This window comes from Solanum stenotomum, chromosome 12 (assembly GCF_019186545.1).
Source record: "Solanum stenotomum isolate F172 chromosome 12, ASM1918654v1, whole genome shotgun sequence".
Taxonomy (NCBI): Eukaryota; Viridiplantae; Streptophyta; class Magnoliopsida; order Solanales; family Solanaceae; genus Solanum; species Solanum stenotomum.
Genome location: NC_064293.1, coordinates 335,622 through 407,710, shown reverse-complemented (window position 1 = coordinate 407,710; position 72,089 = coordinate 335,622). Strand labels below are relative to the sequence as shown.

Here is a 72,089-nt window from a genome sequence, read left to right as displayed (position 1 = left end):
GATTTATGATTTCTTTATAATGACTCTTTATCAAATTATACGTAGTCTTGCATATAATGTTTAAATCCATCATATTATCATACATATGTTTTTATACATTTCCATAGTGCATTCACTATACTAATGCATATTTCTACCTATATTGTCTCATAATATTGGGTTCGACGCTCCTCCCCTTGCTTGTGTCTAGCTTGAATTATTCTACTAGTATCGCGGATTGGTGAGTTCTCCTGCTTCGAAGACAAGACCATTGATGCTTTACTTCTTTTATTGTCTTTTTATTTAGGAATTGCACGTGGTGTATGGGTTACATCACAACCACTTTTATGATCTTAGAAAGGCTTGTGTCAGACTTATGAGTGTTTCACATATCTCTTATGTACTCTATTTATTTTCTTTTAGATCATTCTATGAGTTGAGACTTATATTGATTATATCTCTTAAGTTGTATTTTATAAGATCATGCTTATGTGAAGTGACTCGTTAAGGGTCTCTCGGGATCCAATCCACCATGTCACTCCTGGGGGGTACTTTGGGTCATGACAAACATGGTATTCAGAGCATTACATTTTAGAAAAGGTCCTATATTGTTTGACAAGCCACGTCGAGTAGAATCTTGTTCATGAATGTGAAGTGCGGCACATTTATGAATGGGAGGATGCAAGGCGTTTAGTAAACATTATTTATTTCGCTTCTCTAAAGTTGTGCCATAAAGTTTTTCTTTATAAAGGTTTTACTTCTAAGTCTTGTATGATGCTTTTCAGGATATGCCTCCTAGAATGGCTAATGTAAGAAGAAATGTGGAGCTCGAGGTTCCTCAAGTGCCAGTCGATCCTTTAGCCGAGTAAGTGACTCATGCCAAATTCTGAGCCACTTTCCATGTATTAGCTCAAGTTATAACGACCAAGCTAATAGAGAAGAAATTTCTCTCGTGAACCCAAACATGGGTATGGCGGCGATAAGGGTGAGGGACTTCACTAGGATGAATACCCTAGAATTTTATAAGTCTAAAGTTGATGAGGATCCTAAAGAGTTTGTTGATAAGGTTTATAAGCTAGTGAAGATCATGGGAGTGTCACAAGTGGAAAAGGCGGAATTGGCCACTTATCAACTCAAGGGTATTGCTCAAGTTTGGTTCAACCAATGGAAGGAAGAGAGGGATATTGATGTGAGTCCTCTTGAATTGGAGAAATTCAAAGGGGATTTTCTTTATCATTTCTTCCCTCTTAAGATGAGAGAAGAAAAGGTTCTTGAGTTCACTAATATTCGTCAAGGAAATATGAGTGTAAAGGATTATGCTTTGAAGTTTACTCAATTTTCTAAGTATGCTCTAACTGTGGCTGTTGACTCTAGAGCAAGTATGAGAAGTTTGTGTCGGGTGTACCCAAAATGGTGGACAAACAGTGAAACCCGCTGTGTTGTTTAAGGAGATGAATATCTTTCGTTTGATTATACATTCCCAACAACTAAACAGGAAAAGCTAAAAGAGAACTGTAGAGATTCAAAGAGGGCAAGGACTGGTGATGGTGACTTTTCTCATTTTAAGTTAGGTGGACATAATCGTCCTCAATTCAGGCAAAAGTTTTCTAGTTAAGGTTCTTCTAATTTTCTGGCATATAAGTTCAAAGAAGTTAGGTTGTCTAACCCTTATCCTAAAAGAGGAGGTGGAAGTGGATTTTCTATTCCCCCTTGCCAAAATTGTGGCAAGAGTAACTCATGAAATTTTTTATCCTTTAAAGATGGTTGCTTTGGTTGTGGGAGTGGTAAAAAGGTGAGAGATTGTTTTTTTCTTGCTACTAATGGAAAGGATGGTAGGCAAGCTCAACGTAATGGTTTTGTTTTGGGTGCTCTTAGTTAGAATAAGTTTTATGCTCCTCAGACTCGACATGATCATGAGGATTCTCTGGATGTTGTGACCGATATGTTGAAAGTCTTTCATTTTTATCTATATACCTTGCTTGAACTGGGTTCTACCTTGTCATTTTTTACTCTTTATGTGGCCATGAGATTCGACATTGATCCTAAAAGCCTTCCTAATCCCTTTCCAGTTTCTACGACTTTTGGTGATTCTATTGTTGCTAAATGAGTCTATAGGAATTGTCCCATTTCTGTTTCTCATAGAGAAACTCATGTTGATCTTGTTGAGCTTGATATACTAGATATTGATGTTAACCTAGTTGAATTCTTTGCATTATATCACTCCCTGTGGGATTCGATCCCGACTCTTTTGTTGGGTATTTTTATTGCTAACGACCGTTACTCTTTTAATAGTTTTTAGAGTAATTTTAGCGTTCTCAGTCTCAAGAAGTAATCTCATTGTCCCTTAACTACGTTCTACCGTAGGGTGGTCTTAAATGACCTATGCCAGTGGATCCACTTAAGCAAAGAATGAAATGTGACGAAGTTCCACCTTGGCAAGTAGATTCCCCTTTTTGATATGAGGGTCATCCCATATTCAGTGTTATAGCTCACACAGTCTTATTATCGGTTAATGATAATATCCCACAAATAAGCTATGTTTCTATCAACGGTTTTATGGAAGTTTATCAAATGGTTTTAAGTATGCATCAACCTTGTATATGATTTATGATTTTTTATAATGGTTTTTTCACGTTTTACTTTGTAACACCTCAGATTTGGAAATGAAGAAAAGTGCAGGTTTTGGACTGGTGTCTCTGTCTACGGGTCCCATCTATGGGCCAAAGGTGGCAACTATAGGTAGTGGGCATTTTTTTTCAAAACAAATCCTAATACCCTTTTTATGGTTCAACAATGCGGTTCGTTATTCCATGTAGGAGTCGTAGATAGGTCTCTTAAGTGACCCCAAACTTGGTGAAGTTTTAAAACTTAAATTTGTTTCTACTGTTGGTATGTACGGTCCATAGAAAGACCTATTAGTCATACATAGATTCCTCAAATGTTGGCCAAATTTAGAGTCTCTGATCACCATCTATGGTTGACCAATACGGTCCTTAGAAGGACTTACGGACCATAGAATGACCTACGAACCAAAGGTACAATCGTAGAGGGTGGTCGATATTTATTTTTAAGGGCTTTTTGATCTTTTCCCTAATTAATTAGTGCATAAAATAGGTTATTTTGATCCTAAACCTAGACCCTATGTAAATCTTTTAAGACTAAAAGCTAACTATTCTAAATCATTCTTCAAATTTCAATAAATCCTTCCGAGTTCATCCCCCAAAATTTCTCTCTCTAAAGGTTGAAGAAGAAGTCTAGGGTTTCAAAAAAAAAAGTTTCTGAATTAACCATTTTATTATGGACTTTTGACATCAAGGTATGATAGTATTCACCTATGGAGTCCTTTTGTTCCATCTCGAAAGAAGCTACGTTAATTTCCAGCATTTTCGGGAGCGGGGTAGATTCATATTGCTCTTCAAAACGATGTGCCAATTGTCAACCAGCCTTAGGATATTACTTGGAGACTCTTGGGGAGAAATTAATGCCCTTGACTAGCAGCCAAAATGGAACCCAAGGGCTGATACAAAGCTGATTTATGAAATTGACCTTTTTTAAGGACCACCTTTTTGCACCAACTTTTATACTTTTGTAGAGATACCCATTTTAGTATTTTATCTTGGGACCTTTGTCCCCTTATTTTTTAGGCTTTATTTTCAGATTGTATAAGTCTTTGTAAGTAGTTCACTTGTATGGAGAACACTTAGAGAAATGCAAAAGAAAATTGGCACTTGCCTCCCAAAAAATGATCTTTATTTTACCTTCTTGTTGACTGTTTGTGGCATTCTAGTTATTGCACTTTAATGCTAATTTTTTGTTAGGACTGAGCTTAAGTGGTGTTTTGCAAGCCCAACTTGGCTGTCCTACAATACCTTTGAAAATAGGCCAGTTAGAAGTGATATCAAAGCGTAGATTTGAGCATGACGTCGAAATTGCAATGCAACAAAGTCGTTGTTCAAGAAAGGGTGCAGGAGATTCGGAAGGATGCTACCAAGAAACGTGATAAAAGTAAGTTGAGGGGCTTCTCTTCTAACTCGCCAGCTTGTGGAAAACCCCATGGTGAAAAAGGGAAAGGTTCTGACACTAGCCAACTCGACGAGAAAATTATCGGAGTTGAGGCTGGTTTGGCGGCCTTGAATAGGAAACTTCTTGTTGTTGAGAACAACTTTAGTTCTCTTAAATAAATGGCTCTTGAGGGCCTTGATGAGGTGAAGAGTAACCTTATATAGAGAGTTTGATACTTTGAAAAGGCGGGTTAATGAGACTGTTGTTACGGGAGTTGCTGGTCCTATTACTGTTCGTGAGACACGTATTGAGGCTCCTAAATCGAAGGAGTTTCATGGTGAAAGTAATGCCAAAGAAATTGAGAACTTCTTGTGGCAAATGAATGCTTATTTCGAGCATGTGAACATTACTAGTGAAGCTACCAAGATTTGGACAATATGTATGTATTTGAGCGACACTGCCATGTTGTGGCAGTGGAGGAAAACGGAAGACATGGAGGGACGGGTCTGTTTAATTGACTATTGGGGGAAGTTCAAGGAGGAGTAAAAGCGTCAAATGTATCCTCAAAACATAGTACACGAGGCTCGTCGTAAGTTGAGGGAATTGAAACAAACTTCGTCCATTTGGGACTATGTGAAAGAGTTCACAAAACTCACTCTTTGAATTTTGAGCCTGACCAACGAAGACTTGTTGTTTTATTTCTTGGATGGTCTACAAAATTGGGCCAAACAAGAACTTCAAAGGCAACAAGTCAACGATGTTGATGAAGCGATTGTAGTGGCTGAATCGCTAACTAATTTTCATGTCGATGTAGCGAAGGGGAGGGACAATCGGAAAAAAAATGTTCCCTCAAAGGTGGATAAAAATCGGAACAAAGGCAAGTCTGTTCCCAATCGAGGCAGCGACATGAGAGGTAAAAATTGTAAGCAGCCTTCTAATTTCTGCAAAAATTATGAGGATCGTAAGAAAGGTCTTCCACATCATTATGTTGCCAGTGATACATTGTTGAAAACCATCAACACCCTCCCCACTACTGTCCATGGTTTCGCTCCTAAAGTCCCCATTGATTGAACATGATGAAAAGGATTGATGGACTTCACTATTGTGCCCATGGATGTGTTTGACCTTATTTTGGGGATGGATTTTTGGTATGAGGTTAACGCGTTTAATTCGCAACGTCTCTACCGACTTTACATCAGCGATGCCTGAGGTTCTTACGTGGTACCCCTTATTCGAGTACCACAAAATGGAATGCACTTGTCCCCTATGCAGATTGTAAAGGGTTTTAAGAAAAGGGAACCAACCTTTCTTGCTGCCCTTGTTGGAGGCGTCAAAAACTCAATTGAAGCAGTAGCTTTGCCTCGTCTTGAGCAGGTCTTTTTTGATAATAGTGACGTGATGCCGGAAGAACTTTCCCAATGGTTTCCACCACGAAGAGAAGTTGATCACCAAATTTAATTGGTTCTCGGGGAAAAGCCACCTGTCATGACGCCTTATCGCATAGCGCCCTCGGAATTGGAGGAACTTAGAAAGCAACCCAAGGAGCTGCTTGATGTTGGACATATTAGACCGTCTAAGGCGCCATTTGGAGCACCCATTTTGTTCAGAAAAAAAAGGAAGGGATGCTGCATTTGTGTATTGACTACCAGGCCCTCAACAAGGTCACGGTAAAGAACAAATATCCTATTCCTTTGATCGCTGATTTATTTGATAGATTGGGGCAGGCCAAAGTGTTCACAAAGATGGACTTGACGAAGGGTTATTACCAAGTTGGGATTGCTGAAGGAGATGAGCCAAAGACTACTTGTGTTACTCGTTATGGAGCCTTTGAGTGGTTGGTCATGTTTTTCGGTTTGACAAATGCTCCAGCGATGTTTTGTACATTGATGAACAAGTTGTTTCATCCCTTTTGGATCAGTTTGTATTTATATATTTGGATGATATTGTTGTTTATAGCAACAGTATGGAGGAGCATGTCGAGCACTTTTGCAAAGTGTTGAAAGTCTTGTGAAACAATGATTTGTGCGTGAAGCAAGAAAAATGCTGCTTCACACAACCCACTGTCTAGTTCCTTGGACACACTCATAGCCACGAAGAAATAAAGATGCTCAGCGATAAAGTGGAGGCAATTCGGGATTGGGAGGTTCCAACAAAGGTACCCTAATTACGGTCCTTTCATGGCCTCACCATTTATTATCGGCGCTTCATATTTGGCTATTCGGCAATTGCTACTCTACTCACCGACTTGGTGAAAAAGAGTCGTTAGTGGGAATGGTCTGATTTGTGCCATGATACCTTTGAAAAGTATAAGGCAGCCATTACCGATGAGCTAATTTTGGCGCTGCCCGATTTCACTAAGGCATTTGAAATTCACACTGACGCATTTGGTTTTGCTATTGGTGGTGTCCTTATGCAAAAGGGCCACCCGATAGTGTTTGAGAGCAGAAAATTGAATGATGCCGAAAGGCGCTATTCGACACATGAGAGGGAGATGACGGCCGTAGTCGATTGTCTAAGGACTTGGCATCATTATGTATTGGGCGCTCACTTTGTCGTTAAGATGGGTAACGTCACGATAACTTATTTTCATTTCCAAAAGAAGTTGATTGTCAAGCAAGCACGTTGGCAAGACTTCTTGGTTGAATTTGGTTTCACTTTTGAGTACAAGTTGGGGAAGGCAAATGTTGTAGCAGACACACTTAGTCTCAAGGATTGTTTGGCTGCTATTGTTAGTTTAACTTGCATCGATGTTGTTGAGAATATTAAAGAGGGCATGCAGCATGATCCTATGGTGAAACAACTTCTCATTTTTGCCCTACAAGGCAAGGCGAAGAAGTTTTGGGAGGAGAATGGTTTATTGTACACTACGGGCAGACGTGTATACGTTCTGAGCTGGGCTAACCTTAGTCGTTCTTTGATCAAGGAAGGTCACGATACTACAAGGGCTGGTAACCCGAGGCAGAAAAGGACTCTGGCGTTATTGGAGTCCTCTTATTATTGGCCTCATATGCGAGATGATATTGAAGTTTATGTGCGTACTTGCATTGTTTGCCAACAAGATAAAGTGAAACGAATGAGTCTGGCGGACTGCTTGAACTGCTGCCTATTGTTGAAAAACCATGGTACATCGTCACCATGGATTTTATTACATGCTTGATAAATTCGGGGGGGTTCGGTACTATTATGGTTGTTGTTGATCCCTTCTCAAATATGTGATATTTACTGCCACGTCGGCCAGCTGCAAAGCTAAGGAGGCGTATATTTTTTCGAGATGTCATAAAGCATTGGGGTGTACCCAAACATATTATTAGTGATCGCGATCCTCGATTAACTGGTGCATTTTAGAGGGAATTATTCAGATTGTTTGGGTCGGAGTTGCACTTCTTGACTAGCTTCCATCTTCAAACGAATGGGCAAACACAACGGATCAACGCGCTCTTGGAGTGTTATTTGCGGCACTATGTTAGTGCCAACCAAAAGGATGTGGCGAAGTTTCGGGACACTGTTCAATTATCTTATAATTGGCAGTGAAGCGAGGCAACGGGGAGAAGTCTATTTGAATTGGATACTGGGTAGCAGCCCAATATGCCACAATCCTTTCTCGTCGACGACGGATTGAAGAGTCCGGGTGCATATCACATGGCGAAAGCCTGGGAGGAACAAGTTGATCTTAAAATGTCATATCTTGATAAGGCAGCCTAGAAGATGAAAAAGTTTGCTGATCGAAAGCGGTGACCAATCAACTATCGAATTGGGGATAGATTTATGATAAAACTCAATCCTAGGTAATTCAAGACACTGCGATATGTGAATCAAAGTTTGATTCATCGGTACAAGGGTCCTTTTGAGATTATTGCTAAGGCGAGCATAATTTCATATAGGGTCGAGATGCCCCATCATTTGAAATTACATCCGGTCTTCCACACTAGCCAATTAAAACCATACTATGAAGACGTGGAAGACAATGAGCTAGGGCAGTCCAATCGAGCTCAAATTCTTATTACTCTACCATCCATGGAAAAGCAAATTAAGGCGATTATTGATCATCAATTAGTCTTGTGGCTAAGGCTGGAATAATTTGAGCACGCAGTTCCTTGTTCATTAGAAAGGAAACGACACCGGAGGAGGCAACGTGGGAGAAGTATGAGGACTTTTGGCAGTTCCATGACCAAATCCATAATTATTTGCATTTGTGTGGCGCCGAGGTCGTCATCAAATCAAGTGGGGGAGCTGTGCCGCTCCAAAAGAAGCTATATTAATTTCCAGTGTTTTCGGGAGTGGGGCAGATTCGTATTGCGGTTCAATGAGTCCCCAACGGCATGCCAATTGTCAACCAGCCTTGGGAGATTACTTAGAGTCCTTGAAGATAAATTAATGCCCTTGACCAACAGCCAAAATGGAACCCAAGGCCTGATACAAAGCTGATTTGTGAAAGGGACCTTTTTGCCATTTATAAAGATAAAGGACCACCTTTTCCCACCAATTTTTATACCTCTGTAAAGACACACATTTTAGTCTTTTATCTTGGGACCTTGCTCCCCTTCAATTTTAGGCTTTATAATTAGATTGTATAAGTCTTTGTAAGTAGTTCACTTGTATGGAGAACACTTAGAGAAATGTAAAAGAAAATTGGCACTTGCCTACCAAATATTGATCTCTATTTTGCCTTCTTGTTGGCTGTTTGTTTGTGGATTGTTTGTGGCGTTCTTGCTGTTGCACTTTAGTGCTAATTTGTTGTTAATACTAATCTTAAGTGATGCTCTGCATCCCCAGCTTGGTTGTCCCATGAGACCTTTAAAAATAGTCCCGTGACAAGTGGTATCAGAGCTTAGTTTCGAGCATGACGTCGAAGTCGCAACGCAATGAAGAGGCCGTTCAAGAAAGGGAGCAGGAGATTCAGAAGGATGCTACCAAGAAACATGATAAATGTAAGGTGATGGACTTCTCTTCTAACCTCCAGTTTGTGGAAAAACCTATGGTGAAGAAGGGGAAGATTTTGATACTAACTAACTCGACGAGAAAATTATCGGAGTTGAGGTTGGTTTGTTGGCCTTAAATAGGCGACTTATTGTTGTTGAGAACAACTTTAGTTCTATTGAATTAGTGGCTCTTGAAGGCCTTGATAAGGTGAAGAGTAACCTTATTGAACTTGAGGAAGTGAACAAGGAAGGGTTGACCAACCTTGAACTCAAACGCATTAAAGCTCTCACATCTCTTCATAGAGAGTTTGAGACTTTGAAAAGGCAGGTTGATGAGACTGCTGTTGCAAGAGTTGATGGTCTCGTTAATGTTCGTGAAACACGTATTGAAGCTCCTAAACAAAAGGAGTTTCATGGTGAACGGAATGCCAATAACGTTGAGAACATCTTGTGGAAAATGGATGCTTATTTCGAGCATGTGAACATTACAAGTGAAGCTGCCAAGATTCGTACCTCGGCCATGTATTTGAGCGACACTGCCATGTTGTGGTGGCGGAGGAAAAAGGCGGACATGGAGAGATGGGTCTGTTCCATCGATGATTGGGGGCAGTTCAAGGAAGAGTTAAAGCGTAAATTTTATCTTCAAAACGTAGTACATGAGGCTCGTCAGAAGTTGAGCGAATTAAAGCAAACTTCTTCCATTCGTGACTATGTGAAAGAGTTCACAAAACTCACTCTTCAAATTCCGAGCCTGACCAGCAAAGACTTGTTGTTTTATTTCTTGGATGGTCTCCAAAATTGAGCCAAACAATAACTTCAAAGGCAAAAAATCAATGATGTTGATGAAGTGACCGTAGTAGCTGAATCGCTAACTGATTTTGGTGCCGATGCAGCGAAGGGGAGGGACAACTGTAGCAAAATCGTTCCTCCCATGGTGGATAACAATCGGAATGTGGTTGTGGGTTTGTTCAATCACATGGCTTTGTTTAATCACATGACAGTTGCAGCGTTGGCTGCCCAACCAGCTCGTGTAAGGCCGTGCGGATGACTGTTCATTAATGCCAAGTTGAATGGCAAAAACGTTCGAATTATGGTGGGCACCGATGCAATACATAATTTTGTAACGAAGGAAAGGGCCAAAGTCCTTTCTTTGAATTATGTTGCCAGCGATACATTGTTCAAAATCGTCTAATCCCTCCCCACTGCTGTCCATTGTTTCACTCTTAAAGTCCCCATTGATTTAGGAGGATGGAAGGGGTTGACGGACTTCATTATTGCGCCCATGGATGTGTTTGACATTATTTTGGGGCTGGATTTTTGGTATGAGGTTAACGCGTTTATTTTGCCTCGTCTCAACCAACTTCACATCAGCGATGCCGGAGGTTCTTGTGTGGTACTCCATATTCGGATACCACAAAATGGAATACACTTGTCCGGTTTGGAAATTGTAAAGGATTTTAAGAAGGGGAACCAACCTTTCTTGCTGCCCTTGTTGGCGGAGCCGAAAACTCAATCGAGGTAGTAGTTTTGCCTCGTATTGAGCAAGTCCTTTTTAATAATAGGGAGGTGATGCCGGAAGAACTTCCCCAGCGGTTGCCACTACGAAGGGAATTTGATCACCAAATTGAATTGGTTCCCAGTGCAATGCCACCTGCCATGACGCCTTATCGCATGGCGCCCTCAAAATTAGAGGTACTTAGAAAGCAACTCAAGAAGCTGCTTGATGCTAGACATTTTAGTCTGTTTAAGGTGCCATTTGGTGCACCCATTTTGTCCCAAAAGAAGAAGGAAGGGACGCAGCGTTTGTGTATTGTGTATTGATTACCGGACCCTCAAATAAGTCACAAAAAAGAACAAATATCCTATTCCTTTGATCGATAATTTATTTGATAAGTTGGACAGGAAAAATTGTTCACGAACATAGACTTGAGGAAGGGTTATTACCAAGTCCAGATTGCCGAAGGAGACAAGCCAAAGATCACTTGTGTTACTCATTATGGAGCCTTTGAGTGGATGGTCATTCCTTCTAGTTTAACAAACACTCCAGCGATGTTTTGTACATTGATGAACAAGCTGTTCCATCCCTTTTTGAATCAGTTTTTAGTTATATATTTGGATGATATTGTTGTGTATAGCAACAATATGGAGGAGCATGCCGAGCACTTGTGAAAAGTGTTCAAAGTCTTTCGAGACAACAATTTGTGCGTGAGGCGATAAAAATGCAGCTACACACAACCCACTGTCCAGTTCCTTGGACACACTATTAGCCATGGTGAATTAAGGATGGACAACGATAAGGTGGAGGCAATTCAGGATTGGGAGGCTCCAACATAGGTACCCGAATTACGGTCATTTCTTGGCCTCGCCATTTATTATCAGTGCTTCATAGTTGGCTATTCGGCTATTGTTTCTCCACTCACCGACTTGTTGAAAAAGAGTTGTGAGTGAGAGTGGTCTGATATGTGTCATGATGGCTTTGAAAAGCTTAAGGCATCCATTACCGATGAGCCGATTTTGGCGCTCCTTGATTTCACTAAGGCATTTGAAATCCACACCAAAGCATATGGTTTTACTATTGGTGGTGTCCTTATGCATGAGGGCCACCCGATTGCGTTTGAGAGCAAAAAGTTAAATGATGTCGGAAGGCGCTATTCGGCATAAGAGAGGGAGATTATGGCCATAGTCTATTTTCTAAGGACTTGGGGTAATTAGGTGTTAGGTGCTCACTTTGTTGTTAAAACGGATAACGTCGCAACAACTTATTTTCAGTCCCAAAAGAATTTGACTGCCAAGCAAGCACGTTGGGAATACTTATTGGCTGAATTTGATTTCTATTTTGAGTACAAGCCAGGGAAGACAAATGTTGTAGCCTATGCATTTAGTCGCAAGACTGATGGCTGCTATTATTAGTTCAACTTGCAATTATGTTGTTGACAATATTAAAGAGGGAATGCAACATGATCACATGGCGAATCAACTTCTCGTTTTGTCCCTACAAGGCAAGAGGAAGAAGTTTTGGGAGGAGTATGATTTGTTGTACATTATGAGCAGATGTGTGTACATTATGAGCTGGGCTAGCCTTAGGCGTTCTTTGATCAAGGAAGGTCACGATACTATATGGGCTGGTCACCCGGGGCATAAATGAACTTTGATGTTATTGGAGTCATCTTCTTATTGGCCTCAGATGTGAGATGGTAATAAAGATTATGTGTGTACTTGCCTCATTTGTCAAAAAGATAAACTTTAAACGAAGGTGCCTAGCGAACTGCTTGAACCGCTGCCTATTACTGAAAAACCATGGGACAACATCACCGTGGATTTCATCACATGCTTGCTGAATTTAGAGGGGTTTGGTACTATTATGGTTGTTGTTGATCGCTTCACTAAATATGTGATATTTACTGCCACGATAGCCAGCTGCAAAACCAAAGAAGCAACCCGTATATTTTTGCCAGATGTCGTAAAGCATTGGGATTTTCCCAGACATATAATTAGTGATCACAATGCTCGATTTACTAGTGCATTTTGGAGGGAATTATTCAGTTTGCTTGGGTCGGAGTTGAACTTCTCGACCAGCTTCCATCCTCAAACGGATGGGAAAATAGAGCGGATCAACGCGCTCTGGGACTGTCATTTGCGGCACTATGTTAGTGCCAACCAAAATGATTGGGTAAAGTAGCTGGACACTGCCCAATTTTATTATAATTTGCAGCGAAGCGAGGCGGTGTGGAGATGTCTATTTGAATTTGCTACTAGACAACATTTCAATACGCCATAATCTTTGCCCGTCGATGCCGCCTTGAATAGTCCGGGTGCTTATCACATGATGAAATCTGTGGAGGAACAAGTTGATCTTGCAAGGTCATAATTTAATATGGCTGCCCGAAAGATAAAAAGGTTTGCTGATCGAAAGCGACGACGAGTCAACTATCGAATTGGGGATAAATTTATGATAAAACTCAATTCTAGGCATTTCAAGTCGCTGCAAAATGTGAATTAAAGTTTGATTCGTCGGTACGATGGACCTTTTGAGATTATTGCTAAGGCTGGCAAAATTTCATATATGGTCGATATGTCCCATCATTTGAAAATACATCCCGTCTTCCACGCTAGCAAATTAAAACCATACTTTAAAGACAAGGAGTGAGGGCAGTCCGATAATATTCCACCAGCCGTGGACAAGCAGATTGAGGCAATCATTCATCACCAGTTAGTCTTTGGCAAAAGCTAGAATAATTTGAGCACGCAATTCCATGTTCATTGGAAATAAACGACACCAAAGGAGGCAACGTGGGAGAAGTATGAGGACTTGTGGCAGTTCCGCGATGAAGTACATAATTATTTGCGTATGTGTGGCACTAGGGTCGTCGCCAAATAAGGTGGGGGAGCATGTGCCGCCCCGAAAGAAGCTACATTAATTTCCAGTGTTTCCGAGAGTGAGACAGATTTATATTGCGGTTCAATGAGTCTCGAACAATGTGCCAATTGTCAACTTGCCTTGGGAGATTACTTAGAGACTCTTAGGGAGCAATTAATTCCCTTGACCAGCAACCAAAATGGAGCCCCAGGGCTGATACAAAGTTGATTTATGAAAAGGACTTTTTTGTCATTTATGGAAATGAAGGACCACCTTTTCCCACCAATTTTTATACTTTTGTAAGGACACCTATTTTAGTGTTCTATCTTGGGACCTTACTCCCCTTCATTTTTAGACTTTATTTTCATATTGTATAAGTCTTTGTAAGTAGTTCACTTGTATGGAGAAAACTTAGAGAAATATAAAAGAAAATTGCCACTTGCCTCCCGAAAATTGATCTCTATTTTGCCTTCTTGATGGCTGTTTGTTTGTGGATTGTTTATGGCGTACTTGTTGTTGCACTTTAGTGCTAATTTTTTGTTAGGACTGAGCTTAAATGGTATTGTGCAAGCCTAGCTTGGCTGTCCCACGAGACCTTTGAAAATAGGCCTGTGACAACTGTTATCAGAGCTTAGTTTTGAAAATGACGTCGAAGTTGCAATGCAATGCAGAGGCTGTTCAAGAAAGGGAGTAGGAGATTCGGAAGGATGCTGCCAAGAAATATGATAAAAGTAAGGTGGGGGACTCCTCTTCTAACCCACCAATTTGTGGTAAAACGTATGGTGAAGAAGGGGAAGGTTTCGACACTAGACAACTCGATGAGAAAATTATCAGAGTAACTTTATTGAGCTTGAGGAAGTGAATAAGGAATGGTTGACCAACGTTGAACTCAAAATCACTGAAGCTCTCTCGGCTTTTCAAAGATAATTTGATACTTTGAAAACACAGGTTGATGAGACTCCTGTTGCGGGATTAGCTGGTCCCATTACTATTCGTGAGACACATATTGAGGCTCCTAAACCAAAGGACTTTTGTGGTGAAAGGAATGCCAAAGACATGGAGAACTTCTTGTGGAAAATAGATGTTTATTTCGAGCATGTGAACATTACTAGTGAAGCTGCGAAAATTTGGACAATAGCTATGTATTTGAGCGACACTGCCATGTTATTGTGGCAAAGAAAAAAGGCAGACATGGAGAGAGGGGCCTGTTCCATCAATGATTTGGGGAAGTTCAAGGAGGAGTTAAATCGTAAATTTTAATCCTCAAAACGTAGTACATGAGGCTCATCAGAAGTTGAAGGAATTGAAGCAAAGTTCCACCATTCGTGACAATGTAAAAGAGTTCACAAAACTCACTCTTCAAATCGGAGCCTGACCAACGAAAAATTGTTGTTTTATTTCTTGGATGGTCTCCAAAATTGGGCCAAATAAGAAATTCAAAGGTGACAAGTCAACAATGATGATAAAGTGATCATAGTGTCTGAATCACTAACTGATTTTCATGCCGATGGAGCGAATGAGAGGGACAACTGGAGCAAAAATGTTCCTCCCAAGGTGGATAACAATCGGAACAAAGGCAAGTCCGTTCCCAACCGAGGCAACGACATGAGAGGTAACAATCGTAACCAACTTTCTCATTTCTGCAAAAAATTATGAGGAGTGTAAAAAAGGCGTTCCACATCGTGTGGGCTGTTTTCTTTGTGGTGAGATAACTCACGATGTTCGTTATTGTCCGCCATTGAGTAAATTAAGTGTTGTGGTTGCTACTCAAAAGCATCAAGGGAAGGTTGCGATGCAAATCGATGGATCGTCCAGGGAGCAAAGTGGATAGGTTGGCGGGGCGGACAAGCGGAAGAACGTGGCCTTGGGTTTGTTCAATCACATGGCCTTGTTTAATCATATGACACTTGCAGCGTTGGCTTCCCATCCGGCTCGTCTAAGGCTGCGCGAATAACTGTTCGTTAATCCAAAGCTGAATAGCAGAGAAGTTCAAATTATGGTGGACACCAGTGCAATACATAATTTTGTAACGGAGTAAAAGGCCAAGGACCTTTGTTTGAATTATGTTGCCGGTGATACGTTGTTGAAAATCGTCAATGCGCTCCCAACTACTGTCCATGGTTTTGCTCTTAAAGTCCCCATTGATTTATGAGGATGGAAGAGGTTGATGGACTTCACTATTGCACCCATGGATGTGTTTGACATTATTTTGGTGCTGTATTTTTGGTATGAGGGTAATGCATTTATTTTGCCGTTTCTCAACCAACTTCACATCAGCGATGATGGTGGTTCTTGCATGGTACCCCTTATTTGGGTACCACAAAATGGAATGCACTTGTTCGCTATGCAGATTGTAAAGGGTTTTAAGAAAGGGGAACCAACCTTTCTTGTTGCCATTGTCGAAGGCGTCGAAAACTTAGTGGAGGCAGTAGCTTTGCCTCCTTGTATTGAGCAGGTCCTTTTTGATAATAGGGACGTGACGCCAGAAGAACTTCCCTAACAGTTGCCACCACGAACGAAAGTTGATCACTAAATTGTATTGGTTCCCAGAGTAAAGCCACTTGCCATGACGCCTTATCACATGGCACTGCCGGAATTGGAGGAACTTAGAAAGCAACTGAAAGAGTTGTTTGATGCTGGACATATTATGCCGTCTAAGGCGCCATTTTGTGCACCCATTTTGTTCCAAAAGAAGAAGGAAGGGACGCTACATTTTTTGTATTGATTACCGAGCCCTCAACAAGGTCACGGTAAAGAACAAATGTCATGTTCCTTTGATCACTGATTTATTTGTTAGGTTGGGGCAAGCCAAAGTGTTCACTAAGATGGACTTGAGGAAGGGTTATTACCAAATCCGAATTGCCGAAGGAGACGAGCCAAAGACGACTTGTGTTACTCATTATAGAGCCTTTGAGTGGCTGGTCATACCTTTCGGTTTGACAAACACTCCAGCGACGTTTTGTACATTGATGAACAAGATGTTCAATCCCTTTTTGGATCAGTTTTTAGTTATATATTTGGATAATATTGTGGTGTATAACAACAATATGGAGGAGCATTTCTAGCACTTGTGCAAAGTCTTGCGAGAACTATTTGTGCGTGAAGTGAGAAAAATGCAGCTTCACAGAACCCACAGTCCAGTTTCTTGGACACACTATTAGCCACAGTGAAATAAGGATGGACAACGATAAGGTGGAGGTTCGGGATTGGTAGGCAACAACAAAGGTACCCGAATTACAGTCCTTTCTTAGCCTCGCCAATTATTATCGGCGGTTCATATTTGGCTATTCGGATATTGTTGATCCACTGATCGACTTGCTGAAAAAGATTCATGAGTGAGAGTGGTTTGATTTGTGTCATGATGCCTTTGAAAAGCTTAAGGAAGCCATTACTGATGAGCCAGTTTTGGCGCTGCCAGATTTCAACCAAAAGGATTGGGCGAAGTTGTTGGACACTGCCCAATTGTCTTATAATTTGAACCGAAGTGAGGCGACGAATAGAAGGCCATTTGAATTGGCTACTAGATAGCAACTTGATACACCACAATCCTTGCCCATCGACGTCGGCTTGAAGAGTCTAAGTGATTATCACATGAACAAAGCGTGGGAGGAACAAGTTGATCTTGCAAGGTCATAAGTTGATAAAGCGCCTGAAATATGAAAAAATTTGATGATCGAAAGCGGAGACCAGTTAACTATCGAATTGGGGATAGATTTATGATAAAATTCAATCCTAGAAAATTCAATTCGCTGTGGAATGTGAATCAAAGTTTGATTCGTCGATACAAGGGTCCTTTTGAGATTATTGCTAAGGTGGGTAAAATTTCATATAGGGTCGAGATGCCGCATCATTTAAAATTACATTCGGTCTTCCACGCTAGCCAATTAAAATGATACTTTGAAGACATGGAAGACAAAGAGCGGGGGCATTTCGATTGAGATCAAATTTTTATTACTCCAACAGCCGTGGACAAGCAGATGTAGGCGATTATTGATCATTAATCTATCTGTGGCAAAGACTGAACTAATTCGAGCACGCAGTTCCTTGTTCATTGGAAAGGAACGAAACTGGAGGAGGCAACGTGGGAGAAGTATGAGGACTTGTTGCAGTTCCGCGACCAAGTCCATAATTATTTGCATTTGTGTGGTGCCGGGTTCATCACCAAATCAGGTAGGGAAGCGTGTACCACCCCGAAAGAATCTATATTAATTTCCCATGCTTCCAGGAGCGGGGCAGATTCATATTGCTGTTCAATGAGTCTTAAACGGTGTCCTAATTGTCAATTAGACTTGGGAGATTAGTTAGAGACTCTTGGGGAGCAATTAATTACCTTGTCCAGTAGCTAAAACAAAACCCAAGAGCTAATAGAAAGCTGATTTGTGAAAGGCACCTTTTTTCCATTTATGTAAATGAAGGACCACCTTTTCCCACCAACTTTTATACTTTTGTAAAGACACCACTTTAGTCTTTTATCTTGGGATCTATCTCCCCTTCGTTTTTAGGCTTTATTTTCATGTTGTATAAGTCTTTGTAAGTTGTTCACTTGTATGGAGAACACTTAGATAAATATAAAAGAAAATTGGCACTTGCCTCCAAAAAATTGATCTCGATTTTGCCTTCTTGTTGGCTGTTTGTTTGTGGACTGTTTGTGGTGTTCTTTCTGTTGTACTTTGGTTATTAATTGGTGCTCGAATATTGGATTACATTGCCGCCTAACATTTCAATCATTTCTTTATCGACACCAAAGGTTGGTTTTCAATGCCCCGAGTTTATTTTATCAAAAATTATACTCATTTGCAATAGCTTGATCTTGTTGAAGTGTTCTGATCATGCCTGATAGGATTAGATTATTTACATGCATGATTTAATTTGATAATCTTGCTCGAGTAGTTGTGACTGTTGAATTCCCGTAGCTGTATGCCTTAAACTAGATTAAAATTCAAAGGGTTGTGTTTGGGTGCTATGGGTCCTACCTTAATTGTACTAGTGTATGCTTTGATTTTGTTTTCGGGGGTTGCGGGGTTAAATTCGAGAAATTGGGTTCAAAATAGGCACGTTGAGTCGTTTGGCGAGCTGGGTCGAGCTCACCGAACCACTCATTGGTTCACCTAATGTCCCCATCTCGCCCTTGATTTCATGCTTTTATTGATGATTGATTCTGTAACCTTCGGCGAGAAGCTTGATATCGCCAAAAGCACTCGGCGACTCGCCGAAAGGCTTTTCTTTAGCCCTTTGTCTGCACCCTTGAACCTTTATGCACTGGAACTTTCGGTAGGCCTGTCCTTGTTCTACGAAAGCTACAGGCAACACGCCGAGTGGTTCACTCATCGCCTACTTGCTGTAGTTTTAGATCTAGTTCCTTTGGCGAGATCGATCTAGCTCACCCAATAAATTTAGCGATTCGTCCTCTAGTTTGGCGAGTCTGTCTGAAATTGTTCTGCTGTGGTTTTGTTTTAGTTTTTCTAACTTCTCTTCGAGATTTTGCAGACATGACTAAATCACAAGCTGCTGAAAGAATAACACCAAGCCAAGAGAAGTCCAAAGGGATTGCGATAAATGAGAATGCAGCTACGTCGAAGGGCAAAGCCACAAAACTCCTCACAGCTGGGAGGAAAGGCAAGGGTAAACGCAAATCACCTGCATCACTGGAGGCAAGCTCTAACAGTGAAGGTATATATGATACTTACCTCATTTCTTCTGAGAGTGAGGGTGAACAATAGGAAAACCAAAGTGCAACCTCTGATGATGATGAGCTGATAATAGCACAGAAAGCAGAACTACGCTCTAAAAAGCTGAACGATCCATCTAGGATCTGAACTCTTCAGGCTGGATCTCTTCCTCCAGTTCCAGAGCACACAATGGTGCTTGCACCACCAATACAGGGTCCTCCTCCCAAGTCAATGAACAGATTAAAAACAGAGGGTTTAAGGACAATTCTTGAAGAAAAGTGTCTATACACAGATGGAGTGGTTGACAGGTATCTCGAGATTATGAGATGTCTGAAATCTCATAACTTCCAGATCTTCCTAAAACCTCGGGGCCTGTATCTTCCAAGTTGGGTTAGAGAATTCTACAGTGCATACAATGCCTTGATTCCACAAAGAAAGAAGCAAGCAGCAACATTCAAACCAGTCAACTATGTGATAGTCTGGGGCAAGAAAGTATCATGTGATAGCACCACGATAAATGCAGTCTTGGAGTGCACGAATAATATTGCCGACCATCACCAATACAGGATGAAGACTGAGTCGTTCAAGGATATAAAGAACTGGTTGGCTCCTCTTATCTGTGGTGGCACTCCAAACTGGTTAGAGGTAGGGGCCACGATAATAAAGAATGACATGCATGTAGTTGCAAGGTATTGGTTTGGCTTTATCAGCAGCACTGTAATGCCATCCCAGAATGAGTTCGTTTTTCGCCACTCTAAGGCGGCCTGTCTTGGCTCGATCATTGCACGAGAGCGAATCAATTTGGGGATGATCATTGCTTTAGAAATTCTCATGTGTGCAAAGCAGCATCAGACCTCACTTCCTTTCTTAGTCTTGATCACTGAGATGTGCAAACGGGCTCGAGTACCTAGAGATGCAAAGAATGATGTGGAAGTGATTACCACATCAACCACTGATATCATGAGAATAGAAGCTGAATATCTTAAGGATCAGGCAAAGAAAATGCAAAAAGCAGCCCCGGTAGACATCCCTCCGGCTGTGGTTTCAGACTCCACACCTACAGAGGCATCTTTGCCTACTCCGGCCCCTGGGCCTTCAGGTACAACTACTACTACTCCATGTGAGACTCCAGGTTCTTCTGTTGCTGCACTATCTCCCAGACCTATTGTTGTTGTGAACTTGTCCTGTCTCATAGTCCTCCTTTGCTCTTGTGCTTTAAGAGCACTCATTAGTTCACCTAATGAAAGTTTGCTCAGGTCCTTAGATTCTTCAAGAGAGGAAATCTTAGATTCAAACTTCTCAGGAAGAGTCACAAGAACTTTCTTCACAATTCGTTTATCTTTAAAATCTTCACCAAGAATTCTAATGTTATTAACAATTAAGGAGATTCGATAATAATATTTACTAATTGTTTCATCCTCCTCCATATTCAAGGACTCAAACTCTCTTTTCAGGTTCAACACTTGCATTTGATGTGTTCTATTGCTGCCTTGATATTCTTCTTTCAACCTATCCCAAGCCTCTTTTACTGTTTTGCATGCCATGATTCTGTGAAACACAGAATTTGCCACAACATTCTGCATAAGTGACTTGGCTTTAGATTTCTTTGCCTTCTCTTCGTTGCAGGATTTGATTTGAGCCAATATGGGATTTGTTGGTAGAGCAACAAGTGGTTTTATCTTCCATCACAATTTCCCAAAGTTCATAGGCTTCCAGAAAAGCTTCCATCTTCACAAACCAGAATTGGTAATTTTCACCGGTGAAAGTGAATGGTGGATTTAAAGGTAGGTTGTTGGATGCCATTTGTGTTGTAGATTAAAAACTTTTGGTCCTGTAAGATCAATTAGAGGCTCTGATACCACTGTTAAAACAGAAACACTAAAGAAATTGATTTGAAGAATAAAAAATAGAGTGAACTTATGAAATTCCAGCTATATATTAATTTGCAGAAGATCTGAATTTATACAAGGAAAAACTTAACCATTTCCTATCTAGTAGCCACTTACAAAGTGGATGTTAAAACTAAATAAGAACATGTGCCACTGACAGCCATAAAAGAGGCCACTAACTTCAGAAAGTTGAGCAACTAAAGTTGACCAAGTCTAGCTAAAAATTAGGAAGCACTAAACTGAAATAAGTAAAACACAGTAAAAATAATAAGATGGACTAACAATTTTGTCATGCTTATGTCAACTGGCTCGTTTAAGGTCTTTCGAGATCCTTTTTGCCATGTAAACCTAGGGGGTACTTTGGGTCATGACAGTAGCATGCAAAATTGGTAAGTTATTTATCTCCTAAGTAGATGAATTTCATCATGCAACATGGTTAGTCTACTGGTGTATGTTTTACTAAACCTTATCTTTGATCCCAAATTACCTATCCCGGAGTAAGTTCAAGCTATTATGTGAGACTTGATAACCTCAGATCTTTGTTTTATAATCCCTTTTCTCATTCATTACCTTCTTGATAAGAAATGTAGGAAGAAGGCATGATCTAACATTGGTCACCGTCAAAAAACAATTGAAGTAAAGAGAAATATAATACATGCATGCACACCATTCAAGAATTAGTATTTATTATGTGTACGTTGTTAATCTCTCATGATTCCCACACACCTTGCTATGAATTTAGCTATTCATAATTGTTTGATCACAATTCAAAATAATTTGGTGAAAAGATTTCATGCACTTACAATCTGAATATTGATAATCAAAATCCTTAATTGATTTGCAAAGTAAAAAATCAAAGATGAATGTGTAATTAAAATCCCAAGAATTCAAGAAATAAAGACAAAAGTAGTTCACTAAATAATTCTCAAACTTAAAAGCAACATAACATCATAAATAAAACCTGGGAAAATGGAATTTAGTAGCTTTTGCGATGTCAAGTGTAGACCTTGGTTCCCTTTATGGATTGTGACGCCTTCTCGTGGATGGCAGTAAATGCTTAGTTCTCATGTTATTTTGCACGTATGAGATTTACATTAAGTGAACTGTTCTACGACCCGTCCTGTTCCATCAAGGTTTTAATACTCCAATTTTCAAACTTTCCAAATCTCATCTATGGGCACTTGTGTACGGCCTGTCATGTGCACTCATAGTTTTGAAGTCCACTCTTTTTAGATCTTCAGTACTTTTTCTATGACCTTGATTCTACAAATCGTACAACCATTTACAACCCATATCGGCGGCTCGTAATTCTCAGACTTTATTTCCCATCCTTTGATCCTCCATCTATGATACCATCTACAACTCGTGGTTCAGACCATGGCTCGTAGAATGATTTGTAAATAACCAACACATCACTTTTACACCTGGCTTCTATCCTTTAGCTACCAAAAACATGTTTTCCTACAAAACAATGAAAAAAATCATCACATCTACTAACATGCGCTAAAAGACTTAAAAAATCCTATGTTTTTAAGCATTACAAGTGCCATAAATCCACGACACATCAACACCCTCAACTTAAAATCGTTACTTGTTATCAAGTAACTGATACAACTATCACATTACGACACCTAGAAAAAGAAGATCAAGAACCTATGGAAATTATATGGATTTTACAATAACGACACCCTCTTCTCTCTATCAACAACCAGTGCATAATCTTCTCTTCTCTAGCTAACACATTTGTATCAATAAATGACATAATCATACAAACAAATAAGGTTACATACCCAATCTAAAATCACATAGATAATAAATTCTCAACAATGCTACTTGTGTCCTCACCGGAAAGAAGTCCCTTTTTCACACCATATGATGATTTTCAAGAACAGGTTCTAGGTACACACTCACTCTCATTAAAGAAATTTGAACCATGCATGCATAATACCATAGGTTCGCTCTTATTTTTTGTGCTTTGACTCTAACACAGTAGGATTAGAATCACTATAGAACTTTACATGGATTGTAACATAGGCTCGAGGGCGGGTATGATATATTTATATATAGTGACTAATGCCCTCCTTGTGACTACATTAGCTAACTATTCTTTTTGCAACAAATGATTACTCCACCCCCATTCTCCTTTTGTTTTTTTATTTCAACAGCTTTGGGTGTGGGTTTTATTCCTCTTTTTCATTTCTTTTTTTTTAATTTATTTTTTTTTACCTTTTATAGCTACAATAACCATATATCTCCCTTTTTTCATCACACTTTTTTCCTTACCCTTTTCTTTCCTCACTTTTCTCTACAATAACCACCCTCAACTTAGGCATTTTGATTTAGTTGAGGTGCACACTGGCATGGGAGTGATCAGGGAAAAAATACAGGTTGTTTGTAGGAACAAACAGGAAGGTGAATTGGGTAATACAATAAAAGGGTCTGCTTTTGGGTAAAATATTTTGATCGACGGATACACATTCATTTGGTTGGTCATTTTTAGACTAAGTGGAGTATTTTCAACCATGACTATGATCATTTCCTAATAAAAAATTCAATTATCTTATCAAGACTAATGGGGCAAGTTTTGAATTGGGACATATGATAAGAATAATGCAACAACCTCACATATACATGGAACATATTCTAACTATCAATCAAAGATTTATCAAGTTCTTATTCTAGCTTAAGTCATGCTTATCCTATCAGTTTATATCATGTCATGAAAATATTCGACATAGTCAATCAATCAAAGAAGTAGATACAAGACATCAATGATTCAGAGGGTCCTATTTTTAGTCAACATCAACCATCATGCCATGCATTCCTATTCTTATTTCACATTCACAAAACATCCAAAACTTACATGCTTAACCAAAATTGAAGGTCTTCGAGGAAATAATACAACAAGGAAACCCAAGGACACATGTGAGTATATGGGTTACTAAGACATCACTGAGACACTCAATAAGCAAATTAAGATAAGTATCTTGGTTACTGAGACTTTTCCAAGATACTCATCACACGGACTATCCCCACCCCTTCTCATAAAGGTGTGCATTGTCCCCACTGCACTCAAGTGAAAATAAAAACCAGGGGTACAGAAAAACTTGTGGCAACTAAGCGTTAGAGTCTGTAATAGTGGTAGAAGAGTCCATTGGTGTGGAACTAGACATAACTCCTAGTATCTCAGACCCAATTTGTGGGATGCCATCAGTGGTCATTCTCTCCCTAGAGGCCCCCACAACTTGTTGCCTCTCTATCTGCTTTAAGCTAATCGTCCACAATGAGCTTCTCCGTCTCCACCTCAAAATTACGATGCTATGCTCTATCTGCATCCTCCACAAAGACATATTACTTAGTACACACTCTCTTTCCATCAAATAATGCTTCACTTAACTACATTGATTGGTTGAATAAATGGGGTGTCTAATGAGCTCCATAAGATAAGAATGTTGTGAAAACAAAGAGAATGAGTTCTCATGTTCAAAAGGAGGAAAGAAGAGGAGAAGTGGTGAAGTTGAAAGAAAAACAAATTGCTTCAAGAAAGTGGAGTCACTAAACCAAAATGATCATATATTTACCCTTAGTCCCGTTACAAGTCTTGAAAGACTTTCGGGATCGTGCAAAAGCCAATTGAGTTGATAGTTGGAAAATATGGCAAGTCTATGGGTTGAAACATGCATGTTTCTCTCTTTGAGAGTGTGAAGTTCATTTTTTATTCCAAAAAAATCATTCTTAATTTGCATTGTGAGAGCATAGAATCATTTTTAATGTGAGGGCATTTGAATACTTTTGTTGGAACATAGCTTTGCATCCTTAGTTTGCCTTTGTGAGCATGTACTTTAATTGATAATGGCTAGTCACTATTTGAAGCTTTTGGTACATAATTGAGAATCGCAGGTTTTGAATTAAAAGTTGTGATAGCGCTTGCATGTTAGCTTTCAAGAAGCACGGTTTGTAACACCTTTGTTAAACTAATTGATCTCTTGATTTACTTGAGGACAAACAAAATTTTAACTTGGGAGTAATGACGAGTCAGAAATTTTGGACTTATTTAAGGCTTTTTAGTTCACCGAATAGTGTCCTCAATGCCTTTTTATGTCCATTTCTTATGCTAAATTGTTGAATTGCAGGTATGAAAGCTTAAAGACACAAGGCAAGGACAACAGTATGCAAAAAGAAACCAGAAACATAGAAAAATAAAGAAAAAGACAAGGTTGAATCTTGTCAGGTGAGAAAGGCAACTCTCCAAGTGTGAACGGTGACTTGCCAATAGGGCTGGACCTAGCTAAATATGACTGAGACATCTGCTGAAAAGTTCAAAGCAGGTCGGCGAGGAAAGATGCAGAACAACAACTTGGTAAATTAGTCGGTGAAGTTTGATTTGATCGCCGAAACATTCTGAAAGTCCTGCAGAAAATGATTAACAAATTGGCGAGCATAGATGCAAATGAGCGGATCATAGATCATGGAAGGCGAACTCATTTGGGCTTGCCAAAAGTGTCCAACACCTAAAATTTTAAGATTGAAGTCGAAAAGCGAGGAAGTTGACGATTCCGGCGAGTCCGACTAGTGTCACTGGATGAGTCTCGAAGTACATTTCTAGCTAGCTTTTGGAGAAGTATAAATTGCTTCGGAGAGAGAGAAAAACATCTTCTATCACTGAGAATAGAGAGTACTGAGAACCTTCTAAGATTTTGGGGTGTTGGGCTATTTTTGTACTTGAATTTCATGGGGTTTTTATATGGTAATTTTGATGTGACAATAGAATCAATCAAACTAATGGAAAAAAATCCATTTGATATAATTCTCTTTAGTTTCACTGTGTAGCTAAAACCCTAGTTCTAGAGGTGTGTGTCTGTAGCTGTCTGTTGAATTGAATATTGGGTTCTTGTGTATTTCTCTATTTTATGTTAATTTCAATGGGTTCAATCATATTGTTGTGTTTTGATCTATGGTTTGGGTTGGCGAACTCAAATATAGCTTATATCTTCTTGTTTCCTTGAGAAGGATTGCATGGAGTGGATGATTTGATTGATAATTGCTTATTGAATTTAATTGCTAAGTTAGCTTGAAAAAGAAATTTAGGTTTTGATGTCAATTCCTAGATCTGCTTGAAAAAAGGATTTGTATTAAGGTTATAGTTTGGTTCGTATAGTATGCATGTGAGGCTTGAAAAAGCTCTTATGATAAGCAATTTACAATTGAGATTTGCTTATTGTATTGTTGATTGATCTAGCCTACTCATTAGGAATTGATGTTGTTGAGCAATCATATTTACCCATTATCGAACTCGATACCCAATTGTGCACACTTCTAGAATTATTCTCTAACTTGCCAATTACTTTTGTTCCTTTGATCTTGTTAACAATTTTGTTAAAACAAACTCTCAATTGTTGAGGAAATAGTCAAATGCCCCTTTAACCTATTAGTCGATTCTTAACTACACACCAATACTTCACGGGGGTCCTATTACCCCCCTTAACTTTTATTTTCGATATTTTGTAGCCCTTAAACGTAACTTGTCAAAGAAGGTGAATACACCTCCCTTAGGTGCGTGAGGATGTTTCTAAAACACATTATCAGCATTTTGGAATCCACATACAAGTCCAAATCGGCCTAAAATTAAGACTTTAAGTTGCAAGTTGTCTTCCATTTCAAAGCTTCCCATAGTAACTTCCATTTTAAAGCTTGAACCTCTAATTTTTTTATTTATTTCATATCTAAGGTTCAAAATTTATTTTCCTCACTCATAAATACAGAATTGCAAGGTAAATAAAATCTAGTTATGGAGCTTGAAATTTCTTCTCCATGTCAATGCCCAAAAATAAATTATTTCCCTCTTCAACTTATAAATATAGAACCGCAACATATGTACACCCATTGTTTTCCCTTCCTCCAGTAAGGAGAATCATGAAAAACACTTTTCTCCTACACCATTACATCTGACCCTTAAAGATTTAAAAAATGTGAATTTTCAAGACCCAATTATTTAGTCAAAGATAGATTTTATTTATTTTTAAAAGAAATATACATTGTTCAAATTATCTGGATGTCGGAACAAGTAATCTTGAAATACCCCATTCTTGGGTCACCATGACTATAGGTACTTCTCCAAATAGAATGAGCTAAGCGGAAAGGATTCTTTAAAAAGTTGATTTTTGAAATGAAAAAAAAGTGAGTGAGGGAGAACCAATTATGGTTATATGAGGATTACTTGTTAAGAACAATGTAGAAGAAGAAGAAAGGTTGAAACTCAATTGAAGAGTAGTCATGTTGTTAGTTATGTTTGGAATTGAGAATTTTAACCTAATTAAAAGAGTAAACTAAGAAGAATAAAATGTGGGGTCCACTTAATTCAGAAATAAGTAGGAAAATAAAATTGAAGAAAGTGGGCAAACCTAGCACATGTATACAAACATATGTGTATATCTAGTTAATGACAAAAGATAGCGTTTAAGAGTTGCAAAATATCAAAAATAAAAGGTTTGGGAGAGGGGGTGTACTGTGTAATAGGACCCCCGTGAAGTATGAGTGTGTAGTTGGGAATCCGACAATAGATTGAGGGACTTTTGGCTATTTTCTCCTCAATTTTTAATTTGAAATCTCTAAGACTTAAATTTATGTTAAATATTGATTCTACAATTCTATAAAAGATTAGATCACGAATCTTACGTCTTAATTGCAACTAATGCAGTATCTCATTCTTTAGAATAGAATCTTTAGAGCAAATTTCAAGTGCATATAATATAGCTTGTCATTTCTATACATTGTAAGCATAATTCCTTTGAAGACTCACTGTCAATAATCTTGTTTGAACCATCTTGATCTTAATAGTCAATACCCCTGCAGGCTCCCAGGAAATAGTATTAACATCTAAGAGAAGAATAGGATGCTTGATAATCTAGCTATTTCCTGCCTGACTGATGAGGTACCCTGAAGTGAATCAGATCATAGACCAGCAGATTCGATAGTAAAAGAAGATGGTAACAAATGAGTTCTATTATAACCGATCTCCAGACTTGTAGAACGTAATACTCAATCGTGGATTCACCAAAGAAGCCAGATGTTTGAAACTGATTGATGCACGTCTAAGAGACTAATAAATATAACCTATCTAGTGCAAAGAGTTGTCCATATGGATCAAATGTGTGTTGTAGCAGTGCCAGTTACATGGGCCAAGTATGGAATCTATTTGTACTTGATGTTGGATGATGATGGTTGCCTTGTTCACATCTAAAGAACCTAGCATTTTCTATTTACTGGAGCTGATAGCTCCTCTAGCAAACGGGAGAATGTTCTGATGATGGATTATCATATTTTCAGAGGCTTGGGGGGAGTTATGTTATCATCATTGCTCAATTATATACCTTTAGTTGTTTGCACACAACTCATTCATCTTAATATCCCACAAATACCTTCCTGGTACACAGTGTTTCTGCCAGACAAAAGATACAATCTTTTAAACTAATTATGAAACGGGCACTTCATTCTCCCCCTTTCTTTGCAGCCTTTTCTCCTTAAGATTATGTATTTTAGAGAAGGTTCGTGACTAGGATTTTTTTAAGTAAAAATGGAGATCAAGTCATGTAAGAAAGTAACAAGCAAATAGTAGACACATTCACCCCTATTGCACAAGAACTTCTGACTAATATATGCACGTGCGATTAATTTACAGCTTCTTAGAACTTTCCAGGTTACAACATAAGAATGTTGTTGACCAAGCATCATGGAGGAGTATGTTTCAGACATATATATCTTACAAGAAAACCAAGTTATATCACCTTTCAAGTAAGCCCTTAACATAAACCATGCCTTTTTCACTCAGCTGTAGCTCCTTCCGCATTTTCTCTACTTCTTGGTCATCACCTTGAACAACAATTTCCGACAAGCTTCCATCATTTGCTACAATCATTTTCACCTTGATCTGCTCCTTTCTGGATGCTCGAGTCCAATAATATACACCCCTGCTCCCAATTTAAATATGGTTTCCAGTCAACAGCAATTCAAAATCAAAGTTGACAGATGATTTTTCTTTTATTAGCAGTACTTACGCTAACGGACTTAAGGCAGTAATCCAGAACCAATTATTGCCTACATCTGGAACTGTTATAGTAAGAACTAGGGCAACACTTCCCAAGCTTACACACGTGCAGAAAGTTAACAATGCTGCTTGTCCTCGGCTTGGAACCATCATTCCCTCAAACCTTCAGAATGCAAAAGTTATACTAATATTTATCAATAGAGAGAGAGGCTGAAACAATCTATGTAGGTATTGGTTATTAATAAAGTTTACCCTATTGAGGCAAAAAAATACTCTCACATGTCAAGGCATGATAAATATACTTATATGAATGAACTCCTCTTTGCTTGCTAGAAAAAGAATTTTAGTAAATCGGAAGCATTGGATTGAATTTTCTGGAAGAAAGGCCTCCTACGGGCAAACAGAAGATGATATGGTGAAAACAGCATTGGTGTCACTCACGTACATGAAGATAATCAAATAACAGTGGTGATGATGTACGGTTTTCAAAACGTCATCACTTCATTAGTAGGCACAAGCTTCCGGAAAGAAGTAAAAAATAAAAGTTACAGAGTGCCCTCAGATGCAAAGATTGGAAAAGAAATCTCACTTTCAGCTGAAAACATCATTTCAATAATAAACATGAGAAAAGACAAGTTTATGCAGCCAATGACACAGTTTGCAGCCATTTTAGGCCAAAGACAAACACTAGTTATTCACATCCATTACACCTAAAGAATGAAGATAATAATACAGCTGGAGGATGCAATTGTCCAATTCACAATATTTTCTGCCAATTTAATAATATTAATAAGTCCTTTCCGTAGATAAAAGTTGTTCAAAGGAGGATAAGGTAAGAGAAATAAAAAGGGATACTACTAACGTTATAGTCTCTCCTCTATCCAACACAGCGAAATTATTTCGAGTGAAGAAGGAAAGAATTTCCCCAGCAACCTGGTTAGCCGCTTTCTTTCCCTCATCTATCCCTTGCTTAACAAATGTCTTCTGCACAATCTGCATCCAAAAATTCACCATCAATTACAAGCCAAACCCAACAGAAACAAAGAATCAAATGAAATAAAGAAATAGTAATGACCTTGGATTTAACAGATCGTTTAATAAGGGACCAAAGACCAGGAACAGAGATGACAAAGAGACCTAGAGAAGTGTAGTAGCTAGCCAACGAATAACCAGCATCTGCTGCTGCTGCAAGTGAGAAGAGAGAAGAAGGGTTTTCTTGATAAAGTAGAGGAGCAGCACTAGCAGCACTGAAAAGCACATCGTTATAGGCTTTAACGGTGAGGCGGCTTCTGGGTCTTGTTCGAAGACATACATGCGGTTTCTGCCCACTCTGTAAACTCCATGGAAGAGAGAGAGGAGAGAGTACAAGTTTTGCTGCCATGGAACTTTTTGGTGCCACTCAACAAAACACACAAATGTGCCCAGACGTTATCACCTTCCAACGTCTAACTGCTTCTAATTGCACCTTTTATTTCTATGACCCTCCAACGCCCAACACTTTAATTATTAGAGAAAATTATCAAAATGGTCCTTAATGTATGGGGTTGTTTATTTTGATCCTTAATACATTTTGCATGATTCATATAGTTCTTAATGTATTATAAAAAGTACTCAATTTGATCTTTTGCCCTAAAAGTAACAATTCATCAAAATTTTCTGTTAAGTTTAACCCGGAGTCCCACCAAAAATAAATCCAAAAACTTTCTCGTTCCCCTACTAAGCCATAGCCGAAAAGCTTGCCCAATTTTCTCCCTTTTCATCTCTTTCAAATTTCATTGTATATTGCAGTGAAAAAACATTTCTACTTTCTTTGACATTCCCAAGAATATTTATCAAAAAAGTGATTTGTGGCAAAGAATCAACCCCAAATTAAGGTAACATTTGGTTTTTAGATTAATTACCCCTCAACTTTCGATTAATTATTAGTTTTACCATTCATTATATATGTAGTCATTTATACCCTCGCCGTCTACAAATTTTTCACTCATACCCCTCAATTGGATGAAAGCCCCCAAATCAATTAAAATTACTCAATTTCAATTAAAATAAACTGATTTCCACTTTTAATCCGAACCCCACCCATTAAACCAAATGAATTCATATCAAATTAGATCCCCAAAATCATCTCTCTAATCTTTCTCGATCCCATTCTTTTTTCTCTCACTGTGTTCCATTGGTCCATCACGTACTCTCGCAACACAGACTCAATTCCTCTCTCATGTGCTCATATTGTCGACGTTGTACTCTATCTCACCGCCGCCATAGAACGGATCATAGTAGAGAATGAGACAAATGATGGATCGTATTAGAAGATCGACCTGATGGAACCGATGTTCACAATTGGCACTAGGTTGAAACTAATTGCTTTGAATAGTGTTGAAACTTCCTATAATCTTTTAGTCAACAAAACCTTAATTGATGACAAAGGAAACCTCAAAATCTGCAGGAAAAATCTCGAAGGAGAAGCTTATATGAATATACAGATTTTTTTTGGTAAGAATTGAATTTGGTTTTCTCTTGGGAAGGGAAAGTGAAGGAAGTTGACGTTAATAGTACGGTGAAAATTGAAGGGAATGTTGAATTCCCTTATATTACCGATGAGAAAGCTGATGAAGATCCATAAGTTAAGGGTACTGATAAGGATGAAAGACTTATTGGGAAAGAGATTGAAGGATGCATTTCTAAAAATGCATGATAAGTTTTCAGATGTTTTGATGATCCTCACAAATGCAAGGACTCGGTCCTCTACAGAGTGTTCTCGTCCAGGGAAATATGTTGTACAGCTGGAAAAGTTGTCTTGTCACTGGTTGGTGAAGTCGCCAGCGTACTTAACCAATAGGAAAATCAAGCTTCATACAAAACAACAAGGGACCTGATCGACTGAAGAATTGCTTTTTGAACTTGCCGATGTTTTGATTTCTTGTATTTGTGCTTATCTTGTAGGATTCATTTCACTCTTGTTAGAAACGTTTCAAAACTTTGTATGAGCCGTGTAAGAGCATAGTTAGGAGTAACTTTGTGTCTTACGAATAAAAGTCTATATTTATTAGATATAATTAATATAGTGGGCAATGAGGGCATTACTTTGGCTCGTTTAAGTAATAGGGATATTACTTAGGTTGAGATTAGGAGGTTAATCTCATTGTTGTAAGTTGAAGTCTGTGTTTCACTTTTGTTTGGTGATTAGTGAAAATAGTTGAAAATCCTGTGTGATAGGTCGCGGTTTTACTCCCTTGAGCAAGGAGGTTTTCACATTAAATCGTATGTCTTTATTTACTTGCAGTTGTTTAATTTCAACACTTAAACTGTACCAAGGAACTGGTCCTACAATTGTTAGTGGACACATATATTCCATCAATTGGTATCTGAGCGCTGACTTCTCTATCTGCTTAACACCAAGAGAAGAAAGATCTTGAAGGAATGACTGCTCCACCAAGCCTAGAAGAAGGTCAATCCACCACCCGTCCTCCTCGATTCAACGAACAATACTATGGATGGTGAAAGACACGGATGCATGATTACATCATGGCAGAAGACACTAAGTTGTGGGATGTATTACTTGATGGACCCTACGCTCCCACCAAGGGTGTGAAGGAAGAAGAGCTGACTAGAGTAATTCCAAAGACCAGAAGGGATACGATGAAGCAGACAGGAAGAAGATTGAAAAAAAACTACAAGGCCAAGAAGCTGCTAGTCTGTGGGATTGGTCTAGATGAATACAACAGGATTTCCGCCTGTGAAACTGCAAATGAAATCTAGGACTGCCTCAAAACAACCCACAAAGGAACAACTCAGGTCAAGGAGTCAAAGGTAGACATGCTGAAGACTCAATATGAGAATTTTAGTATAAAGGAAGGAGAAACCATCCATGAGATGCATACAAGGTTTACCTCCATCACAAACGAACTAAGATGTCTTGGTGAGCCCATTCACCCAAGCAAACAAGTTCAAAAAATTCTTAGAGACCATCTGAAGTCATGGGAAAACAAAGTGAGTGACAACACCGAGGCCAGAGATCTAAAGGTTCTCACCATGGATGATCTGATCGGAAACCTGCAAACCTATGAGCTAAACAAGTAGCAGGGTTCATCTGTGAAGGAAGAAAAGAAGGAGAAATCAGTGGCACTAAAGATCTACCAAAATGATGGGTCTGAAGATGAGGATGAGATGACTTATATGACTAGAAGATTCTAGAAGATAGTCAAAAAGCATAGAGGATTTTAGAAGAAGGGGACTACCACCAGAACGACGAATGCTAATGACCTCTGCCACACATTTCGAAAGTTTGGACACTTCATGAGAGATTGTCAGAGTCAAAAGCATGAAGTTCAGGACTTAAAACCACGGCAGAGGGACCAAGTCCCTAACTATGCTAAAATAAAGGCCAATGCAGATCAAGTTGTGAAGAAAGCCTTTGCAGTATGGGGAAAAGCCTCTAGCGACTCTGAGGAAGAAGGAAATCATGAAGATGTCTCGATAATGGTCATCAATGAAAATGAAAGTGTCTTCAACGCCATATTCTCATTGATGGCAAAATCTGATGATGAAGAGGACAAGGATGAGTTAACTCTGTTTGATCTCAAAAGTGAGTTAGACACTTTGTCAATTAAGAGACTGAGAAAACTTGTTGTTGTGCTGATTGACTTTTACACGAAATAACAAATGAAAATATAATGTTGAGTGAAAAACTGAGTCTATGTGAAGATGAAAAAACTACCCTTATTTCTCAAATGTATGAAATAAGTGTTAGGGTAAGTATTCTGGAGACTGAGAGTTGTCAACCTTAAGAGGAAACTGGTACCTCTGAGGGTGGAAAAAGAAAACTTAGTACTTTTGAGCTTGATTTACTGGAAAGTTTGAAAGTATCTGAGTCCAATCTAGCTGCCTCTCTTGAGAGAAATTCACAAGTAGTAAAGGACCTAAGTCAAGTCAAAGAAAAGTTAAGTCACTCCCTGAAATGGACCGACTCATCTAAGATTCTTTCAAACTTAGCAAATTAGAAATTCAACGTCAGAAATGGCCTAGGGTGTAGAAAGATAGAACCTCCCTACAACCCTCATAGCAAGTATGTGTCAGTCTCTGATAATATGTTGTGCACCCACTGTGGAAGAAATGGTCACTTGAAAAGAAATTGTGAGTCTCTGAAAAGAATAAACGAAAATCAAGAGAACTCCTTTAAATAAGAAAAAGGGAAGGTACCTGGTCCTAGGCATCCCTTTAGCAAGAACATGTTGTCCCCTTGGACGGGAAGGTTTATCATCAAACCTTTTGATAGCTTTTGGGAACTCCATCTCAAGTGGGTTTCTAAATCTAACAAGTAATTCTTTTGCAGAAGAGAGGAAGCAGTCAATGTTGGTAGATAGACAGTGGTTACTCGAATCATATGATTGGAGACACTCAAAACTTCCTCTCTTTGGAAGCACACCAGGTGGTGGTGTGTCATTTGGAGATGCCAAAAAGGGATTCATTCTTGGTGTTAGGAAAATTGGAAGATCAGTGGAACATTCCATAGACAATGTACACTATGTGAATGGTTTGAAGTACAGCTTGTTGAGTGTGTCTCAAATTTGTCATAAAGGAAATGAAGTGAAATTTGTGTCAGATTGATGCATAGTTACAACTGTGTTACTAACAAAGTTGTTATGTCTGTCAGAAAGGTTAACAAAATGTATGTTGCAGATCTTAACTCCATAGAAGGGGATAGTCTCACCTGTCTGAGTGCTCAATCTGACAATGAAAATCTGTGGCACAGATGACTGGAGACGTGAGCTCATCCTTGATGAACAAACTAGTTGCAGGGGACCTGGTCCATGGAATGCCTAACTTGAAGTTCTTCGACAACAAAGTCTATGACGCCTGTGTGAGGGGGAAGAAAATGAGATCATCCTTCAAACTAAAGAAAGGTGTCAGTACAACCAGACCACTAGAGCTTCTCTACATGGACTTGTGTGGACCTGTAAGAGTTCCGAGCAGATGAGGGAAAAAGTATATCTTGGTGATCGTTGATGGCTTCACCAGATTCACCTGGAACATGTTTTTGCGAATTAAAGAGGAGACAGTTGGGGTACTAATCATTTTTGCAAAGGCAATTCAGCTGAAGGTAAATTACAAGATTGCAAGCATCAGATCAAATCATGGTATTGAGTTTGAAAATGCCCAAATCGAAGGCATTTGTACTGACCATGAGATTCATCACAACTTTTCTACTCCCAGAACCCTCAAAAAATGGGGTTGTAGAAATGAAGAATAGGACCTTGGTGGACATTGCCAGAACCATGCTCACTGACTCAAGACTTGCCATGAATTTCTAGGCAAAAGCAGTAAACACAACTTGCTATGTCACAAAATGCATCATCAAGTCAGTGCTTAAGAAGACTCCTTATTAACTATTGAATGGAAGAAGTCCATCACTCAGTCACCTAAAGGCCTTTGGTTGCAAGTTCTTTGTGTTGAACAATTGAAAGGATGACCTTGGCAAGTTTGATTCAAGGAGTGATAAAGGGATTTTGTGGGTTATTCCTCTACTAGCAAAACATACAGAGTCTACAATAAAAGAACTCTATGTGTGGAAGAAAGTATGCATGTGATATTTGATGAATCTGGTTATCAGAGCAATGCTGAACATAGTGAAGATCTTGAACTTGAGAAACTGATGAAAATCCAAAGAGATAGCTTAATTCAAGACCCTATAGCTGAAAAGGATTCAAATGAAGAAAGTAGTGCAGAACCCACAGAAGAACCTGATCCGTATAGTTCATCTCAGGAAGAAGATTCTTACAATTAGATGTTGATCATGATGAGGAGATCACAAGAAAGTCTAGATGGAAACATCAATCCTCCCATCTGATGTACCGTGAGTTTACGATATTTTTGATACATTTCACTTGAGAGTTGTGTTTCTCAAGGGCTATTTTGTATTAGTTTATATGTGTTTTTCTCATGTTTACAGGGAATAGGTTCAGGCGCGGAAACTTGAAGACACGACTGAAAAAAGTGCATAAAAGGGCATCTACGGAGGCAACTTACGGTCCGTAGGTCCAGTTACGCCCCGTAGATGCTAGTCGTAGAAGGGAAGGAAAGGCATTGCTGAAGATCAGGGAATTCTTGACCAAGTGTGGAACCACGGTTGTGACTTATGGACTATAGATTGATCTACGGACCGTACTGTTGCTCCGTCAAATCATTCAGAGATTCATTCCAATACCTGATGTTGAAAAAATCTAAGTGTGGCGTTACGGAGAAGAGTTACGGACCGTAGATAGACTTACGGTTCGTATTGTTGAATCATCGTTTGAGATAGAGATTTTGCAGATTTTGAAGAAAGAAAAATTGCCTAAGTCCTGAGCCACGGAAGGGACATACGGACCGTAGATTAACTTACGGACCGTAGGTCAATTTCGTAGAATGAAGACGCATTCTGCAACTTTATTTCTTTATTTCGTTTCCTTTTTAGTTAGGACTTATTTTTCTATATATAGGGTATGTAAACCTCGTTTTTAGAGGTTGGAGATTATTATTTTTATTCTAGTTTTTGGCTTTGGAGATTAACTTGCAACTTTAGCAATTCAAGCACGTTTTTGTGATTTTTACTTTGAAATTCAAGTTGAAATTCTGGGATTATTCTACTATACTGTGTAAGTTCATGATTTATTCTTCAAACATTATGAATTGTTTTCTTGCTAATATGGGTAACTAATTCCACAACTGGGATTGTGGGAACCATGAGCGATTAACGAAGTATGAATAGTAACTAATAATTCTTGAATAGTGTTTTGCATGCATTGATAATTATTTCGTCTAGAAGTCTTTTTAACGGTGCGCACCATTAGAACTCGCCTTGTTGCTACTTGCCAGACCAAGGAGGTAGTTAATAAGAAAAGAATTATCAACATAGATTTAGTATGATACTATCTAATAGAATTAATGTCGATTGGTGCGAGTGTGAAAACTAAGTCATACATCGATGTGACGTCTAATATGAGGTAATGGTAAGGGTTAGTAAATTATACACATGTAGCCGAACTAAAGTGCGGGGTGAAATTCTCTAGATGTCGGACCAAGGATTTAGAGATACATAACTTATTGTTTTGCATGTAATACACTAGGAAGGGATTGCTATTACTAGGATTACGGAGTTATGAGCTTATGGGGAACACGTACTCTCTAGTGTCCTTCTTAATTTGATAGCAATAAAAGTTTGAATCTTGCTTACTAATTACTTTCATAATTTCCAAAATTTGTTACACAAATCCCCCCCTTTTACTTATTTGTCTCGGAAATACATTGGCTAAACGAATATAATCGTTATTGAACTTAAGTTTAAACCATAATCCTCGTGGGATCGACCTCAACCTACAAGTTGGGTTCTTTACGTGATAACGATTGCTTATGCTTCTGAAAAAATATATAATTTGAGCGTATCAAATTTTAGCGCCGCTGCCGGAAAATAAGGCTTTTAGATTAAGTTTAATTGCATTATTGAACTTTAGTCAAATATTTCCTAATTTTACTTTTTCTTTTGTTTTTGTCCCTCGCAGGGTTACTCTAGTGTATGCCAAGTACACAGAGCCAAGGCAAACCACTTACTCCCTACAAGTTAGATGAAGGTGTTGGATTGCAACCTCTGAGGGTAATTGATGTGAATAATCAGGCTCTAGTTGAGAATATATTGGGAGATGCACTGAGGGCACAGGAACCACAAGGACCACATCTGCATGAAAATTTCAAGGTCAACCTTAATATTGCCGATTCTGATGGACCTCTTGTCCTACCGCCTCTACCTCAGGGGCATACATTTGTGGTGACCAGTAGCTTGATGCAGATGCTTATAGCACTGGGCTTGTTTGCGGGGTTGCCAGCGGATGATCTATATGCTCACATAGCCAAACTTAATCATGTCTGCAAAAGTTGTATAGGTCGATCGAATTGGGATATGAACGTCATTGGGTTGCGTGTGTTTCCTCTATCATTGATCGGAGATGCTGCTGTGTGGTTCAATGAACTCCTTTACAACTCAATCTATACATGGGAGCAGTTGATAGAGGCATTTTTAGCAAGATTCTTTCCAGTGTCCAAGAAGTTGAACAAGAAGGATAAACTCAACAACTTTGTAGCATTACCTGGAGAGTCTGTGAGTAGTTCTTGGGATAGGTTCATTGCCTTCATGAGGGGTGTCCCGAATCACCGTATTGATGATGAGTCGCTAAAGGAGTACTTCTACCGAGGACAGGATGATAATGGTAAGGCAGTGCTCGATACTATTGCGGGAGGTTCGTACGGTGAATGCACTTTTGAACAAATTACAGAGAAAATGGAGAAGATATCTCGAAATAATAAAGCTTCGAGCACTAGAAAGTCAGACACTAGGGAAAAATCACCTGCAAAAAGGGCCAAGGGTACTACAAAGGTTGTCTCAAAATCAAAGTATGTAAAGGGAACAGGTCCAACTGCACATAAACCAGTTGAAGGAAAGGTCATGACAAGAGAGGAATGTGTTTCTGAACTTGAGAAACAAAAAGTTCTAAATGGAAGGGTGTTTGATACTGGCATATTCACAGAACATGGTATGTGCACACCTTATGACTATGTCCCCATACAAAGTTGGGAGCATCTATTTGAATGTCCAGCACCATATTTACATGAGCTAGAACTGTGTGAGTTCTATTACAAAATGGAACTCCTTGATGATAGAGGTATTCAGACCACTGTGCGCGAGGTGAAGATTTCCCTAAGTGAAGAAAGCTTGGGAATTATACTGGGGGTTCCTCTCAAGGGATCAGGTCCGTTGAACGGAGTAAGCCTTCTGTTGATTTTGTTCAAAAGGGCCACTAAGCATTGGGACATTAAGTGTTCAGGTCTTCCTAAAAAGTTTCTCAGAGGGGAGTACCAGTTGTTCTTTGAGTTTGTGAATAAAGTGGTCGTGCTCATAAGTGAAAAGAAGAATATGGCATCTGCAGCCGATCTGTTTCTCATGGAACAATTGGATGAACTTGAAGCTATCAGTCTTCCTGGGATTATGCTCGAGCACATGCATAGAGTTATGACCTGGAAAAATTCCAAGCATGGCATACCCTATGGGTACTTATTGAATCATGTGTTTGAACATTTTGGAGTGCCTCTTGGCAGAGGGGTACCTGGTACTGTAAAGCAAATGTTCTCTGCAACCACACTTTTGGAATGTGAGTGTGCTGAGGGTAAAGTCAAAGCCAAGTCCCATGTCTCTGAACTCCTTGGACAACAGGAAGCACTCAAGCGTGAGCTGAATCATTTCACAACAACCTTGAGTACTAAGGAGGTGAAAATTGCACGACTTAGGGCTCAGCTTCAACATTCTATTTGTCGAGGACCTAGTACTAGTGTTGACAGTAAGGAGGAAGTTGAAAAGTTGAGAGCTGAGAATGCATAGCTACTAAAGACAAATGCCTCACTCAGTGACGAAGTCTAGTCTCATACAAGCAACTCATTCAGGCGCATGTTGATGCTAATACTCGCCTGACTCTTGTGTTGCAGTCCTTCTCTCCTCGTCCCCCCCATCTTAAAAGAGTGTTGTTTTTGTTCTTAATTCTTCCTGTGTTTATTGTTGATTCCCCTTTTGCTCAATCTAGTGGCATGTACTATTTTTTACTAGACTCTGTGGCCAGTATTGTGATATAATATTATTATCTATTTTTCCCTGTTTGGTATTCTTTTGTCTTCTCTATTTTCTGCCTACCTGCTCATGTACTGTGTGGCCCATGGCCCTAAATTCCTTACGATTTTGCATGTAGCTTGTATATGTTTACTGCCACTCCTTTTCAATGATGTCAAAAGGGGGAATTGGCTGTAAATTAGTGTATTGAAATTAGAGTTTTTTGACAGGGGGAACTGATAATTTGAATGAATATAAAATCATGTGAGGCAGTTTGTTTGTTATCATCAAAAAGGGGAAAATGATAGGTTTTCAGATGTTTTGATGATCCTAACAAATGCAGGGACTCGGTCCTCTGCAATGGTCGATAATTCCTTGTGGATTGATATAATCAAAATGATAAACAACTAACTACTCATTTATTCAAAGATAGAAAAATCAAGCTTCATACAAAACAGCAAGGGACCTGATCGACTGAAGAATTGATTTCTGAACATGCTGATGTTTTGATTGCTTGTATTTGTACTTATCCTGTAGGATATGTTTCACTCTTGTTAGAAACGTTTCAAAACTTTGTATGAGTCGTGTAAGAGCATAGTTAGAAGTAACTTTGTGTCTTACGGATAAAAGTCTATATTGATTAGAAATAGTTAATATAGTGGGCAATAAGGGCATGCTTTGGCTCGTTTGAGTAATATGGATATTACTTAGGTTGAGATTAGGAGGTTAATCTCATTGTTGTAACTTGAAGTCTGTGTTTCACTTTTGCTTGGTGATTAGTGAAAACAGTTGAAAAATCCTGTGTGACAGGTTGTGGTTTTACTCCCTTGAGCAAGAAGGTTTCCACGTAAAATCATGTGTCTTTATTTACTTGTAGTTGTTTACTTTCAGCACTTAAACTGTACTAAGGACCTAGTCCTGTGATCGTTAGTGGACGCATACATTCCATCAAGACAACTCTTTATTTTGGAGCAAGTTAGGGTGTATGTAAATGCTATGGCGAATGGTAGTTCTGCAATAAAGGAAGGTTAGGTGAGACAAGTAGTTAAGAAACCCATCGGCACCGAGAATGTTGCCTTTCCTCTGAGGTAATTGTGGATGAGAAGGCAAAGGTTAAGAAAGAGAAGTAGAAGAAGTGTTTAAGATGATTACGATGAAAGAGAAGTTTAGACATACGGCAAGGGATTCATTTAAGATATTGATGGATGAGAATAGGTGGAAAGGTTTTTCTTAGAGTAATACAAGCAAAAGCAAAGAGGTGGGAGTAGAGTTTAGCATATTTGATGGTTCAGTGACTGAAAGTAATGTGGAGTTGCAAGAAGGAAATTGATTGTGCAAAAATGGTTATTAGGTAACTAGCATGATGGTAAATAATCCACGATCTGAATATACATATGATGAAGATTGAAAAGTGTTCTAATGGTGGAAGTAGTTGTTCGCAATAAATTTTTGTAGTGCTGAAATATAACTGCAACCAAAATAAATAAAAGAAAATGTGATTTTTTATTGATGAATTTGTGAGTACAATTATGTTGTTCTCTTGATTCTTCTCTCCTAAGATTTCACCATGATTTGAGGGCTGGCAATAGTGTATTTCTCGAATGTAGGATGTTGTAGACCTTTTTGAGATGTGTTTGATCTCTAGAAACACCGAAAAGTACTTTGTCTTTTCAAGTCGATCTCTGGGAAAAACCTCGTTGACCACTCCTTCGAAGAACTATGTAATTGATGTTGTAGTTTTCACCAATGTTTGCAAAACGCTTGTTGAGGTGTTTTTCAAATTATTTTCAGAATTTCTTGCGTATTCTATATTTTTATTTGTAGGGAGTGGACAAGGTTGTTTATGATTGGCCAAGTAATGTCATTTAAACACTTGACGGATTGTGATTGGTTCTTGAATATGACTGGGACCACCACATCATTTTGACACGTGGTCTCATCTATTGGTCTTGGATGAATAGTTATCGTGACACGTGACTTAGGTTTGACCTTCAAGGCTAAACAACTTTGGACTTGAATTTAATAAAATTATTTAATTTATTTGTAAAGCCCACATTACACCATTCAACTCAAGATAATATAGATTTAATTCAAATTTTGTATGAATTTATTCTAATAAAATTTATGTGTCTACAAATATCCTGTAGCGACCCTTTCGAAAGGATACTACCACTTATACAAGAAATCTAATTAAATACTTGCGACATTTAAAAGAGTTTAACTACGGCCATATTGATTATAATTTAGTAGAGGGATTAGGATCATAAAGAGAAAAAAAAGAAATAGTTAAGGATGTGCATCCTGCCCATTTAAACAATTATTTGATGTCAAATTGATATTGCGCAGAATTTTAACTTATGGTGGAAAAACCCTTCCAAAATAATATAAGCCAATAACTCACGAGATTTTTATGCATATATTATCCTCACACTGCAAAAATGATATAAAAAGAATATTACCAACTTCCGAGTACTCAAATTAGGTGGTTCATGCTTCACACAACCATTAAAAGCAAGTGGTAAATTTAATATATTACAAGACTTGGTCTTACACACCCCAAAAGAACAAAATATATAGCCATACTTATGTTACAACCCATGGTGACATGATCAAATTAGCCCTCAAAATTTCATGTAAATATACAACACATAGATCATGTATAAGTCCCAAGGTTTATACAAAATATAGATGCCTATATGCAAATGTGATCTTCCTTAAGGCTCTCAAAATCTCCATCTCCAATGGCCGGCTTCATGCCTCCTCTCGATCATACCCTACGATAGAAACAACTATCGCTAAGCATAAAGCTTAATGGTGTAAAAACTACAGGTTCGGAGTCCTCAGATTCACCAAGCTACCTTTCACCAAGCTACCTTTCTCAAGTCATAGGCAGCACAATTGAAACATAACAAACAAATCAAGTAAACAATATATAAAGAGGATCAAGTTTGATAATTAAAGATCCAAATGTCAAGAACGCTCATAGCACCATTTTCCAAGAGATTCAGTAACAAGGCTCGCCCAATATATACATCATGTCGTCACACCAAGCACAAGCAGGTATCAAGAAGGGCTGACGCCCTGTATCAAGAAGGGTCAAGCCCAATAATCAAGAGAACCAAGAACCATATTAAAATGGCTTTCTAGTTTGTACTTAAGATGGACAACTTCCATTCTTAAGACGGACTAAAAATCTAGAGTCAAGATGGCAAATGATCCGAATCAAGAGGCATGCCAATAGTGAAAAAGTCACAGCCACAAGAAGGACAAGGTCCTAACAAGAGTACCAAGTGATCAAACAATCCGTACAAGTGGGTGAGTTACACAAGCATCTTTAATCTCTTAAAGGATACCAACTCGACAATGCAAAGTGACAAGGGGTAACCAAGGGACAAAGATAAACTTTCAGATATACCAGCAGGTAGAAAGAGTAGAAGTACAAGTTTATACACAAACCTCAGTGCTTAGCTTAGAAACAGTCCAACACAACTTCAAGAGTTCAAACCGTAGACCAACCAACGTATCAAGGTCCTCAACTTGTTCGCGAGTATATACAACCTTAAAATAAAATTAAATAACTTCTTTAATCCCTAGTAGCTCAATAATGTTAATGTAAAAAAACATTATCATCACAAGTAAGCTTAGCCTATACAAACATGACTATGCTCCCAAAACAGTAATTCTGGCCAGCCTAGTACCTCATGTCGCAACTTAGATTTGGAAAGGAAAACGGAAAAATTAGACTGTATATCCTTCATGAAAGATGTAGGTACATCTCTTAAGGTTGCAAACAATCATGAATCACCGCAAAATATGTTTTGTACAAAAAGATATCATCGATACACTAACAGTTGTTACATACAGGATTTCTAAATCCGAAATTTGGACAGAACTTGTCCTATGTTGCATCCCATATTTTGAATCCATAACAGCTAAATTAGAGTTTTACATAAACATAAGATTTGTAGGTATATGAATTATCTTTCCAAATCTTATTTATTCACTGAAAAGGGAGTTCTAGAGAACGATATATTCTAAAAGTAATAAACACTACTCAGCTCAAAAACAGATTTCGACTACTCACCAAAGAGAAGAGTGTATCTCGAATTCCAGCCAAAAGGACCAAGATTTTCTCTTGTGATTTTGAAGATAAAATGGTTAGATATGTTCTAAGGTTCTTAGACTTCAGGGAAAACGAATTTCACTAGAGGAGGTGTCAAAATATAGTCTCAAGAGTGATGTTTATCACATGCACAACTGTCTCCAAAAGGTGGCTGCCCAAAAAAAGGTTGGCTGCCCAAAATGCATACATATATACCTATATGTATAACCCTCACCTCCCTTTCAAGTTATACATAATTCTAATTAGAATATTACGCAAATACCCCAATACAATCCATTAAATTATGATCACAATTTATGTTAAGCAAGTTTCTAAATATTGCAACATTTCAAGTTCCCAAAATGAGAGTAAAACATACTGTAGTGATTAAGCAATGGTGTATCGACAAGCGACTCTTGGTTAGCATTTCGGGGTGTTACGACTCTCTCCCCCTTAAAGAAATTTCATCTCGAAATTTACTTGACACTTGTCCGGGAACAAGTGCGGATACTTGGTCCTCATATCCTCTTCTCTCTCTCAGGTAGCTTCTTTTCCAGAATGGTTCCTCCAAAGTAGCTTTACTAAGTGGATTCTCTTGTTTCTAAGTTACTTTACTTCTTGAGCTTCAATCCGGATAGGTTCTTCATTATAAGTCAAGTCAGGATTAAACTCAATAGATTCAATTGGCAGAACATGCGATGGATCAGAACGATATCTTCTGAGCATATAAACATGGAAGACATTGTGGATCTTGTCTAACTCTGATGGCAAAGCTAATTTATATGCAACTGGTCCAACCCTTTCAAGTATCTCATAAGGTCCAATAAATCGGGGACTAAGTTTTCCTTTTTTGCCAAATCTCATAATCTTTTTCCATGGAAACACCTTTAAGAATAATTTATCTCCAACTTGATATTCAATGTCACACCTTCTAAGATTAGCGTACGACTTTTGTCTATCCGAAGAAATCTTTAGACGATCCTTGATAATTTTTACCTTGTCCTTTGTTTATTGCACCATTTCAGGACCAACAAGCTTTCTTTCACCAACTTCACTCCAACAAAGAGAGGTCCGACATTTCCTTCCGTACAAGGCTTCATAGGGAGGCATTCCAATACTCGATTGGTAACTGTTATTGTAAGCAAATTCTATCAAAGCCAAGTGTTTGTCCCAACTACCCTCAAACAACATAATGCATGCGCGAAGCATATCCTCCAAAATTTGAATCACTCTTTCCGACTGGCCGTCTGTCTGAGGATGGAACGAAGTGCTAAATTTCAACTTAGTACCCAAAGCTTCCTGCAAGCTGCCTCAAAATCTAGATGTAAACATTGGGTCTCGATTAGATACAATAGACACATGTATCCCATGTAGTCTTACAATCTCATTGATGCACAATTCGGCTAAACGCTCAAGTGAGTAATCCATCCTGATTGCTAATAAACGAGCACTCATTGTTCGCCTGTCCACAATCACCTATATTGCATCATGATTCCTTTGAGTGTGAGGAAGTCCAGAAACTAAGTCCATAGTTATTCTCTCCCATTTCCATTCCGGCATCGACAAAGGTTGTAGTACACCAACTGGAACTTGATGCTCTACCTTTACTTGTTGACAAACCAAACATTTGGAAATGAACTCATCAATGTCTCTCTTCATACCATTCCTCCAATAATGTTCTTTGATGGTCTGGTACATCTTTGTACCACCAGGATGCATTGCATATGGTGAAGTACATGCTTCATTTAATATTTATCTCCTCTATTTGTCATCACAAGGGACGCATAACCTATTTTGATAAAATAAGCCACTATCCTCCATTACTGTAAAATCAAGCTTTTCCCCATTTTGAACTTCTCTGGTCAATTTTACAAGTTTCTCATCTAACTTTTGTGCTTCTTTCACCTGTTCAAGTAATGTTGGCTTTACTTGCAAATTAGAAATAACTGAACCCTTTGAATCAAGTGTAAAACAAACACTCATGGCTCTTAACTCAAGGAGCAGGGGCAAAAGACTCAAAGAAATGCTTGCGAAGGATTTTCGACTTAAGGCATCTGCAACCACATTAGCTTTACCTGGATGAAAATCAATCGTGCAGTCATAATCCTTGATGAGTTCAAGCCATCTACGTTGTCTTAGGTTTAGCTCCTTTTGAGTACCCAAGTACTTTAAGCTCTTGTGATCAGTGAATATATGACATTTCTCTCCATACAAATAATATCGCCATATTTTTAAAGCAAACACTATAGCAGCAAGTTCAAGATCATGAGTAGGATAATTTAATTCATGCGGTTTTAATTTTCGAGAGGTATAAGAAATTACCTTCACTTCTTGCATCAAAACGCATCCTAGACCATTGTGAGAAGCATCACTGTATACTACATACTCTTTCCCTTCAATTAGTAGAGTAAGTATAGGCGCTTGAGTCAATAAGGACTTGAGAGTTTCAAAGCTCTCTTGGCATTTGCCATCCCAAATAAACTTTACTTCCTTTTGCAAGAGCTTAGTCAAAGGGGAGGCGATAATGGAAAAGCCTTTCACAAATCTTCTGTAGTATCTTGCTAAGCCCAAGAAACTTCGTACCTCAGTTTGACTTTTGGGAGGTCTCCATTCAACAACTGTTTGTATCTTACTAGGATCCACCTTCACGCCTTCGGTTGATATAACATGTCCCAAAAAAGCTACTTCATCAAGCCAAAATTTAGACTTGGAAAGTTTAGCATAAAGTTCTCTCCATCAAAATTTTCAAAACAATCCGAAGGTGTTTATCATGGTCTTCACTACTTCTGAAAAATATTAAAATATCATCTATAAAGACAACTACAAACTGATCAAGATAAGACTTGAATACTCGATTCATTAGATCCATGAATACTGCAAGAGCATTTGTCAATCCGAATGGCATCACCAAAAATTCATAATGACCATACCGAGTTCTAAAAGCAGTTTTAGGGACATCTTTCTCTCTAACACGCAGTTGGTGATATCTAGACCTTAAATCAATCTTTGAGAATACTTTAGCACCCTTCAGTTAGTAAAACAAATCATCGATCTTTGGTAGTAGATATTTGTTCTTGATTGTTTTCGGTTCAATTGTCTATAGTCAATACAAAGCCTAAGAGTGCCATTTTTCTTCTTTACGAATAAAATAAAGGATCACCAAGGAGAAACACTAGGTATAATAAAACCTTTCTCAAGAAGTTCTTGCAATTGAGATTTCAATTCTCTTAATTCTGCTGGAGCCATTCTATAAGGAGTGATAGAAATAGGGGTGGATCCAGGAATAAGCTCGATTGGAAATTCAACCTCTCTTTCCGGGGGCAACCCAGGAAGATTTTCAGGGAAGACTTCTGGGAAATCACATACAGCAGGTATGTCCTTGATTCAAGGACTCCTAAACTGTGTATCAACTATGTGAGCAAGGTATGCCCCCACAACCTTGACGTATCAACTTTCTTGCCAAGGCTGCAAAAATAATACTAGATGTCAATGATCTTTCACCTTGTACAATGATGTGTGAAAATGTAGGATCTTTAAAAGTCACATGCTTAGACCTACAATCTACCACTGCATGATATTTATAAAGCCAATCCATCCTGATAATAACATCAAAATCCATGAAGGGCATTTCAATCAAATCAGCAGGGAAGACTAGGTTTTGAATCACGAAGGGACAATCTTGGTAAACTCGATTACACACAACTTGATAACTGATACGCTCAAATTACAGCTCTCTTCAGAAGTATAAGCGGTCGTTATTAAGTAAACAACCCAACTTGTAGGTTGGGGTCGATCCCACAAGGAAAATGGTTTAGACTTTACTTTAACCAACAATTATATTCAATTAGTCAAATTACTTCCAGAAACAGGTAATAAAAAGGGGGGGGTTTGTTTGTGTGAAACAAATAGTAAAAATGTAATAAGTAATCAGTAATCAAAACTCAACTTTGGTTGTTATCAAGATAAAAGAAATAACTAAGGTATACGTGTTCCCCACAAGCTCATAACGCAGTAATCCTAATAACAGCAATCCTTTCCTACTGTATTACATGCAAAGTGATAAGTTAGGTATCTCTAAATCCTTGGTCTGGCATCTAGAGAATTTCATCTCGCACCTTGGTCCGGCTACGTGTGTATAATTTACTAACCCTTACCTTTACCTCATATTAGACATCATAATCGATGTTTGGCTTAGTTATTACTTCGCACCAATCGACACTAGCCTATTAGATAGTATCACACTAAATCTATGTTGATAAATCTTTTCTTGTTGATTACCTCCTTGGTTCGGCAAGTTCTAACGCGTGCACTCATTAAAAAGACTTCTAAACAAAAGAATTATCAATGCATGCAAAACACTATTCCCGAATTGCTTATTTACTATTCATACTTTGTTAATCGCTCATGGTTCCCACAACCCTAGTTGTGGATTTAGTTACCCATATTAGCAAGAACACAATTCATAGTTTTAGATGAAGGAATTATGAACTTACGTAAAGAGAATAATAACCCAGAAATTTAACTTGAATTGTAAAGCCAAAATCTTCAAAACGAACTTAGGAAATCAATAATTGCTAGAGTTGCAAATTAATCTCCAAAGTCACAAAGTAAAACTAGAATAATAATGTCTAACCCCCAAAAACGAGGTTTACATGCCCTATTTACAGAAAACAAATCCTAAATTAAAAGGGAAACAATTTAAGGAAAGTTTGTTCAGGTACGCGTCTTCATTCCACGAGACTGACTGACGGACCGTCGATGGATCTACAGTCCGTAAGTCCCTTCGGTCTGCCAGGACTTAGAAAATATTTCAGCTTCCAAAAATCAGCTTCTCTGAAGCAAACGACGGACTTGCAGTACGGATCGTAGATCGATCTACGATCTGTCAATCCCCTTCGTAGCTCCACACTTAGAATCTTCAAAAATCAGGTACTGGAACCCTCGCAGTCTCATTCTACGGATCGATCAGTATGGTCCGTTGATCAATCTACGGACCGTCAATGGCCACTGTGGTTCCACACTTGGTCAGATTTCCCTGATTTGTCATCCATACCTTGCCTGCTGATCTACAATCATCACCTACGGACTGTCAATGGACCTACGGTCCGTAGATCACCTCCGTGAATGCCCTTTTTTCTGCATTTTTCTCAGCTGTCTCTATATTTCTGCGCATGAACATCTTTCCTACAAAATACAATAAAAACACATAAAAGCCAATACAAAAAGGCCCTAGACACACACAACTTGTACGTGAAATGTATTAGAGATACCGTAAACTCACGGTATATCAACACCCTCAACTTAAATTTGTTGTTTGTCCTCAAGCGACGCACTACGACTCTAAACGACACTTGTATAGAAGCAAGCATTTCAGGCCCAAGGAATCACATGGCTCTCTACCCCCCTCACTTTGCAGATGCAACTTCGTTCTCTTAGACTCGACAAGCTAATCCATGCAGATCAGACCATGACACAGACCAACCAACTGACACACAACAAACACCTTCTCACTGTCACCAAGGTACCAGCTTTCCGACAATGTAACTAGTGCCCTTACTTCAAATGAAATCCCTTTTTCACAAAAATTGATTGTCATTCATGGTACAAGGATTTATTCAACACTCACGCTCAGAAGTAATTTCAAATACAGTTAGTGCGTGTTGCCATAAGCTTGCCCTTATTTTCACTGCTTAGACTCTCCAAACTAGACTCTAGGATCACTATAGGACTTTATTGGCTTGTAACGTAGGCTCAGGGTCAGGTGTGGTACATTTGGGTACTGCTTAGTGACTTTCTGCCCTCCTTGACATTACATTAGGCGTTTAAGCTCTTTTTGCCCTATTTTTGTCATACTATCGCTTTACCTTCTTTCCCTTACTTTTCTCCAACTACGGATGTGACTTTAGACTTTGTAGCTCATTTTACTTTTATTTTATTTTTCTTTTAGTTTTCAACAAGTCACATCCTTTCCTCACGTTTTCTCTTTTTTAATTTTTCACATCACTCTTTTTATACCTCATTTTCTTTCAGTTACCTCTTTCATTGCCACCCTCAACTTACGGATTTTCCGTTAGTTGAGGTGCACAATACCCGATGTCGGGTCAGGGCCAAGATTGAAGTTACTTTTTACATTAGCCACCCTTAACTTAGGCTTTTGGCCTAAGTCAAAGTGCACATGTCCAAGGAGGGACCAGGGCCAACATAGTAGATTATGGGAAGGTAAGTTCGGGGTTTAGAAAGGAATGGTTTACTTTTAGGCTCAAAATTGGATCAAAGGGAGCAGTTATTTCATTTGGTTAGATCCTTCTTTTAGGCAATTTGTGGACTTTTCAAAACAATGGCCTATGATCTCTTCCTAACCTCTAGAATGAATTGTCTTAGCAGAACTAATCGGGAAAGTTCTAGTTTTGCACAAAACCGTTTGAACACTCAACGATTCTCACCCACTCTTGGCACATAGTTTCATATCATATTATCAGATTCCCCAGTACAATTTTCAGCTCTAGTCATGTCATCTAGTTGATCGTTACTATGTCATACTCAGAGCTAACACAATCAACTAATCTTAGCCTACAACTTCTGGCATACATCCCAAAATTTGACGGGTATCATTTTTCATAAGCCATCATGCTTATTTTTGTATCATGCTTCTACACATACAATCCTAAAATATGTCGGTTCAACAAAAATTAAACATTCCCTTGGGGAAAAAGAACACACGCAAGAAAACCCCAAGCAAGGATTCATGAGTTGGGTTATTCAGATTTCACCCTATCACTCACAATCCATTTACCCCACCCCCAACAAAAATAGATGCAGTTGTCCCCAATGCATACAAAAACATTAAAAGAAAATGGATTGGCTGAAGCAAACCTGTGGCACAAAAGGCCGGTGAATGATCAACAAGCAGGGGGGTCTGATTTCCCGGAACCCATTGGAACAACAGTGGGGGCACCCTCAGTAGTGCCCACATCAACAATCATAGCACCCTCAGTAGTGCTCTCCATCAATCTGTCCGCACCATCAGTGGTGCTCACAACGTCTCTCAAAACAGGCTGGGCCGCTATAACTGGGGCAGAGCTCGATGCCCCTGCAACACTCTCACGCACTCTCTGCTGGCACAGCTCTTCTTGTGTCCTTCTCCTACCTACGCTGTCTCTTGAGAGCTTTCTCCTCCTCAGTGCGATGAGACCGGTGTCGCTTGCCTTTGGCATGTGTAGGGGCAAGCTCCTCCTTGGCGGTCCCACTGAATAGAGCATCTAGCACTGTATCATCAGCCAGTGTCGTAGGTGCAGCCTGAGGCTCAACTGAAGGTGCGGCAAGGATGGCATCAACGTCAGTCCGGAGGCTGGCTAAGTTAGCCTGCAAAGTAGACAGATCTATGGTCGGGGCTGATTGCTCGAGAACTCGCAGTTCAAAGGCATCAAGGCGCTTATTAACGGCCTGGACCTTCCGGTCCATCATCCCCTCCATCCTGCGCTCCATTCTGGCCTCGGACTCGGCAATCGACTTTTGCATCCACGGCTGGATGTGATGCAGCAGGGTGGCCATCTGTGCTTCTAACTTCTGTACTCTGGCCAATGGAACAACAGTAGCTTCTAACTGCGGTGTAGACCGGGAAGAGCAAGGAGCCATACTAGCTGCCTGAGATGAGGAGCCCAGGACAGTGTTGGTGTGATCAGGGATGCTAAGGTCATCGCCCTGTGCTTGCCCTATTGTTTCTGCAAAATCGGCACCCAAAAGAGGTACCTCAAACTGAGGCTCTCTGCGATGTGCTGCCACATTTTCCTTATCTCGAATAAGGCCGATGTCCAATGCCCCTGTAGGGTGGACTAACTTGTCGCAATGCCAGATCGACACTCCAGAGTCCCTGCACAAATGAAAAATTAGACAGGGGAAGGGGTAGGTAGTGGAGGTCCTGAATGTCCTCTCATGAATCTCTGCCAGCAACATGCGGGCAAATCAATCTCAACTCCTACTACCAATGCCCCAACCATGACCGCTCTGTCCTACGTGACTTGATTGTCAGCTTTTGTCGGCGACGTTCTATCACGCACCAGCAGCCAGAAGAACTTGGCCACAAAATTTAGTATGGCCTTCCGAATGCCCAACCGTGGAGCGGCGACCCATTCCGCACACTCGCCATCTACAACAATGTAACTGGCCAACCATAGTAGAACAGCCTCTCACTGCTCAGCATTTCTCCGGAAAGCGCCACTCCGCACGATGTCCCATCTGTAGTCAAACTCAGTAGTGTTGAGAGACCAAGAGTGACCCGTGGTAGGACCATAGAGAAAGCGTCTGATCGTGGCAGGTGATATGTCCACCGGGCACCCTCGAACCAAAGTGGAAGTGAGCGGAGCCTGAGCTAGGGGCTTTGACCGCTTGGAAATGGAACCGCAGAGAATGGCAGCATAGGAAGCGTAGAACTCCCGCATAATCTCCTCGCTATACGTCCCTTGGTATCGAGCCATCTAGTCACACTTGTGAAGGTTGAACAACCGGTGAATGTCTGGAACAGTATGCAAGCTCCCCATGAGGACTCTGCGCTCCTCTGTAATTAGTCGGGCCATCTTCTGTTTGTCGTTGACCATCTTAGCATCCCGATAAATTTGCCATTGGCCCTTTACACATCACCTATTTAGCTCGCTAGCTACAGGAGTGGGGTCATCATTTCGTGGTGCAGGTATGGACTCCGAGCTAGTTGCCTCATCAGACGAGGCTGCTTGGTCATTCTCTCCAGACCCTGTGGATGATTTGGCATTGGACCCTGCAGCATGGGCAGACTCAGATCGTGAAGAGTGGGCAGACTCGGACCCGGACATAGACCCCTCTGAACTGGAAGCAGCCCTAGTTGGTGACCCGATCAGTCTGTGCTCCTCATCAAACTGGGAGATAGTGACTACGTCGGGAAGCACCTTCCGAGGGGTGCCTCTGGTGCCTCGAGGTGCGGCGAGAGAAGTCCTAGGGTTGAGAGGCACATATGCTGGATCAGTGTCGGTGTTTGTCTCCTTATCAATTAACCGAAAACTAGGGGCCACAGATTTTGACTTGACCCTTTTTGAGTAGGTGACCAGCTTCTTGGGTGCCATTGTACCTGCGGGAGCGATATTAGTGCCCAAGACTAACCAAAACGATACTAAGACAAAGTGGAAAAATTATAAACGAACAGAAACAAAGTCCCAAAAAAATTTCAGATAGATGCTACAGTGGTCATCCACGGAGGAGACCTACGGTCCGTGGATATCTTCCGTGGATTAGGGCACCAACAATATAAGTCGCAGATGAAAACCACGGATGTGCAGAACGGTCCGTGGATTAATCTACGGACCGTAGTCCACGTCCATGGTTTCGCACTTGGTAGTACTTTTGTGTGCATCCAGTGACGAACCTCATCTACGGTCCGTATATGGATCTACGTTTCGTAGACGGGGTATTGTGGATGCCAACTGTGCCAGATTTCAGCCATATTTTTCTTGATCAATTATATTTGGCCTTATGTTTCAACATTAATGAAGCCTCATCATGCATTTCAACATTCAACTATGCTAGTTCTTCATTCTTAGGATTCCGACTGATCATTTTACCAAACAAATTAGACAAGTTTTGGAACCCTAAGTCGAAACTTACATGTAGACTTACAATCACATACAATAAGGTTACACAATCACTATCTATCGTTCCATGGGCATTGTAATTTTAAAGTGTATCATGTAATTTCATCTACAATTACCCAAGGTCAAGATCCCACTCCCGACTTTTGATATTAAATCTATGAATCGAAATTCAAAGTGAGGGGAAAGTCTATTAACTTACAAGCAACGAGGAGTGGGGTGATGGTGTGATGACACTAAGCTTAGCAAGACCAAGAAATCACCTCTTCGCTACTAACCAAACATCGGACCCTTCTTGTGGAATATGGAATGGGTTGTAATTGAAATGGAAGGGAATTTGGGAATTTATGGAAAAGATGAAAGAATGGGGGAGTTATGGAGTGATTTAGGGAGTTTATGGGATGGAGGAAACGGTTTTGGGAGTAATGGAGGGAATTGGAATGGTTTAAAACATAGGGGTTTTTAAATAGGGGGGTTCAGGTCAGGTCAGACAGCCTTAGGGTTTGGACTCACGAGACCCCGTCTACGGTCCATGAGTCAATCTATGGTCCGTAGATCAGGACCGTAGATCACTATCACACTTAGAAAAATATAGACTTACCTGGGATCTACGAACACCATTTACGGTCCGTTGATGAATCGACAGACCGTTGATGGGGTCCGTAGACCTCTGCACCAGACCATTTTGCTGCAGATTTTTCGTGGAGTACCTGCACAAGTAGCACCCAATAGGCTATTATTTTTTTTACATTTTCTAGACACTTTTTAGACACAGACCCTATACTAATTCTAGCCAACACTAAGAACTAAAACACCGAAACACCTACTTAAATTGATACAAAGACGCAAGTAATCAGAGAAAACTAAACTACTAAATGGAAAACAGAACCCTATCGTTGGCTAGATTGTACATCTTGGGTTGCCTCCCAAGCAGCGCTTAATTCAATGTCGCGGCACGACGCAAGTGTCTTGATTACTCAGACTTCATCAAGATTGTAGGCCTCAATCACTTCTTGCACCGTTTCAGCATTTCCCAGATAGATCTTGATCCTTTTCCCGTTCACCACGAACCTTATTCCATCCCTATTTTCAAGCTCAACTGCTCAATGCGAGAGCATTTTTGTGAACAAAAATGGCCCGGTCCACTTGGACTTGAGTTTGCCTGGAAACAGGAGCAACCTAGAGTTGAATAACAGCACAAGATCACCAACCACAAATTCTCGCTTTTCAATTCTTTGATCATGATACTTCCTCATCTTCTCTTTGTACAAGGCTGGGCTTTCATAAGCTTTTAGGCGAAACTCATCAAGCATATTCAAGTCATTCATCCTTTGGTTAGATGCGGCGCCCTAATCCAAATTTAACTTCTTCATTGCCCACATGGCCTTATGCTCTAGCTCTACTGGTAAATGAGAAGACTTCCCATATATGGTTAAGAGACATACCTATTGGGGTCTTGTATGCAGTGCGATATGCCCACAGAGCATCATCAAGCTTCCTTGACCAATCCGTTCTATTAGCATTCACAGTCTTTGCCAATATCTGTTTGATCTCTCTGTTGGATACTTCAACTTGACCGCTAGTCTGTGGGTGGTAAGGAGTGGCTACACTGTGACGGACACCATATTTCTCAAGTAGTACCTTGAACAGCTTATTACAAAAGTGAGAATCTCCATCGCTAATAATGGCCCTCGGTGTACCAAATCTGGAGAAGATATTCTTTCTCAAGAATGCGGTGACACTTTTACCTTCATTGTTGGAGAGTGCAACTGCTTCCACCCACTTTGATACATAATTAACCGCAGCAAGAATATACTTCATCCCATATGAACTCACAAATGGACGCATAAAATCGATGCCCCATACATCAAACAACTCTATAACCAATATAGGATTCATTGGGAGCTCTTGCCTCTTTGAAATCCCTCTTTCTCTTTGGCAACAATCGCAATACTTGGCGAAATCATGAGCATCTTGGTGGATAGTAGGCCAGTAGTATCCACATTGCAAAATCTTATGTGCAGTCCGAATACCACTATGATGCCCACCAACAGGTGATGAATGGCATGTTTCGAGTACATTCAACATCTCAACCTCGGGCACACAACGACAAATAATCCCATCAGCACAACTACGATACAAGTAAGGCTCATCCCAAAAAAATCTCTTCACATCATGCATAAACTTTCTCCTTTGGTGAAAAGACAAATCGGGGGGCACAATATCGCTTGCCAAATAATTAGCAAAGTCTGCGAACTAAGGAATCAAATCATGAGAAGCAGCCAATACCTGTTCATGTGGAAAAGTATCATTAATTTCAGCCCTATCTCTAAGCTTCAGCATAGCCTCTTCCTCTAATCTGGACAAGTGATCGGCAACTTGATTTTCGATCCCCTTTCTATCTTTTACTACAAAATCAAACTCTTGCAGCAACAACACCCATCTAATCAATCTTGGTTTTGCATCCTTTTTCTCCATCAAGTACCTCAATTCAGAATGGTCAGTATGCACTATGACCTTAGTACCAAGCAAGTAGGATCGAAATTTCTCGAATGTGAAAACCACTGAAAGAAGTTCTTGTTTGGTCACAGTATAGTTCTTCTGTGCCACATTTAGAGCTTTGCTAGAATAGTAAATAGGGTGAAGAATTTTCTCATGCCTTTGTCCCAATACTACACCAATCGCCAATCCACTTACATTGCACATTACCTCAAACGGTTGTCCTCAATCCGGTGAAATAATGATTGGTGTTGTAACCAAGTTTTTTTTCAACTCTCTGAATGCTCTAAGGCAATCATCATCAAAATAGAACTTGCACTCCTTCTCGAGCAGTTTGCACAATGGATGTGCAATTTTTGAGAAATCTTTGATGAATCTCCTATAAAAACATGCATGCCCAAGAAAACTTCTAACACCTTTTACAGAGATGGGTGGTGGAAGCTTTTCTATTACCTCAACTTTAGCTCTATCAACCTCAATACCTTTCTTTGAAATTCGATGACCCAACACTATACCTTCTTTCACCATGAAATGACACTTCTCCCAATTCAGCACCAAGTTGCAGTCTTCACACCTTTTAAGCACCTCGGCCAGATGATTTAGACAACGATCAAAAGAATCACCTACAACTGAAAAATCATCCATGAACACTTCAATAGTGTCCTCCACCATATCAGAAAATATCGACATCATACATCGCTGGAAGGTCGCTGGAGCATTGCACAACCCGAATGACATCCGTTTGAAAGCAAAAGTCCCATATGGGTAAGTGAATGTGGTCTTCTCTTAGTCTTCTAGAGCTATAGAAATTTGATTGTAGCCCGAATACCCATCTAGAAAACAATACCAACCCTTTCCTGCAAGTCTATCCAACATCTGGTCCAATAATGGCATGGGAAAGTGGTCCTTTTCAGTCCATGCATTCAACTTCCGGTAATTCATACAAACTCTCCATCCCGTAATGGGTCTCATTAGAACAAGCTCATTTCTTTCATTTGGAACCACAGTCATACCTCCCTTTTTAGGCACACACTGCACATGACATACCCAACTACTATCTGCAATGGGATAAATAACTCCTGCATCCAGTCACTTGATGATCTCTGTTTTAACTACCTCTTACATAGGTGGATTTAATCTTCTCTGGTGCTCAATATTGGGCTTATGATCCGGCATGAGTTGGATTTTGTGAGAACAAATACTGGGGGGATCCCGATAATATCTATAATCCACCCAATAGCTCGCTTGAACCTCTTTAACACTGCCACCAAACACTCTAGTTGCCTTGCATTCAAATCTGCCGCAATGATGACTGGCAAAGTATTCTTTTCGCCCAAGTATACATACCTCAAGTGTGGTGGTAAAGCCTTAAGCTCCAATTTCGGTGCCTCCACAATAGATGGTCTTGTGGGTGGGGACTCGCGATTCTTCATGTCTAACTCATACTTCTTTGGTTTGGATCGGTATTCACACTTGTCGAGTGCGGCTACCAACTCATCATACTCTTCAATACCATCGCTGTCGAAATTCATCATAACTGCTGCTAGTGCCTCAATACCTAGTCGCTCTTCAATTTGCACTTCTGACCCACTCTCCACTCTGTAAGATATAGCAGATACTGTTTGGAGCTCACCATTCTGCTTCATGGACCTACAGCTATTGAAAGTTGCTTCTTCATTATTTAGTCTGAACTTCATCTGCCCCTTTTCCATATCAACCAACGCATGCCCTGTGGCAAGAAATGGTCTCCCAAGGATGATGGGAACCTCAAAATCAACCTCACAGTCAAGAATCACAAAATCCACCGGAAAGATGAAAGACTCTACTTTCACTAGCACGTCTTGGAGTACACCAATGGGCCTCTTCACCGTTCGATCGGCCATTAGTAACCGCATTATAGTGGGCTTTGGGTCCCCTAGACCCAACTTCTTGTAAATAGACAAGGGCATGAGGTTGATGCTAGCACCCAGATCACACAATGCCTTAGCAAAGTGTAATAACCCTATAGTACATGGGATCGTGAAAGCACCAGGGTCTTCCTTCTTCTACACTAGAGATCTTGTAGCAATAGCACTACAATGTTGCAATCTATCATCATCTTCAAAACTCACAGACCTTTTCTTTGTCACCATATCTTTCATAAACTTGGCATACCCAGGCATTTGCTCCAAGGCTTCTATCAAAGGGACATTGATAGAAAGCTGTTTCAACATAGTAATAAACCTACGATATTTACCATTTTCAGTCTTTTTCACTAACCTCTGTGGGAAAGGTGGTGGAGGCCTAGGTATGGGGACCACTTTCTGAGATATCTTCGCTTCTTGCTCTGTCGCGGTCTCAGACTCTTCTCTAACTTACACCATATCATTTTCTTTCCTAATCTCAGTATCCACCACAGACGGCATAGGTAAATCTATGGTTTGCTTACCCCCTCGGGTAGTAATTGCCATACAATGACCATCATTCTTTGGATTCCGGATGGTGTTGCTAGGAAGAGTGTCAGGTTGACGCAGGTTCACTGTAGTAGACAACTGAGTCATCTGCTGTTCTAAATGCTTTATTGACACTGCATGGGCATCAACCTTTTGACCAATACCAGACAAGTCGTTTCTCATCTCGTTTACATTCTCATCAGTTACATCAAACCTTCTCATTATTTTCTGCATCATATCTTCAATACGCGCCATATTACCTCCAGCTTCTCTAGCACCAGATTCCCGATTTTGAGGGGGAACATAGGGTCCAACCCGGTCGTTTCTGTTGCCATAGTTCTTCCTGTTGTAGTTGTTGTCGCGGTTGAAGTTCCCATCCTGGATATAGTGACCCTCTCGGTTGTAATTTCCATAGGTTCGACCTTGGTTCCCTTGACCTTGGCGCCAATTTTCCGTGTTGGATCCTTGGGCATTTGGTCGGAAACCCCCCGTCTGATCATTCACCGCATAAGTGTCCTCTTCATAGTAAGACTCCTCAACTGGTGGTGGAGTTCTAGTTAAGTAATTCACAACATTTACCTTTTCTGCTCCTCCGCTCACATGCTTCAATACCAACCCTAACTCTGTCCTCATCTGGGCCATCTCCTCACGAATATCATCTGCAGAGTTGACAGTTGTATTATGAACGGCAAATGTGTTTCTCCTAGTATCTGAACTCCTAGTGCTCCATGCTTTGTTGTTGCGAGAGATCCTCTCTAATTTTTCAGCAAACTGTGCATATGTACAATCACCATATGAACCTCCAGCAATAGTTTCTAGAACTGCTTTATTGTTATCATCCTGTCCTCGATAGAAATATTCCTTCAGCGACTCATCATCAATACGGTGATTTGGAAAACCTCTTACGAATGCAGTTAATCTGTCCCAAGAGCTGCTCACAGACTCTCCAGGTAATGCTACAAAATTGTTGACCCTATCTTTGTGATTTAGCTTCTTGGACACTGGATAGTACTTCGCTCGGAACACGTCTGCCAGTTGGTCCCATGTAAATATTGAGTTATAAGGAAGCTCAGTGAACCATACTACAGCGTCACCTGTTAGTGACAAAGGAAACACTCGTAATCCAATGACATCCAAATCAAGGTCTGGTCTACCTACACAACTTTTGCAAACCACCCTTAGCTTGGCTAGGTGAGCATGTGGATCCTCCGATGGCGATCCTGAGAATAAGCCTCTTGTTGTAAGCATATGCATCAAACTATTAGTCACCACAAATGTTTGCCCTGGAGGTAAAGGGGGTAAGACAATAGGTCCATCAGAGTTTTCTATATTGATGTTGCCCCGATAGTTGTCATGTTGTCGTGGGCCTAGTGGATCTTGCGCCCTCAGTGTATGTCCCAATCGATTTTCAGCTGGAACCTAGTTGTCCCCACCAACTACCCTTTGTTGTTGTAACTCAACTGCGTCGTCAAGATTTCCTCCGATAGGATCAATTGGATTTATTTGATTGTTCATTCTTCGCAAGGTGCGGTTGAGCTCTGGATCGTAAGGAGTAAGTGGTTCACCCTGGCTTCATGTACTTGGCATACACTGGAGTTAGAACCTGAGAGGCACAAAAACAAAGAGAAAAACTAAAATTAGGAAATATTTGACTAACGTTCAATAATGTAGTTAAAATAAATCTAAAAAGCCAACTTCCCCGACAGCGGCGCCAAAATTTGATACGCTCAAATTACACCTCCCTTCAGAAGTATAAGCGGTCATTATCAAGTAAAGAACCCAACTTGTAGGTTGGGGTCGATCCCACAAGGAAAATGGTTTAGACTTTACTTTAACCAACAATTATATTCAATTAGTCAAATTACTTCCAGAAACAGGTAATAAAAAGGGGGGGTTTGTTTGTGTGAACAAATAGTAAAAATGTAATAAGTAATCAGTAATCAAAACTCAACTTTGGTTGTTATCAAGATAAAAGAAATAACTAGGGTATACGTGTTCCCCACAAGCTCATAACGCAGTAATCCTAATAACAGCAATCCTTTCCTAGTGTATTACATGCAAAGTGATAAGTTAGGTATCTCTAAATCCTTGGTCCGGCATCTAGAGAATTTCACCCCGCACCTTGGTGCGGCTACGTGTCTATAATTACTAACCCTTACCTTTACCTCATATTAGACATCATAATCGATGTTTGCCTTAGTTATTACTTCGCACCATTCGACACTAGCCTATTAGATAGTATCACACTAAATCTATGTTGATATTTTTTTTCTTGTTGATTACCTCCTTGGTCCGGCAAGTTCTAACGCGTGCACTCATTAAAAAGACTTCTAAACAAAAGAACTATCAATGCATGCAAAACACTATTCCCGAATTGCTTATTTACTATTCATACTTTGTTAATCGCTCATGGTTCCCACAACCCTAGTTGTAGATTTAATTACCCATATTAGCAAGAACACAATTTATAGTTTTAGATGAAGGAATTATGAACTTACGTAAAGAGAATAATAAACCCAGAAATTTAACTTGAATTGTAAAGCCAAAATCTTCAAAACGAACTTAGGAAATTAATAATTGTTAGAGTTGCAAATTAATCTCCAAAGTCACAAAGTAAAACTAGAATAATAATGTCTAACCCCCAAAAAGGAGGTTTACATGCCCTATTTATAAAAAACAAATCCTAAATTAAAAGGGAAACAATATAAGGAAAGTTTGTTGAGGTACGCGGCTTCATTCCACGAGACTGACTTACGGACCATTGATGGATCTACGGTCCGTAAGTCCCTTCTGTCAGCCAGGACTTGGAAAATATTTCAGCTTCCAAAAATCAGCTTCTTCGAAGCAAACGACGGACTTGCAGTACGGATCGTAGATCGATCTACGGTCCATCAATCCCCTCCGTAGCTCCACACTTAGAATTTTCAAAAATCAAGTACTGGAACCTGATATACCGTGAGTTTACGGTATTTCTAATACATTTCACTTACAAGTTGTGTATGTCTAAGGCATTTTTATACTGGATTTTATGTGTTTTTATCATGTTTTGCAGGAAAGATATTCAGGCGCGGAAGTATAGAGTCAGCTGAAAGAAATGCAGAAACAAGGCATTCACGGAGTTGATCAACAGACCGTAGGTCCATTCACGGTCCGTAGGTGATGACCGTAGATCAGCAGGCATGGTGTTGAGGACAAATCAGGGAAATCTGACCAAGTGTGGAACCACGGTGTCCATTGACGGTCTGTAGATTGATCTACGGACCGTACTGTTTATCTGTAGAGTGATACTGCGAGGGTTCCAGTACCTGATTTTTGAAGATTCTAAGTATGAAGCTACAGAGGGGATTGACGGACCGTAGATCGATCTACGATCCATACTGCTAGTCCGTCGTTTGATTCAGAGAAGCTAATTTTTGGAAGCGGAGATATTTTCTAAGTCCTGGCTGACGGAAGGGACTTACGGACCGTAGATCCATCGACGGTCCGTAAGTCAGTCTCGTGGATTGAAGACTCGTACCTGAACAAACTTTCCTTAATTTGTTTCCCTTTTAATTTAGGATTTGTTTTCTATAAATAGGGCATGTAAACCTCGTTTTTGGGGGTTAGACATTATTATTCTATTTTTACCTTGTGACTTTGGAGATTAAATTGCAGCCCTAGCAATTATTGATTTCCTGCCTTCGTTTTGAAGATTTTGGCTTTGAAATTCAAGTTGAAATTCTGGGTTTATTATTCTCATTACGTAAGTTCATGATTTATTCATCTAATATTATGAATTGTGTTCTTGCTAATATGGGTAACTAAATCCACAACTAGGATTGTGGGAACCATGAGCGATTAACAAAGTATGATTAGTAAATAAGTAATTCTTGAATAGTGTTTTGCATGCATTGATAATTCTTTCGTTTAAAAGTCTTTTTAACGAGTGCACGCATTAGAACTCGCCTTGTTGCTACTTGCCGGATCAAGGAGGTAATCAACAAGAAAAGAATTATTAACATAGATTTAGTGTGATACTATCTAATAGGCTAGTGTCGATTGGTGCGAAGTAATAACTAAGCCAAACATCGATTATGATGTCTAATATGAGGTAAAGGTAAGGGTTAGTCATTTATACACACGCAGCCGGATCAAGGTGTTGGGTGAAATTTTCTAGATGCCGGATCAAAGATTTAGAGATACCTAACTTATCACTTTGCATGTAACACACTAGGAAAGGATTGCGATTACTAGGATTACTGCGTTATGAGCTTGTGGGGAACACGTCTACCCTAGTTAATTTTCTCATCTTGATAACAACCGAAATTGACTTTTGTTTATTGATTACTTACTAAATTCTTATAGTTTGTTTCACAAATCCCCCCTTTTTATTTCTTGTTTCTGGAAGTACTTTGGCTAATTGAATATAATTATTGGTTAAAGTAAAGTCTAAACCATTTCCTCGTGGGATCGATCCCAACCTACAAATTGGGTTCTTTACTTGCTAACGATCGCTTATACTTCTTTAGGGAGGTGTAATTTGAGCGTATCAAATTTTGGCGCCTCTGCTGGGGAATTTGGCGTTTAGATTTATTTTTAACTACATTATTGAACGTTAGTCAAATATTTCCTAATTTTACTTTTTCCCTTTGTTTTTGTCTCTCAGGTTCCGACTCTAGTGTATGCCAAGTACACGGAGCCAAGGCGAACCACTTACTCCGTATGATCCAGAGTTGAACAGAACTTTGCGAAGAATGAACAATCAAGGACTTCCAGTTAATCCTATCGAAGGAAATCTAGATGAAACAATTGAGTTACAACAGCCAAGAGTAGTTGGTGGGGAAAATCGGCGTCTAGCTGAAAATCAATTGGGAGATGCAGTGAGGGTGTATGGTCCACCAGGCCCACAACAACTTGACAACTATCGGGGCAACATCGATATAGCAGACTCTGATGGACCCATTGTCCTACCTCCTCTACCTCCAGGGCACACATTTGTGGTGACTAGTAGTTTGATGCAGATGCTTACAGCAAGAGACTTATTTTCAGGATCGCCATCGGAGGATCCACATGCTCACTTGGCCAAGCTAAGGGTGGTTTGCAAAAGTTGTGTAGGTAGACCATACTTGGATATGGATGTCATTGGATTATGAGTGTTCCCTCTGTCACTGACAGGTGATGCTGCAGTATGGTTCACTGACCTTCTGTATAACTCAATATTCACATGGGACCAACTGGCAGAGGTGTTCCGAGCAAAGTACTATCCAGTGTCTAAGAAGCTCAATCACAAAGATAGGGTCAACAATTTTGTGACATTACCTGGAGAGTCTGTGAGTAGCTCGTGGGACAGATTCACTGCCTTCGTAAGAAGTGTCCCAAACCACCGTATTGATGATGAGTCACTGAAGGAATATTTCTATCGAGGACAGGATGATAACAATAAAGCAGTACTTGACACTATTGCTGGAGGTTCATATGGTGATCGTACATATGCACAGATTGCTGAAAAACTAGAGAGGATCTCTCGCAACGATAAAGCATAGAGCACTCGGAGGTCAGATATTGGGAGAAACACATTTGTCGTTCATAGTACAAATAACAACTCTGCAGATGATATTCATGAAGAGATGGCTCAAATGAGGATCGAGTTGGGATTGGTATTGAAGCATGTAAGCGGAGGACCAAAAAAGGTAAATGATGTGAATTATTTAACTAGAACTCCACCACCAGCGGAAGAGCGTTACTATGAAGAAGATGCTTATGTTGTGAATGATCAGACGGGGAGTTTCCGACCAAATGCCCAAGGATCCAACACGGAAAATTGGCGCCAAGGTCAAGGAAACCAAGGTCGGAACTATGGAAATTACAACTGAGAGGGTCACTATGTCCGGGATGGGAACTTCAATCGTGAAAACAACTACAACAGGAACAACTATGGCAACATAAACGATCGGGTTGGACCTTATGTTCCCCCTCAAAATTGGGAATCTGGTGCTAGGGAAACTGGAGGCAATATGGTGCGTATTGAAGATATGATGCAGAAGATGATGAGAAGGTTTGATGCAACTGATGAGAATGTGAAGGAGATGAGAAGCGACTTGTCTGGTATTGGACAAAAGGTTGACGTCCATTCAGTGTCAATAAAGCATCTAGAGCAGCAGATGACTCAGTTATCTACTGCAGTGAACCCACGTCAACCTGGCACTCTTCCTAGCAACACCATCCAGAATCCAAAGAATAATGGCCATTGTATGGCAGTTACTACTCGAGGGGGTAAACAAACCATAGATCCACCTAGGCCGTCTGTGGTGGAAGTTGAGATTAGAAAAGAAGATGATGTGATAGAGGTTAGACCAGAGTCTGAGAAAGCAACAGAGCAAGAGGTGGAGATATCTCAAACAGTGGTCCCCATACCTAGACCTCCACCACCTTTTCCACAGAGGTTAGTGAAGAAGACTGAGGATGGTAAATATCGTAGGTTTATTACTATGTTGAAACAACTCTCTATCAATGTTCCTTTGATAGAAGCCTTAGAGAAAATTCCTAGGTATGCGAAGTTTATGAAAGATATGGTGACAAAGAAAAGGTCTGTGAGTTTTGAAGATGATGATAGATTGCAGCATTGTAGCGCTATTGCTACAAGATCTCTTGTGCAGAAGAAGGAAGACCCTTTGCTAAGGCATTGTGTGATCTTAGTGCTAGCATCAACCTCATACCCTTATCTATTTACAAGAAGTTGGGTTTGGGGGACCCAAAGCCCACTGCAATGCGGTTTCTAATGGCCGATCGAACTGTGAAAAGGCCCATTGGTGTACTCCATGATGTGCTAGTGAAAGTGGAGTCTTTCATTTTTCCGGCAGATTTTGTGATTCTTGAGAGACCATTTCTTGCCATAGGGCGTGCATTGGTTGATATGGAAAAGGGGCAGATGAAGTTCAGACTAAATAATGAAGAAGCAACTTTCAATATTTGTAGGTCCATGAAGCAGAGTGGTGAGCTCCAAACAGTATCGGCCATAACTTACAGAGTGGAGACTGGGACAAAAGTGCAAATTGAAGAGCGAGTAGGTGTTGAGGCACTAGCAGCAGTTATTATGAACTTCGATAGTAATGGCATTGAAGAGTATGATGAGTTGGTAGCCGCACTCGATAGGTGTGAATACCGGCCCAAACCAAAGAAGTATGAATTAGACATGGAGAATCGCGAGTCCCTACCTGCAAGACCATCTATTGTGGAGGCACCGAAATTGGAGCTTAAGGCTCTACCACCGCATTTGAGGTATGTATACTTGGGCAAAGGGAATACTTTGCCGGTCATCATTGCGGGAGATTTGAATGCAGGAAAAGTAGAGTGCTTGGTGACTGTGTTGAAAAGGTTCAAGCGAGCTATTGGGTGGACTATAGCGGATATCATTGGGATTCCTCCCGGTATTTGCTCTCACAAAATCCAACTCATGCCAGATCATAAACCCAGTATCGAGCACCAGAGAAGACTAAATCCACCTATGCAAGAAGTAGTCAAAAAGGAGATCATCAAGTGGCTGGATGCAGGAGTTATTTATCCCATTTCAGATAGTAGTTGGGTATGTCCTGTGCAGTGTGTGCCTAAAAAAGGTGGTATGACTGTGGTTCCAAATGAAATAAATGAGCTTGTTCCAATAAGGCCTGTTACTGGATGGAGAGTTTGAATGGATTACCGGAAGTTGAATTCGTGGACAGAAAATGACCACTTTCCTATGCCATTCATGGACCAGATGTTGGCTAGACTTGTAGAAAAGGGTTGGTATTGTTTTCTTGATGGATATTCGAGCTACAATCAAATCTCTATAGCTCCAGAAGACAAAGAGAAGACCACTTTCACTTGCCCATATGGGACTTTTGCTTTCAAACGGATGTCATTTGGGTTATGCAATGCCCCAGCTACCTTCCAACGGTGTATGATGTCGATATTTTCTGATATGGTGGAGGACACTATTGAAGTGTACATGGATGATTTTTCAGTTGTAGGTGACTCTTTTGATCGGTGTCTAGATGATTTGGTCGAGGTGCTTAAACGGTGTGAAGACTGCAACCTGGTGCTTAATTGGGAGAAGTGTCACTTCATGGTTAAAGAAGGTATAGTGTTGGGACATCGAATTTCAGAGAAAGGTATGGAGGTTGATAGAGCTAAAGTTGAGGTAATATAAAAGCTTCCGCCACCCATTTCAATAAAAGGTGTTAGAAGTTTTCTTTGACATGCAGGTTTTTATAGGAGATTCATCAAAGATTTCTCAAAAATTGCACATCCTTTGTGCAAACTGCTCGAGAAAGAGAGTAAGTTCTATTTTGATGACGCTTGTCTTAGAGCATTTGGAGAGCTGAAGGAGAAGTTGGTTACAGCACCTATCATTATTTCACCGGATTGGGGACAACCGTTTGAGGTAATGTGCGATGCGAGTGAAGTGGCACTTGGTGTAGTATTGGGTCAAAGGCGAGAGAAAATTCTTCACCCTATTTACTATGCTAGCAAAGCTCTAAATGTGGCCCAGAAGAATTATACTGTGATCGAACAAGCACTCCTTGCGGTGGTTTTTGCATTCGAGAAATTTCGTTCCTACTTGCTTGGTACTAAGGTCATAGTGCATACTGACCACTCTGCATTGAGGTATTTGATGGCGAAAAAAGATGCAAAACCAAGATTGATTAGATGGGTAACTGTTGTTGCAAGAGTTTGATTTTGTGGTAAAAGATAGAAAGGGAACCGAAAATCAAGTTGCCGACCACTTGTCCAGATTAGAGGAAGAGGCCATGCTAAAGCTTGGAGATAGGGCTGAAATTAATGATGCGTTTCCAGATGAACAGGTATTGGCTGCTTCTCATGATCTAATTCCTTGGTTCGCGGACTTTGCTAATTATTTGGCAAGCGATATTGTGCCTCCCGATTTGTCTTTTCACCAAAAGAAAAAGTTTATGCATGATGTGAAGAAATTCTTTTGGGATGAACCTTATTTGTATCATAGTTATGCTTATGGGATTATTCGTCGCTGCGTGCCCGAGGTTGAGATGTTGATTGTACTTGAAGCATGTCATTCATCGCCTGTTGGTGGGCATTATAGTGGTATTCGGACTGCACATAAGATTTTGCAGTGTGGATACTACTGGCCTACCATTCACCAAGATGCTCATGATTTCGCCAAGTCTTGTGATCGTTGCCAAAGAGAAGGAGTGATTTCAAAGAGGCAAGAGCTCCCTATGAATCCTATATTGGTGATAGAGTTGTTTGATATATGGGCATTGATTTCATGGGTCCATTTGTGAGTTCATATGGGATGAAGTATATTCTTGTTGCGGTTGACTATGTATCAAAGTGGGTGGAAGCAGTTGTGCTCTCCAACAATGAAGGTAAAAGTGTCACCGGTTTCTTGAAAAAGAACATCTTCTCCAGATTTGGTACACCGAGGGCTATTATTAGCGATGAAGGTTCTCACTTTTGTAATAAGTTGTTCAAGGTACTACTTGAGAAATATGGTGTCCGCCACAATGTAGCCAACCCCTACCATCCACAGACTAGTGGTCAAGTTGAAGTATCTAACAGAGAGATCAAACAGATATTGGCGAAGACTGTGAATGCCAATAGAACGGATTGGTCAAAGAAGCTTGATGATGCTCTATGGGCATATCGCACTGCATACAAGACCCCCATAGGTATGTCTCCTTACCAACTTGTATATGGGAAGTCTTGTCATTTACCAGCAGAACTAGAGCATAAGGCGATGTGGGCAATGAAGAAATTAAATTTGGATTGGGGCACCGCATCTAATCAAAGAATGGATGACTTGAATACACTTGATGAGTTTCGCCTAAAAGCTTATGAAAGTTCAGCCTTGTACAAAGAGAAGATGAAGAGGTATCATGATCAAAGAATTGAAAAGCGAGAATTTGTGGTTGGTGATCTTGTGCTTCTATTCAACTCTAGGTTGCGCTTGTTTTCCAGGCAAACTCAAGTCTAAATGGACCGGACCATTTTTGCTCACAAAATTGTTCCCCCATGGGGCGGTTGAGCTGGAAAAAAAGGATGGAACAAGGTTCATGGTAAACGGGCAAAGGATCAAGATCTATTTGGGAAATACTGAAACCGTGCAAGAAGTGATTGAGGCCTACAATCTTGATGAAGTCTGAGTAATCCAGAGGCCTGAGTCGTGCCGCTACGTTAAATCAAGCGCTGCTTGGGAGGCAACCCAAGATGTACAATCTAGCCAACGATAGGATATAGTTTTTTTTTCTAGTAGTTTGCGCTGTTCAATTTCTTCCATGTATCAAATTTGATAGTTGTTTTAGTTTTGTACTAGTGTTGGCTAGAATTAGAATAGGGTCCGTGTCTAAAAAGTGTCAAGAAAATGTAAAAAGAATAGCCTATTGGTTGCTACATGTGCAGGTACACCACGAAAATTCTGCAGAAAATGGTCTGGTGCAGAAGTCTACGGACACAATCGACGGTCTGTCGATTCATCAACGGACCGTAAATGGTGCCCGTAAATCCCATGTAAGTTTCTAAATTTTCAAGTGTATGAGTGATCTACGGACCGTAGATCGACTCGGACCGTAGACGGGGTCTCGTGAGTCCATACCCTCAGGCTGTCTGACCCGACCCGGATTCCCCCATTTAAAAAAAAACCCCATTTGTTTTAAACCATTCCCCTTCCCTCCATTACTCCCAAAACTGCTTCTAACATTCCCTAACCTCCGTAAATCACTCCATAACTCCGCCATAATATCATCCCTTCCATAATTCCCCAACTTCCCTTCCATTTCAAATACAACCCATCCCATAATCTAACAAAAAGGGTCCGGTGTTTGGTCAGTAACGAAGAGGTGACTCCTTGGTCTTGCTAAGCTTAGTATCATCACGCAATCACCCCACTCCTTGTTGCTTGTAAGGTAATAGACTTTCCCTTCACTTTGAATTTCGATTCATAGATTGAATATAGAAAGTCGGGAGTTGGGTCTTGACCTTGGGTAATTGTTAGATGAAATTGCATGATAAACTTGAAAATTACAATGCCCTTGGAACGATAGATAGTGATTGTGTAGCATTATTGTATGTGATCGTAAAACTATATGCTAGTTTCAACTTAGGGTTCCACAACTAGTCTAAATTGTTTGGTATAATAATCAGTCAGAATCTTAAGAATAAAGAACTAGCATAATTTAATGTTGTAAATGCATGATGAGATTGTGTTAATGTTGAAAACTAAGGCCAAAAATGTACGATACTTGGCACAGATGGCACCCACGATACCCCGTCTACGGAACATAGATCCATCTATGGATCGTAGATGGGGTTCGTAAATGGATGCACATGAAAAATTTCACCAACTGTGAAACCACGGAGGTGGACTTCGGTCCGTAGGTCCATCTACGGACCGTTCTGCACTTCCATGGTTTCCATCTGCGACCTATATGACAGGCCCCCTGATCCACGGAAGAGATCCACGGACCGTAGATCAGTTTACGGACCGTAGGTCTCCTCCGTGGATGACCACTGTAGCATCTGTCTGAATTTTTTTCTGTGGACTTAGTTGAGGGTCCTTACCAATTCTAAAAGTTTTTTTTTGCTGCGTATGGTTAGTTTTGGCACTAATATCATTCCCGTAGGTACGATGGCACCCAAGAAGCTGGTCACCTACTCAAAACAGGGCAAGTCCAAATCTGTTGCCCCTAGTTTCCGGTTAATTGATGAGGACACAGACGCCGACACTGATCCAACATATGTGCCTCTCAACCCTAGGACTTCTCGCGCTGCACCTCAAGGCACCAGAGGCACCCCCAGAAGGTGCTTCCCGACGTAATCACTGTCTCCCAGTCTGATGAGGAGCACACACTGATCGGGTCACCAACTGGGGCTGCTTCCAGTTCAGAGGGGTCTATGTCCGGGTCCGAGTCTGCCCATGCGTCAGGCTCTAAGTCTGTCCACTCTTCACGATCCGAGTTTGCCCATGCTACAGGGTCCAATGCCAAATCATCCACAGGGTCTGGAGAGAATGACCAAGCAGCCTCGTCTAATGAAACAACTAGCTCAGAGTCCATACCTGCACCACGGAATGATGACCCCACTCCTGTAGCCGGCGAGCTAAATAGGTGGTGTGTAAAAGGTCAATGGCAAATCTATCGGGATGCTAAGATGGTCAACGACAAACAAAAGATGGCCCGACTAATTACAGAGGAGCGCAGAGTCCTCACGGGGAGCCTGCATATTGTTCCAGACATTCACCGGTTGTTCAACCTTCACAAGTGTAACTGGATGGCTCGAGACCCAAGGACGTACAGCAAGGAGATTGTGCGGGAGTTCTATGCTTCCTATGCTGCCACTCTTCGCAGTTCCATTTCCAAGCGGTCAAAGCCACTAGTGCAGGATCCGCTCACTTCCACTTTGGTTCGAGGGTACCCGGTGGACATATCACCTGCCACGATCAGACGCTTTCTTTATGGTCCTGCTACGTGTCACTCGGTCGCTCAACACAGCTGAGTTTGACTACAGATGGGACATCGTGCGGAGTGGCACTTTCCAGTGGAATGCTGAGCAGCGAGAGGCTGTTCTACTATGGTTGGCCAGGTACATTGCTGCAGATGGCGAGCGTGCAGAATGGGTTGCCGCTCCACGGTTGGGCATCCGAAAGGCCATACTAAATTTTGTGGCCAAGTTCTTCTGGCTGCTGGTGAGTAACAGAGTGTCGCCTACAAAAGCTGATAATCAAGTCACTTGGGACAGAGCGGTCATGGTTGCAGCATTGGTAGCAGGAGTGGAGATCGACTTTGCCCGCATGCTGCTAGCAGAGATTCACGAGAGGGCATTCAGAACCTCCACCACCTACCCCTTCCCCTGTCTAATTTTTCATTTATACAGGGACTCTGGAGTGCCGATCTGTCATTGCAACAAGTTAGTCCACCCTACAAGGGCATTGGACATCGGCCTTATTCGAGATGAGGCAAATGTGGCAGCACCTCGCAGAGAGCCTCAGGTTGAGGTACCTCCTTTGGGTGCCGATCTTGCAGACACAGTGGGCCAGGCACAGGGTGATGACCTTAGCATCCCCGATCACACCGACACTGTCCCGGGCTCCTCATCTCAGGCAACTAGTATAGCTCCTAGCTCTTCCCGGTCCACACCGCAGTTAGGAGCTACTGTTGTCCCATTGGCCAGAGTACAGAAGTAAGAAGCTCAGATGGCCACCCTGTTGCATCACATCCAGCCATAGATGCAAAAGTCAATAGCCGAGTCCGAGGCCAGAATGGAGCGCAGGATGGAGGGGGTGATGGACCGGAAGGTCCAGGCCGTTAATAAGCGCCTTGATGCCTTTGAACTACGAGTTCTTGAGTGATCAGCCTCGGCCATAGATCTCTCTGCTTTGCAGGCTGACTTAGCAAGCCTCTGGACTAACGTTGATGCCATCCTTGCCGCACCTTCAGTTGAGCCTCAGGTTGCACCTACTGCACTGGCTGATGATACAGTGCTAGATGCTTTATTTAGTGGGACCGCCGAGGAGGATCTTGCCCCTACACATGCCAAAGGCAAGCAGCACCGGTCTCACCGCACTGAGGAGGAGAAAGCTTTCAAGAGGCAGCGTAGGTAGGCGAAGGAGGCAAGGAGGGCTTCGATTGTAGACGAGGAGTTGTGCCAGCAGAGGGTGTGTGAGAGAGTTGCAGGGGCATCGAGCTCGGCCCCAGTTGCAGAGGTTCAGCCTATTTTGAGGGACGTTGTGAGCACCACTGATGGTGCGGTGAGATTAGTAGAGAGCACTACTAAGAGTGCTATGATTGCAGATGCGGGCACTACTGAGGGTGCCACCACCACTGTTCCAGCGGGCTCCGGGAAACCAAACCCCTCTGCTTGTTGATGATTCGCCGGCGCTTTGCGCTACAGGTTTGCTTTACCCAATCCATTTTCTTTTACTGTTTCTATATGCATTAGGGACAATTGCATCTATTTTTGTTGGGGGTG

At 40.3% G+C, this 72,089-nt stretch overlaps 1 protein-coding gene and 1 pseudogene across 1 annotated transcript; one reads left to right on the top strand and one right to left on the bottom strand.

Annotated features, from left to right (window-relative positions):
* Nucleotides 1–28,443: 28,443 nt before the first annotated feature.
* On the bottom strand, nt 28,444–30,332 carry LOC125846727 (protein COFACTOR ASSEMBLY OF COMPLEX C SUBUNIT B CCB1, chloroplastic). Its single transcript, XM_049526311.1, has 4 exons — nt 29,935–30,332; nt 29,722–29,852; nt 28,870–29,022; nt 28,444–28,782 (listed from the first exon to the last, which is right to left on the bottom strand). Exons 1-4 carry the CDS (start codon nt 30,238–30,240, stop codon nt 28,596–28,598), a joined length of 777 nt encoding a protein of 258 aa, XP_049382268.1. The 5' UTR covers nt 30,241–30,332; the 3' UTR covers nt 28,444–28,595.
* Nucleotides 30,333–31,155: 823 nt separating this feature from the next.
* Nucleotides 31,156–40,845, top strand: LOC125849485 (uncharacterized; annotated as a pseudogene).
* The last annotated feature ends 31,244 nt before the right edge of the window (nt 40,846–72,089 follow it).

Bases quoted from the DNA above. Each gene is read 5' to 3' on its own strand.
- LOC125846727 (XM_049526311.1), bottom strand. From the start codon at position 30,240: ATGGCAGCAAAACTTGTACTCTCTCCTCTCTCTCTTCCATGGAGTTTA. The intron at 29,853-29,934 runs GTCATTACTATT...TTTTGGATGCAG, and splicing joins AACGATCTGTTAAATCCAAG to ATTGTGCAGAAGACATTTGT. The intron at 28,783-28,869 runs GTAAGTACTGCT...AATTGGGAGCAG, and splicing joins ACTGCCTTAAGTCCGTTAGC to GGGTGTATATTATTGGACTC.